The 72089-nt window shown below is 39.7% G+C and overlaps 2 protein-coding genes across 3 annotated transcripts; one reads left to right on the top strand and one right to left on the bottom strand.

Moving 5' to 3' along the window:
* The first annotated feature begins 30972 nt into the window (after nucleotides 1–30972).
* On the top strand, nucleotides 30973–32184 carry LOC145092618 (chromatin modification-like protein). Its single transcript, XM_079030576.1, has 5 exons — nucleotides 30973–31222; nucleotides 31519–31591; nucleotides 31715–31766; nucleotides 31853–31922; nucleotides 32005–32184. Exons 1-5 carry the CDS (start codon nucleotides 31109–31111, stop codon nucleotides 32089–32091), a joined length of 396 nt encoding a protein of 131 aa, XP_078886702.1. The 5' UTR covers nucleotides 30973–31108; the 3' UTR covers nucleotides 32092–32184.
* Nucleotides 32185–33301: 1117 nt separating this feature from the next.
* LOC145092619 (14-3-3-like protein GF14 iota) lies at nucleotides 33302–35535 on the bottom strand. Of its 2 annotated transcripts, none has more exons than XM_079030578.1 (7): nucleotides 35171–35535; nucleotides 34345–34651; nucleotides 34175–34262; nucleotides 33988–34097; nucleotides 33749–33897; nucleotides 33620–33666; nucleotides 33302–33531 (listed from the first exon to the last, which is right to left on the bottom strand). In XM_079030578.1, the coding sequence occupies exons 1-7, from the start codon at nucleotides 35241–35243 to the stop codon at nucleotides 33523–33525; spliced, it is 783 nt and encodes a 260-aa protein (XP_078886704.1). In that variant the 5' UTR covers nucleotides 35244–35535; the 3' UTR covers nucleotides 33302–33522. The 2 variants fall into 2 exon arrangements, with proteins under 2 accessions (XP_078886704.1, XP_078886703.1); XM_079030577.1 differs by having other exon boundaries at nucleotides 33302–33537; nucleotides 35171–35533.
* Nucleotides 35536–72089: the final 36554 nt, after the last annotated feature.

Below are 72089 nucleotides of genomic sequence, written 5' to 3'. Positions count from 1 at the left end.
GAAGATCAGATGAAACAAAAGTACCCTCATCTCTTTCATGTTCACTAGTATCTTTGCTACTTTAAATTTCGGGACGAAATTCTCTCTAACGGGGGGATGATGTGGCAACCCGATATTTCAACTCCTTGTAAGGACCAGAATGGGTCAAGTATTGTAACCGCTTCTAAGTAATAAAATTTACTTTCATAATAAAACGTACAAATAGTTCTATTTAATTTCCTTCTATGATTAAATGTCTTTGAACCATGATCGTACGTGAAAAGAACGCCCAAATCCGACTTCATATAACGAAGATGTGATTTTCCAAGTTCGGCTTAGCAACAGACCGCTAAAAACTCGAATCGGAGATCGAGCGACTTTTGGCCGGAATGACCTAAACGAAAATCGAAGGTCTCGACAATGGTATTCCAGCGGTAAAAAGTCTGGCAAAAACCGACATCAGATAAAGAAGTTATGAATTTTCTAAGAAATTCCTTAAACACGATGGATTTTTAATAAATAATAAAAATATAATTTTGGAATTTGCCGACGGAGTCTAAACGAAAGTTGTAGAGCGTAGTCTCACCTACGCGAGGATATAAAGACCATCGAAAACGGAGTTCGTATGGAGAAGATATGGATTTTTGAAGTTTATTAAATAAATTAATTATTTATTTAATTCAAAATTCGGATATTATCCGAAGGGGAGTCAGCATCCTCCTCCGAAGTACGCGCTGCGTACTCTTGTACGCCCCGCGTAACCGAGAGGATTGGCCTCGGATCGTCCACGTCGCCATATCCGAGGAATCCAATCCATCCGACCCGTCCGACCCGTCCGACCCGACGTCCCATCCGACCCGGCGTCCCATCCGACCCACCTCCCCAGCAACCCGTCCCATCCGACCCGAGAACCCAACAACCCGTCCCATCCGAACCGAGGCAGTCGAGGCTTCGGTCATGCATGACGTACGCGTACGCAGCGCGTACGAGCGTACGCCCCGCGTACCGAGGCAGACCAGCCTTCCTATAAATAGAATGCGAGGGTTTCCAAAGAAAGGGTTCATTTCTCTTCTCTCTCTCCCAACTTTGCCTCGTTTTCCGTGTCCGTTCAAACCCGAAGCTCTGGTCTTTTTGGCTCAAGTCCCGAAGGTCGATTTTACTCCTGAGATTCCCGAGAATCCCGAGGAAAATCCGTTTCCCGAGACGAAACTCTGCCCGGTTTTCCATCTCGCTATCTTCAAACTTTCAAGTGAGTTTCATACCCCTAAATCAACCTTTTTAATTAGTCTAAATACTTTTATATGCTTTCAAAGGGGGGGATTACAAGTAAAACACACGAGTATTATCGTGCGTTACATAAAGAAATTCTTTTATATACTGTTATATATTCAAATCACATGCGATTTATAAACATTTAAAGGAACTTATATATATATGTATATATGTATATATATAACATATGTCACAATAGCATTTTCCCTTTTAAAAATATAATGTTGTTGTAATGCATGTATAAACTAATCTGTTCTGAGATTTTTCTTGTCTATCCTAGACTCTACACCCAAAAATCTATACTTTCATAAACAAGCGATTCCTTTTCTCAATGTTTCTAAACAAACAAGACACGCTTTTTGGAAACTATAATAGGTATGGTTTTACGAAACAAATTTCTAACTCTTATGTAGTAGAATCACATATTTCAAGAAGTTCACTTTCGTGTACAAGAACAAACGTAACATTTTAACAAGTAGATCTGTTTTTATACCACGGATTTGTGAGACACTAACTTCATGTACGTTCGAGTACACATTTCAAGTCTTGTATTATATACCAGAATCCCTTGGAGGGGGAGCATGGTGTTTGTGTATAGATCTATACGGGCTTGACAAACCCGCGCCCTGACTGTTAGCTGCAGTCCACCGTTTGGGGTGACAAACGTCATAACATTTCAACGCCTGAAGAACGTTGTGTATAGGCATTCAGAGTCAATAGTATGGTTATAAAACTCACAAGGGGTATTAAAATGCATTGATTTACAAGGTTTTCAAATTCATTGGTTCTTTTACATTTACATACATTTTAGAAACAAACATTGGTCTTGAGTGAAGGCTACTTTTATACTAGTAGAAAATATTGGATTTTCTAACCACAAACAAACGAAGATAAAACATTTCAGTTCATTCAAACATTGTCACTTAAATACTTATGAAATTCACCAGCTTAAATGCTGATCTACTCTTTCAAAATTACTTGTATGTCCCAGGAAATCAGTAATTTCAGGTATTCATTTCGCTTTTGATGAAGGGATGCTGCGGCGCCAGTTTAATCTCGTATTTTGACATCATATTGTAATTGAGTTTTGAACATGTAACTTTTGACAAATGTAAACTTTCAATTATATATATGATGGTTGTATTGCTTTCTTTACTATGTATTCATTTGTTACGTTACCACATGAAGTCATCCGCCCCCGAACGTTTCCGCCGTTCAGGTTTGGGGGTGTGACAAAGACTCTCACTATCTGGGTAATCTGTCGAGGATTCATCGTCACTGTACCATCCATATCTTCATTATCGAAATATCCTTGTGAGGACATGTTGTCATCATCTTCCAACGAGAAATTTGTTAACATTTTCTCTCGTTTTTGGATTAGTTTATTTAGTTCATCATGGGAAATAATTGGATTTACTCTTAATATTTTTTTCCGTATAATGGACCGTAGCAACTCATCTTCATTATTAGCCTGGGTATCCACCTCAGGAGACTTTAATTTTTGATTATTGTCATGCTCTGCTAGAGCATCCATAACTTCACCAATGATATCTATAGGGTTGAATTTTTGCCACCATTTAACCCAGTAAGTTCTTTTCAAGGCTCATCAAAGCTTTGCTGAAATTGCATAGACTACTATTGTGGAACTCAAGAATAAAGAAATGCTCATCAATGCTTTGCTAAACTGCGAAGACTACTTCTGTTGTGGAACTCAACAATTAAACAATGCTCATCATAACTTTGCTAAATTGCATAGACTTCTAATGTGGAACTCAAGAATGAAACAATGCTCATCAAAGCTTTGCTTAAATTGCATACACTTCTATGGTGGAACTCGAGAATTAAACAATGGTCATCAAAGCCTTGCTAAACTATAAAGCCTACTTCAATTGTGGAACTCAAGACCTAAAACATGCTCAACAATGCTTTGCTAAATTGCATAGACTTCTAATGTGGAACCCAAGAATGAAACAATGCTCATGAAAGGTTTGCTAAATTGCATAGACATATATTGTGGCAATCAAGACCTGTTGACCTTCCGGTCCATACCATACTACTCATAACATACATAACACATACATATCACATAAAAAATATATCGCATACTCGTCATAGCACATAAGACCTTCTGGACACACATAATTACCACTCTAGGTATGGTATAGTGAGAAGACTCACCTCGGTTAGCAAGTAACCGACAAGCACTCGAAAATCTTGGACTAGCCTCCGCCTATCACATAAGACAAGCATCTCAATCATTATCCGCCTTATTACCCTTTATACTTTAAATCCTCTTTTCCTTTTTTGACCCTTAGGTTGGGTAAAAGACCATTTTACCCATCCATGGTCTCTATTACTTATATTGACCAAAGCCCCAAAGTCAACAGAAGTCAAACTCGAGTCAACAGTCCATGTTTGACCCGACTCGCCGAGTGCACCCTTGTGACTCGTCGAGTCCACTTATCTCCTCAGAAGTCTCCTGAAAGTCCAGCTCAGCTCGTCGAGTTGACCCCCAACTCGTCGAGCTATCACATGATTCAGCTCTTCAGGACAAACCCTAGCCAACTCGTCGAGTCGGCTCATTGACTCGGCAAGTTCATTCAGACCAAATGTTCATTCAGACGATTTCAATCAGATATATCACTCCAAACACTAGATCTATCATCTCAATGCTCAATAGACACGCAAAGCTTCAATCTTGGTGTCCATGCATGGTGTATATTGCTTTATATACCATTAAAATTCCATTCATGCTTCCTAGCTTCAAAGCTCTATGGTTGCACAACTATGGCTTCACACTTTCGGACTCTCGGGACCTAACAAGGTCCAGATCTATAATACCGACCCACAGAAAGGGGTTTGATGCTCTTCAAAACCCCATCAAGAAGGTAACTTAAGCCCTAACCTCAAGAGATGAGATCTACACAATAAGGAAGAAAGGTTTCGAATTGATACCTCCAACTGAAGCTCCTTGCTTGAGTAACTCAGATCCAAAATCTTCTCTAGCCCTCCCTTTTAGCTTGAACTTTCTTCTTTCTTGCAAAATCACACCAACTTGCTCAAGATAGCTTCTCTCTCACTTTACATGCTCAAGGCTCTTTAGGGTTGCTCTCTGTAAGGTGTGGCCGCAATGGGAGGCCATAAGCGCCTTTAAATAGGTCCCAAACCCAGGAAATTAGGGTTTCTCTGCCCAGCACCTACTCGGCGAGTCCCTCCTCTAACTCGTCGATTCCATTCATTAAATCCAACTGAGTAACTCGACTCGACTCGATGAGTTGGACCCTCAACTCGTCGAGTCTCTCCTTCAATCTCAAGATTAACATACACAATAATATCCCTGAAAATCCGGATGTTACAATTCTCCCCCACTTGAATTAGATTTCACCCTCGAAATCGCTCCTGAACAATATATAGATCTAATCCAATAACCGAACAGCATCATTTCATACCACACAGCTATCTTCCTCTCTGGACACCTGAATTCATACAGGAACTCCCAAATCCGGAACAAAACCGACCCCTCTATCGCTAAGATACCCCTTTCTAACATTCCCAAAATCTGGAAACTCTAGTGGCCTGGCCCACTGCCAGACCGCCCATCCAACCTATCACCATGATATATGCTCCTCGAACACCAGCCTTGATAACTCACTGCTCCACTGATTCACACAAGACCAGGTCCAAAAATCGGTGACCGGTCACTCATACCAAACGATCGGAATCACGCCCCAAGGAACGAAAGGGCTCACATCCCACCAGGGTCTCATCCACTAAACTATAATCAGAACCCATCAAGCAATAAACTCTCATCACCCCGGCCTCAGACACAAGAGAAATAATCATCCTCGCTCGAAAGTCCTCAACCTCCAAATTCGCAATCCCTCACTTTCTCAGAGATATCTCTTTTATCATTTAGCACTTGGTCAACTCTCGTCCATACAGTTGAACCTCCAAGGTTTACCCACTACATGTCTCAAAACGTCTCGCCGCCTTCCCCCTCTCAACAACTATCTCGGTCCCTTGTGACACACCAGCCACAAAATTCTCGCTATCCCAAGCGAATACTAAAATTCCCACTAAAGATCGGCTCACCCCTGACCTTTGTCGCCTACGGCTCATTAGTTCCATGTATCTCGCGGTACCTCCCGAACCAAGCACTGACCTACACTGGTCTAAGACACTAGATGACAACCAATACCCTTTTACATGGAATTCATCTCTGAATCTGGAATCTCATCTCGCCTACCCGACGCACTACCCGAGTCAAACTCAAACTCGAGAGTCTGGTCTGACCCAGAGTTGGAACCACTCGTCCCAATGAACCACTCAACTCATGACTCATGACCCGCAACCCATGCGTACCCCACTTATCCACTTCCCTTTGGCTGCGACAACCACTACACAATTCAGAATGTAACAACTCCAGACAAAAATGGAGACCCCAGTCTCGCCCCTGGTTCGACCACCAGGCTCCCACAAACTCAAATATTAGGGCTACCCAAGCCTAAAACTCTTTTGCGTCATGCTCTGATCAGAGAGTACTTCATCATAACATTTTCTCGCTGACTAGAGGATACTATGGCTCTACGCAGTATCACAATAACCTTTCACTGAATAATGAGTACTACGGCTCCCCGTAACGTCACCACAACCCTTCACTGAATAGTGAGTACTACGGCTCCCCGTAGCATCACCACAACCTCTCACTAAATAATGAGTACTACGGCTCCCTGTAGCATCACCAAGACCTGTCACTGAATAGTGAGTGCTACGGCTTCCCGTAGCATCACCACAACCTCTCACTGAATAGTGAGTACTACGGCTTCCCGTAGCATCACCATAACCTCTCACTGAATAGTGAGTACTACGGCTCCCCGTAGCATCACCACACCCCTTTTCACTAACTCAATGAGTATGCAACTCTCCGCAGTCTTAACACACTTGCTCTTACCACTTCACAATCTCATCCTCAGGTCGATGCCACACTACGATCATTAACTCGTGCCTGCAGACCAGTCATAGATAGGTACACACACTTACCCAAATTATGCATTGCTATATCTGACGACATCCCACATCACCGAACACCTTTCCCATCTGCAATCCCCATTCTTGAATAATCTCACTTAACATCAATTAGCTGGAGTGCTCCCACCGGAACCATAGATACTTGCTACACCACTTGCCAGCTCTCAACTCAGAACTCAAAATAATCTGGAATAAGGACATCATACCCGAATATGTCGGTACACCAACACAGAATCTCATGATGTTTTACCCAAACCACTGATCTCATACTCACGACACCGAACTTGGATATTGCATTGCTCTTTCAGAGTCCCTCAATCGGTCTTACTCTCGCACCACTAGAACCTCAGAGAATGACATCTCCTAATTTGAAACACAAAGGCATCGTTAATGGCTCCAAACATGTTGACGAAAACCCGAAGCCCCCCCTCTACTGGTCACTACCCATACAGAACTACTCATATCAACCCTGAAATTGATCGACAATTCAACTGCTGCCCTTCTAGGGGTATAGAACACAATCTATACCTTCGCTTGCAAATCACAGCTATTGCATCCGCAATCCAGCGATCCGATCGCACTAGAACTCGACATATGCTAATTCCGAAAACCACCGGTCACAATTAATTTTTCCCAATCCACGGCCACCTGTCGTGGATCCACTCATCATTTCTTAAACACAAACTCTTACATCTTCCCGTCTAGCACCTCGGCTCATGCGTCCGCACCGCAGATTCCCATAACCATTCCTCTGACCGCACATGGATGGATCACTGATACCCTAACTAAAGAACAGTTCTCCCCTACTCAGGGTTCAAGCAATCATTAATTGGCACATCCACAGTCTACTCAGTAGATTGTCTCACCAGTCATGTCACACTTGACTCTTAAACGTATTTTGCAATCATCCCAGGGCCTTCCCAAAGGAAACCAAACAATCTCCAATATCCCGTTCCTGGCAAAATCTTGGAATCCTCCACACATGACTGCATCTAGCCACCTTGAAGCCTCAGACTGACACACCATCGGAACCCCGCTGTTCCGAATCCAATCTATCTCAAATCCGGAGATAATGCCCTATCACGCACTTCGACTCTAGCTCATCGATTCGTCTTAGTCCTACTAATGACTCTCTCTTGGCATAAGAATACCTCGCAGCCAACATATTGCCCAAATAATTTGGTGAAGAGGTCATCACGCTTGCTACCCCACAGGGTTTACCTTAAACTCTAAACCAGAAACTCCATATCTCTCATGCTTCCTGCAGAACACTGAAATAGCACCACTCATGTCACAGAAAGTGTCGTCTCCACTATCGGCCGTTCGCTCAGCCCAGACCGTATTCTCCCATAACGCACCTTCCTTACTCATCCATAAGTCTTACGACTCCAACTGGCATCTCACCAACAATCCCTCGGAGCTAACTCGATTTCCCTCTCAAGGGATGCTCCACTGAAACTCGTTCGTCATGGCCCTTTGGCCCCATACTCTTTCTCATCTGATCCCAGTCTGGTCAATCACCACGGAATAACCGGTAAAACCAGAAGCACTAACCGCCACGAGTCATGGTACTCGAACCATGTGACCACCTCTCAATCTGCTATGACTCATGGTACTCAATCCATGTTATATCCTCTTAATATGCTACGGATCATGGTACTCGAACCATTTTCTCTCTTCTCAATCCGCTACAAAGCATGGTACTCGAACCATGACACCACCTCTCAATCTGCTACTTAGAATCTCCAGAATGCCCCTTGCATCAAGTATGGGTCCTCTGCTTTCAATAGTACGGTCCCATACTACCTGCCACATCTACCCATACTTTCCACATGAACCATCCCGGATTTCCTAAGTAGTTGCGCACCCTTCTCATTCATCCATCCCGTTACACGTGTTCGCTCCCCAGCGAAATGCTCTACTTTGTCCGCGCACTCATCTGGCCACGGTCATCCCCTAGGCTCGTCCTAGGTGCTCACACCTCTCTATTGTTAGCTGCTGAAGAACTTCTAATGATGTCAGCCATCTACCTCCTGAATATCGTCATATTCACTTAGTAGTTGACTCCCATCATCGAGAGTTCAACAAAGCACGAAGCAAGCAACATTCGGGCATCAAATAATCCCCACTAGCACGTAAAACCCCACTAGGCTATTATCCTACTTGCTCTCCTCATACCTGTAGGATACCACCGAACTCAAGCAATTTCACCCCATATGGGTGTTGGGTTTTGAGCAATCTAACACTCCTAAGTGTACATGCAACCCTAAACACCTTGGATCTATGTTTTCTCTATTATACAAGCAAATATCAACTTTCCAAGGTATTGTTCTATTCTAGCATACAAAACTTTGAATAACACAAGTTATAATAACATACCTTTTGTTGGTGCTTGTCTTCATGAAGCTTGAGTGCCTAGTTCCCCAAGTGTGACACCTCAAATGGTTCACACAACACCATAAGCACTTGGAATAACTTAGAGAGAAATTAGAACACTTAAAGAATCGGCTTGCCCTCCATGCATATCATAGTCGCCAATTTTCCCAATAAAGAGATCATTATATAGTGTGTTACAATTAGGGTAAACCCTAATTGTCATGGCTTATCCATTTCCATGGATCCATGGATTCAAATACACCATGGAGCATCCATGGAGCATCCAATGGGTTTTATCCCAACTTGATAATCCATGGAGCATTAGCCCACTATATAAGTATGGATGATTTACACAATCAACCCATATATTTAATTAGTCTTCTTTTGATCACATAATTAATTCTAAATTAATTATTGATCAATACTAATTAAATAATCTTATTAATATATTAGAACTTATAATATATTAATAAACCTTAAGTGTTATTTCTCTCATTTTAGTCTATCCAAGTGCATAATGCCATGCAACCCAAATGGACCATGCCGGGTCGGGTCAAGTCTTACCAATTATAGTTATGGACTTAGACATTAATCCAACAGTCTCCCACTTGGATAAGTCTAAAACTATTATTGCAAGTATGACTTCAGAACCCGACTAGCAATCGTAGCTCTCAAAAGCTTCTGTTGAACTCTGACCTTGTAGATGAACTCTGACCTTTGTCAATGACTTGTCCATTAGATAAGTGATCATATATTCCTCCATTCTAGATATCATATGGACTGAGACATGGATTATAATCATTCTCTCTGTCCATTTGTTGTTTCCCAATTTTTGATTTATGACGACTGACTAATTGAACAAATCAAATCAGTCCAGGCCCGGCCGAGCACTTACTTTTGTCATCACTAAATCATCGAGGGGCCCACAGATATTGCTTTTATCCCGAAGGTAAAAGGAATGGATAAACTTCGACTCATATGCTTGTATTAACTATTTGTTGAATCATACACAAAGGCACGTTTTATAACATCGAGTTACCAATGCGTTTACGTGCAATCAATGTATAACCAACTCATAGTCAACAACTCATGTCTCTAGGTTTGAAGAATATAAGATATTATCGTCTCATGATTCAATCGTGATAAAATCCATGAAGTGAATCCAAATGAGCGTGGGTTGAATCCAATACTCAGCCCTTATGAGTACTCATGAATGTTGTAGCAACTATTGCATTGTCTAAAGCACTTTAGAAAAATCATACAAGCCAAATTCACGACAGTCTTGATTCATATCTACTTCCAACATATGACCGACTGTAGATGGTTTGAATAACTTGGTCAATCAGGAGAATGACCTCGTTATTCTGGAAGTCAAAACATGCAAAGTGAAACACAAAATAATACTAGTCCTATATGGCCTCAACACTTTTAGCGTAAATAAAACACCTTTTATCTAAGCACCATATTGATCACTCATTATTCATGTTTTGATTAATCAACTTAATACTTGAATTGAATCAGTAGTGATGCCATGCTCCAAGCATGCATATTATGTTTCTCTAAACAATAGCTATGCCATACTCCAAGTATGTACACTATGTTTACATGTGTTCATCTCTTTGTGGAATGTATATCAATTGAACATGACTTCAATGATTCTCATTTCACAATCCCAATCCTTATTGTAAATGTAAGAATACCAAGTTCTTGTCATTTACCGTAATGTATGCAATGATCCTCTTGTAATGATATTCACACAAGTCACAAAGACTTGGCAACAAACATTACAAAGTATTCCAATGGAAAGCAATTCCATGGAGATGAAGTCTCAAATTCAAAGTACATTCCTTTGAACATCCTTCTTTGCATTAAGTTCTTTAATCTTACACAGATTCAAAGAATAACTTCCACCTATGGAAACAATTCCATATTCCCATCTTGACCATCACTTTTGAACAAGAGTTGCCTCTTTCCAAAATATGTCAATACGATCCTTACTCTATACTTCCAATTGTCCATGAGTAACCAAACTTTGGAAAACCCCAAATTGTTCTCGACAATTGCTTAATCATCTTAGTCATATCCAGTTCTAATCCCTTTTCCCTTCTTAATGCCCTAAGCATTAGGAAAATTTAGAATGGATGAATATTATAACACATGCAATCGATCCTATATCTGAAGCATATGGGATACGATTCATGCTATAAAATTTTTATTTGCCATGTTCTCATAATTTGAACTATGAAGAGGGATGTCGTAATCATAATCGAATCTTGAGAAAGCAACATATATATAGAAATTCCTTATGTGGAACCATTCCAACATAACATTCATATATATTCTTGACTAAAGTTGATTAAAATCTCAATCTAAGCTTGTAGAATTGAAATGAAGTATAAATTTCTCTCCCTTAATTATAGTTAAACAACTTTTTCAAAGCGAGTTGAAACTTTTGTTTTCTATAATTAACATTGCTAACTTTCAACATAATCAGCATGCTCCCACTAGCATAATGATTATTATCTAACTAGCATAACACTTTATGCTCCCACTAGCTTTGACATGTACCTAGAAATCAGTCAGATTTCTGATACTAGATTGCCTTGATAAGACTTTATCAAATCATACACCAGGAGTCTAAACCTTTCCTTAGATAGCTCACATGTGAGTCTAAACCTTTGCCATTCTCATTAGTTAGTGTGTCGGTTAACCACGCACGCTCCATTAACGACATGAGAATGCAAACTTCACACTTGCTATCTACTTAAATCTACTTAGTGAAAGAGTTTCCTCACTATCATTTTCATGAATCGGAGAGAAGCCTTATGACACTTAGATTTTGATGGTGTATGTGTTCCTATCCATGTGATTTGACATAACCATAATCACACGACAAGGTTAATGACAAATCCAAATTCATATGGATTGAACTTGTGCAGTCTTAATTTCTTGCCACCTGGTAGCACAAGGGCCTGCCATTGCTTCCAAGTTGCTATGCAACCAGTTGAGAACTCTTAGAACTCCAATGCAAAACCAACTTTAACTGGAATGGGCACAAAATATGTCAACACGATAGGTTACAAACCTCAAGTCGTGGTCTAGTGATTAACAAAACTTTTGATTAGTTCTTGAATCTATCTTAAGATCCTTTTAAGACTCCCACTGATCTCTTGACATATAATATTCTCTTTGTCAAGAACCATTCCTTGACAAAACGAATATTCAAGAGTTAGTGCAGATTCTTATCAAGTTAAACACTTCTCATAATTGGTCTTAGTTGGTCTTTGTTTTATCCAAAACATCACAACTTACCAATTTCAAATGTACAAGAGTAAGAACACATTTTACTCTACATTTAAAAAGTGTTTTAAACCTTTCTTAAGATTATGTCACTCAAGGCTTAATCTTGGAGTATGACTCTAAGATTTAATTTTGGAACGAAGTATAATTTATCTTTTGATCTAACCATTTCAACAATTCACGATTCCTCTCCTTAGCCAAACAAAATGAACTAAGGTGTCCTTAGAGGATCAATTGTGACATGGTTTCATAATCACTAAGATAATCATAAAACAAGATACTCAAGTACTCTCCCATCTCTTCAGATTAGAGAAACTTTTATCTTTCTGCCTTATTTGATTATTCTTACTCATTATGTCTATCATTGAAACTTCTCCAATGATCCAGAACTATACTTAAACTTGTAAGTATAACCATATTTACTAAACTTTAGTAAATCATAATGAATAATCTTATCAACTTTGTGGTGAACCTGATCAGCGCACACCCAAGTGTATCCGATCCCTTTGTCCTTCACTTGATTCACATATACATGTGAACAAGGAATTAGACTTAATTTCCCAAATATATACAAAATTTCTCATGATCATATTGATGGGTTTTGAGCATTCTAACACTTCCTAAGTGTACATGCAACCCTAATAACCTTGGATCTATGTTTGTCTAATTATCATGCCAAGTTGAATTTCCAAGGTTATATTCCTATCTAGCATACATGGGGAACAATTTTAACTTGAATGAAAGATAGAATAACTTACCTTGTTCTTTCTTATGTTCCTTGAAACCTTGTGAGCCTAGCACCCCAAGTGTGATGCCTCAAATGCTTCACACAACACCAAATGCTCTTGGAAAGACTTTTGAGAGAATACACACTTCTTAAAATCGGCCAAGCCCTCTAGTTTCTTATGTGTATCCGATTTTGTGGAGAATGGGACTCTTATATAGTGTTGACACATCTAGGGTTACACCATGTAAACCCTAATGTGTCATGACTCTTCATTTCCACGACCCATGGGTTTGTAACTCCCATGGAGCATCCATGGAGCATCCTATGGGTGGAACCCAACCTGATAATCCATGGAGCCTCTTAGCCCACTATACAAGATATGAATGATTTACATAATCAACCCATATATTTAATTAGTTATCCTTTGATCACTTAATTAATTCTAAATTAATTCTTGATCAAACTAATCAAATAATATTATTAATATATTAGAACTTATAATATATTAATAATCTCCAAGTGTTATTACTCTCATTTAGTCTATCCAATTGCATGGTGCCATGCAACCCAAATGGACCATGCCGGGTCGGGTCAAGTACTGACCCGAAATAGTTATGGACTTAGACACCTTATCCAACAGTCTCCCACTTGGATAAGTCTAATAACTATAACTCCAGTACTTCAGGAACCGACGGGCAATCGTAGCTCTTTCAAGGTCTCTCGGAACTGAGAAGATGATGGTACGCCATTTAAGATAAGGGATCATATAATCCTCCGTTCTAGATATCAGCCGGACAAATACATGGAACAATGTCTTACTTATTGCCCAGCAGTTTGTTTCTCGATTTCCGATTTGTTTGACAAAGAACTTAATTGAACACATCAACTTAGTTCTGACCGGGCCCGGTACATAGGTCAAAACAAAATCATCGAGGGGCCCAGATATCAGCTTCTAATCCAAGAAGGAACGATAAACTTCGACTCATATGTTTGTTCTACCACTCATTGAATTACACACAAAAGCACGTTTTATAACATCGAGTTACCAATGCGTTTTCGTACAATCAATGCATAACCAACTTGTAAGTAACAAATCATATCTCTAGGTTTGAAAACTTATATGATATTACTGTCTCACGATCATTCGAGATAGAATTCCATGAAGTGATTCCAGTGAGCGTGGGTTGAGTCCAATGCTCAGAGCTTATGAGCACTCATGATTGTTGTAGCCTTGTCCAACACCTTAGACCTCTGCGACCAATCATGAAAGTCTTGATTCATACCTACTTCCGACATATGACCGACTGTGGAGGTTTCAATAATATGTTATACCAAACAAAATTATTCTGGAAGTCAAAACATGCAAAAGAAATATAGTAAACGATCGACAAGAGATAGCAACACTTTACTCATAAATAAAACACCTTTTATTCATCATCTAATGTCAATTACACTTTACAAATTTCTGGGTTATCTAACTACTCAATCTAATATCATCCTTCAGCCCTATGCTCCGAGCATGTTGGAGATGCTTAACCCGAGTCAGTCCCTTCGTGAGGGGATCTGCTGGGTTCTCATCCGATGATACCCTCTTTGCCACGAGGAGTCCTTCTTCTATCCGATGTCTGATAAAATGGTATTTTCTGTCGATGTGTCTGGATCTCCCGTGATCCCTTGGTTCCTTGGCTAAGGCAACAACACTTTCACTATCACAGAAAATTTCCATTGGCTCTTTAATAGCTGGTACAACTCCAAGGTCTCCAATGAAGTTCTTCAGCCATATCGCCTCCTTTGCCGCCTCACTAGCTGCAATATACTCTGATTCACAAGTTGAATCAGCCACTGTCTCTTACTTGGAACTCTTCCAAGAAATTGCTCCTCCATTTAGGGTAAAGACCCAGCCCGACTGAGAGCGGAAATTATCCCTATCAGTCTGAAAGCTAGCATCACTATACCCCACAACTCTCAAGTCATCACTCCCACCGAGGGTAAGGACCCAGTCCTTAGTCCTCCGTAGGTACTTGCGGATATTCTTTACCGCAGTCCAGTGTGCCTTGCCAGGGTTCGCCTGATACCTGCTAACCATGCTCAGGGCAAAGGCTACATCAGGTCGAGTACACGTCATAGCATACATGATCGATCCTATAGCCGAAGCATAAGGTATTCGACTCATTTCTGCTATCTCAGCCTCAGTGCTAGGGCTTTGTGTCTTACTCAATCTGGTGTTACTCTGGATGGGTAACTCTCCTTTCTTGGAATCCTGCATGTTGAATCTCTTCAGCACCTTATCCAAGTAGGTACTCTGACTAAGTCCAATTAGTCTTTTACTCCGATCTCTCAAGATCCTTATCCCTAGAATATAGGTAGCTTCTCCTAGGTCCTTTATAGAGAAACGCTTCCCAAGCCAGGACTTAACTTCCTGCAGGGTTGGGATGTCATTTCCTATGAGTAGTATGTCATCCACATACAATACCAAAAAGCTAACTATAATCCCACTAGCCTTGACATACACGCAAGACTCATCTTCACTCCTAGAAAAGCCAAATTCCTTGACCTTTTCATCAAAGCAAAGATTCCATCTGCGAGGTGCTTGCTTCAATCCATAAATGGATTTCTCAAGCTTACACACTCTATTAGGGTACTCGTTGCTGACAAAACCCTCTGGCTGACTCATGTAAACATCTTCAGCCAACTTTCCATTAAGGAAAGCGGTTTTGACATCCATTTGCCATATTTCATAGTCATAAAATGCAGCTATGGCCAACAGAACCCGAATAGACTTAATCTTGGCTACTGGAGAAAAGGTCTCATCATAGTCCACTCTAGGAATTTAAGAGAAGCCCTTTGCAACCAGTCTAGCCTTATAAGTGTGTACTTTACCATCCATGTCGGTCTTCTTCTTGAAGACCCATTTGCACCCTACTGTCTTACGACCTGGTACATTCTCAACCAAGTTCCAAACTTGATTGTCATACATGGACTGTATTTCGCTGTCCATTGCCTCTTTCCACTTGGCTGACTCAGGGCCTGCCATGGCTTCCGCGTAACTGTTAGGTTCATCCAGACCTATCAGTGTCTCATCACTGATAAGTGTATCTCCTTCTGCAGTAATATGGAATCCATAGTAATGCTCAGGAGCATTCCTAACCCTTGTGGAACGCCTTAGAGGTATAGACTTGTCAATTGGCTCAACAGGAGTTTCCTCCTCAAGTTGAGTGCTAGGGTTTGAAGTTCCTTCACCGCTTGACTCTTGAATTTCTTCAAGATCAACTTGCCTCCCACTGTTTCCTTGGCTTATGAACTCTCTCTCTCTCTCTCTCTAAAGAAAGCCCTCCTAGCTACAAAGACCACATTTTCACTAGGTCTGTAGACGAGGTAACCAAAGGATTGCTGTGGGTAGCCGATGAAAATACACCTCTCGCTTCGGGGTTCGAGCTTATCATGAGTCTCGCGTCTCACGAAAGCCTCGCATCCCCAAATCTTGATGTGGTCTAGTTTGGGTACTTTACCAGTCCACATCTCATGAGGAGTTTTGGCAACTTTCTTTGTAGGGACTAGATTAAGGATATGGGCGGCAGTCTCTAAGGCATACCCCCAGAATGAGATTGATAGCGAAGCTCGACTCATCATGGAACGAACCATATCTAACAAGGTTCGATTACGCCTCTCAGCCACACCATTCAACTGTGGTGTCCTGGGAGGTGTCAATTGTGAGACTATCCCACATTCCCCTAGATAGTCAAGGAACTCTGAACTAAGATACTCACCACCACGATCGGATCGAAGCATATTAATGTTCCTGCCCAATTGATTCTCGACTTCCTGTTTAAATTCCTTAAACCTTTCGAAAGTCTCTGACTTATGCTTGATCAAGTAGACATATCAATATCTACTGTAATCATCAGTAAAAGTCAAATAATAACGATTAGCATCCCTTGTGGCATGTTTGAATGGTCCACACACATCCGTGTGTACAAGGTCCAACAAACCTTCACCCCTCTCACAAGAACCTGTGAAGGGTGACTTTGTCATTGTTCCAAGTAAGCATGATTCACAACTATCATCTGACTTTAGGTCAAATGAGTCCAAGACTCCATCCTTTTGGAGTTGGCCTATGCGTTTCTTGCTTATATGTCCAAGACGACAATGCCATAATGATGCTTTATCCAAGTTATTATTATTAATAGAATCAATACACAAAACATTATTTCCTAAGTTATCTATAACAGATACAGCTTCATACACACCATCACAAGGTAATGCTTTAAAATAAAGAACATTATTAAAGAAAGCATCAATAGAACCAACTTCATTATTAAACAAAAAGGTAAACCCTTGTTTGTACAAAGCATGAAAGGAAATAATATTTCTTGCCATTCCTGGCGAATAACAACATTTATTCAAATCTAAATTAAACCCACTACTTAGCGATAAAGTATAAACTCCAATCTTGGTGACAGGTAAAGCTTTCCTATTCCCCATGATCAAGTTTATTCTTCCTTGCTCCACATTCTCACTTCTTCTTAGTCCCTGCAAGTCACAACAAATATGAATACCACAACCGGTATCAAGGACCCAAGATTTAGAATGGGGTGAGTTATTAGAAATGATAGTGTAAATACCTGCATGGTTGGGTTTAACTTTCCCATCCTTCACATCTTGCTGGTATTTTGGGCAGTTCCGCTTCCAATGTGATTTTTCATGGCAATAGAAGCATTCAGCCTCTTTTGGGTCAGAAGAAGGAGTGATGAAACCTTTCTTGGTTCCACTTGAAGAAGAGCCATCAAGGGTCCGAGCCTTGGTACCCTTCGAAGAGCTCTTTCTTTTCTTCCCTCGACTTTTCCCGATTGCCAAAACCGGAGTAGAGTTTGGAGTAGGAGTGTCAACAACCGACTTCCCCTTAAGTCCTGTTTCTGCGGTCTTGAGAAGTCCCTAAAGTTTGCTGAGTGTGACCTCTTCCTTATTCATGTGATATGTCATGCGGAATTGATCATAGCACGATGGTAAGGAGTGCAAAATGATATCTATTGCAAGCTCCTCAGGGAAGTTCACATTAAGCTTCAACAAACGATCCACATACCTTTGCATTTTCTGCATGTGGCTCGTGACAGATTCCCCGTCCTTCATCATGGCTGTTATCATGGAGCAGATGATTTCATACCTCTCTTGTCGTGCACTTTGATGGTATCTTTCCATCAAATCCTAGTGCATTTCATAAGGGTAGAAATCCTCATAAGACTTTTGGAGTTCAGCTGTCATCGTGGCCATCATGATACATGCCACTTTCGTAGCATCCCTTTCATGTGCCTGAAAGTCAACGATCTCCTAAGGAGTTGCAGTGGTCTCATCAATCTCCTTAAGCTCCTTGTCAAGGACATATTCTTTGTCCTCGTAGCGAGTAATCATCCTGATGTTTCTGATCCACTCATTGAAGTTGGATCCATCAAAAGTGACTTTCCCACACAAGTTCATAAGGGTAAAGGAGCCATTAGGATTAGAGCCAGAAGCAGCATTGTTTGAAGACATCTGAAGGAAGAGGACAAGATTAGTTTAGATATTAGGAGAGTCCTTAATAAAACACCCAAATGTAATATTAAGGCTAGGATCCAATCACAATATATTATAACTTGGAAGAGGTATGTCGTAATCCAAGCTATAACATATTTGAAAGGTAAGTGAATGACGATTCACCAATTTCCACCACGAAAACCGAAATATTAGATATTAGGTTTTTGATTGGTTCTTACAAATTCCTAGATTCTTTGAGATTCAATGAACTTTTCAAAGGCATGTTTCAATCTCGAGTGTGCCCTCCAAGTTTTGTGACTGGGATACCGAGGATCACAAAACGAGGTGTGAAGTAACCATGCAAATCACTTGGTACCCTTAAAGTTTATCACTCAATCGATGTGCCGGTAAACAACACACGCTCCACCGATACTATAATAAACCTTAAGTCACCCTTTACCTACATTGTTAAGTCCAAGTTAGTGTGCCGGTTAACCACACACGCTCCACCAACGACTTACACAAAGTGTAAAGTGTAATTTCATGGATTAGCACCTTATTCACATTTTTCCTAAAGTAACTAAGATTGGGAATTTAATAAAACATTTAGTTACTTTATAATATTCATCATACTTTTAATGAGAATTTGTAAGTCCTTGTCTTACCCGTTCGGCTAACGACCCTCCACCGGTCAAGCAAGCGGTGGGTGAGAGTGGACACCCATTAAGTTGCCATTTTATAGGCAACAACCTTATACCCACCTTATAGACCGGTTTCGTGAATGAGGCGTACTAGCGGTAAGATGACTTTGTTCTTATACATATATATATAATTATTAAATAATAATATAAGTATAAGGGTTGAATTTTAACTTTTAAAATTCTAAGGGTTGGAACTTAAAGTTTTAACTTGACTTTACTTGTTCCAAAACTTGAGGGCAAGTTTTGTAAACTTTCAAAACTTTTCATTTCTTGTAACTTATGAGTTTGATAGAGTAATAAAATGAAGACTCTTCATTTTCCTAACTCTTGTGTTCTTTTAATGGTTTTTAACTCAAGTGACTTTTGGTTTTCCATAACTTGAGGACAAGTTATGGACTCCATTAAAACACATTATGATCAAGAATTAAACTACCACATAGGTTACAAATAATTCCTATGATCATCTAAACATCATAAGATCAAGAACATGAACATAAGCACTTTCATGAATCAAAACTAAACTTAAAACTTTGTAATTTTGAGAACTAGTTATTGTAAATGAATTAGCAAGACATTACACCAACTAAAACAAGTTTTCAAGTACCAAAACAGTTTAGGGTAATGTGTCTAATCCATTTCCAGCAACTAAAGTCAAAAATCTGCACTCTGTCAACCCTACTCGCCGAGTGCATTAACCTACTCGACGAGTAGGTTGAAGATACAAGTGAACTCGACGAGTCCCCCCATGGACCCGACGAGTCCAGCAGTCAGACATCAAGTTTTTCGACTTTCTTCAACTTTTTAGCACAAATAACAAACAAACAAGCCTAGGCTCTGATACCACTGATGGGTTTTGAGCATTCTAACACTTCCTAAGTGTACATACAACCCTAATAACCTTGGATCTATGTTTGTCTAATTATCATGCAAAGTTGAATTTCCAAGGTTATATTCCTATCTAGCATACATGGGGAACAATTTTAACTTGAATGAAAGATAGAATAACTTACCTTGTTCTTGCTTATGTTCCTTGAAACCTTGTGAGCCTAGCATCCCAAGTGTGATGCCTCAAATGCTTCACACAACACCAAATGCTCTTGGAAAGACTTTTGAGAGAATACACACTTCTTAAAATTGGCCAAGCCCTCTAGTTTCTTATGTGTATCCGATTTTGTGGAGAATGGGACTCTTATATAGTGTTGACACATCTAGGGTTACACCATGTAAACCCTAATGTGTCATGACTCTTCATTTCCATGACCCATGGGTTTGTAACTCCCATGGAGCATCCATGGAGCATCCTATGGGTGGAACCCAACTTGATAATCCATGGAGCATCTTAGCCCACTATACAAGATATGAATGATTTACATAATCAACCCATATATTTAATTAGTTATCCTTTGATCACTTAATTAATTCTAAATTAATTCTTGATCAAACTAATCAAATAATATTATTAATATATTAGAACTTATAATATATTAATAATCTCCAAGTGTTATTACTCTCATTTAGTCTATCCAATTGCATGGTGCCATGCAACCCAAATGGACCATGCCGGGTCGGGTCAAGTACTGACCCGAAATAGTTATGGACTTAGACACCTTATCCAACACATATAATACAAGTTGCATGATTCCAAGTTTCTATCCAACTGAAACTTGGGTGATGAGAATCTTTCCTTATTTGGTAAATTATGACACTTCCACTAATGAAAGAATCAAATCCATTTACCCATATTGCTTATCAATTGAAACATATAAGCAACAATCTTTTCACAAATGCCATTGTAAGGATACTTAAAATAAATAAAATCAAAACCATTTTTCTTTTTATTTTAAAACTTTGCGGAAAAATTTATCATTACAATCCATATGGAAAACTTGTTGTTATCTATTCCTAAGAAATATATCATAACTCTTAAGTAACAACTCAAAATTCTGATCACCGAACCATGCGATCGAAATCCATCTTCGCGATCAGAATCAGTATATACTTCCTTTAAGTTTCTTCAACTTTTCTTTGATTCTTAAAACATCAACATGTGACCTCGTCACATTATGCAATAAGAATCTTAGAATAGAAACTTAATAGAGTTAGACAATGGACTTTACCTGAAGTAGAGTCAAACCTATTGACTTTACCATCCTTAAGATGTTTCAGGTAAATTTAGCAGCTTCGCAACCAATGTCTTTCCTTTGGCAACAGAATCATATGGATTTTTTGGAAACGGTACATGGGACTATCACAGACTTAACCTTTCTCTTTACCATTTGGTCAACCGAGTTGACTATGGCCGATCCCTTTCCATTGGGAAGAGAAAGTTTTTCCTGGACCTCCAATGTCACCATTTTCAATGTCCAAATAGGTTTGGAAAGTAGATCTTCCAATCCAATTTGCTTTACTAATGCTCCAAATCACTGCTGATTTAGCATCATCAAGCAAATAGGTAAGATCATTAAGGGTCTTGTCACGACCTGTCATCAGGGAGTGACTGAAGAACCAAGTCAGTAGCCAGCTACCTCGAGACTTCGACACCTGACTCTCCCCACTTGTCAATATGTGGCTTAATCCCCAAGATCTAAGCACATATAGACTTTGCTTGCCAATAGGGATTGAGTGACTTAGAACTTATCAAGTCTTAAAACTTGTGGGATAGGGAGATTTATTTGAGGAGGTGGATGAAGTGAAGTATGATTTCTAGTCCCACAAATGCCCAACAAAGGGATTGATCTTTCACCTTGATTGCCATTTGGGATCATCTTCATTAGGAAGCTTGTTCCTAAAGATTTGGGAAGACCATAGCTGTCTAAACTAGACATCTATAATGGGAGAAATTCAAGTTAGTTGATTTAAAGTCCTTAATATAACACCTAATATGAAATATTAAGGCTAGGACCCAACAACCTATTTATAACTGGAAGAGGGATGCCGTAATCCAAATTATAAAATAGTTGAAGGTAGGTAAATGACGATTTACCAATTTCCACCATGAAAACGAAATATTTTATTGTTAGGTTTTATTAGTTTTGAAACTCCTAGATCTTTTGAGATACATTGAACTTTTTAATGGCATGTTTGAATCTCGATTGTGCCCTCTCAAATTTGTGACTGGGATGCCGAGGATCACAAACAAGGTGTGAATAACCATACAAATTGACTTGGTACCCTTAACAATATTACCTAATCGATGTGCCGGTTAACCACACACGCTCCACCGATCTATAATAAAGTCAAGTTACCCTTTGCCACTCTTACTAGTCCATGTTAGTGTGCCGGTTAACCACACACGCTTCACTAACGACTTGGTAATGTACAAAGTGTAATTTTATGGGCTAGCACCTTTTCACATTTTCCTAAGTAACTAAGATTGGGAATTTATAACTGTTTAGTTACTTAGTATTTTTCATTATACTTTTAATGAAGGGAGAATTATAGTTCATTCCTACCCGTTCGGCTAACGACCCTCCACCAGTCAAGGAAGCGGTGGGTGAGAGTGGACACCCATTAAACTGCCATTTTATAGGCAGTAACCTTATACCCCCCCCCCTTATAGACCGGCTTCGTGAATGAGGCCTACTAACGGTAAGATTGACTTCCTCTTATACATATCTATATAATTAAAATTATAATAATAGTATAAGGGTTGAATTTTAAACCTTTTAAAATTTCAATGTTCAATTTGGAATTAAAGTATACATGAGGAGTAACTTTTCAAATTCCAAAACTTGAGGGCAAGTTTTGAAACTATTTCAAGACTCTTTAAATCATAACTTATGAGTTTAATGGTTCATTAAAATGAAGACTTTTCATTTTAATGTAACCCCTTATTCTTTAAAAACACTTTAAAGAAGTGTCTCTTCAACATCCATAACTTGAGGACAAGTTATGGAGTCATTAAACTATTTAATGGAAAAAACTCTTACATTTTATGTAACCTACAAAACTTTTATGAGTTTTTAAGATTCATAAATATGACTTTTCACATAACTTGAAGACAAGTTACAAAAACATATTTTATGAACTTCTTTTAGACTAATATGGATTGAAAACAACTAAAACATAATTTTTTCATTATCAATCTAAACTAACTCATAAATCAAGGAAACATAAAATTCTTGAAAATTCATAACTTGAGGACAAGTTATGAACTCCATACAATTTTCAACAAGATCATGAATTATATCAACAAACAATTCGCACACAATTCCTATGATCAAGCAAAACTCATAAGCATGATCATTCATAATCAACAATTTTCAAGAATAAGATGAACACATATAAACTTGAAACTTTTATTATAGCATTGAAATTGGTTTAACATAATCATTACCACATTCAAAACAAGTTTTATAAGCCCAAAACAGTCAAAGGTAATGATTCTAGGCCAGTTCCAGCACCAAAACTCGAAAATATGTTGTCTGGGGGTCCAACTCGTCGAGTGCATGAACAAACTCGGCGAGTTGGATGCATTTTGCCTTGGAATTGTCGAGTCCCTTCATGGACTCGGTGAGTCTGCTGGGCAGACAGCACCAAAAGTCGATTTTTAAGCAGTTTAAGCAAGTACAACAAGAAAACAAGCCTAGGCTCTGATACCACTGTTGGGTTTTGAGAAATCTAACACTCCTAAGTGTACATGCAACCCTAAACACCTTGGATCTATGTTTTCTCTATTATACAAGCAAATATCAACTTTCCAAGGTATTGTTCTATACTAGCATACAAAACTTTGAATAACACAAGTTAGAATAACATACCTTTTGTTGGTGCTTGTCTTCATGAAGCTTGAGTGCCTAGTGCCCCAAGTGTGACACCTCAAATGGTTCACACAACACCATAAGCACTTGGAATAACTTAGAGAGAAATTAGAACACTTAAAGAATCGGCTTGCCCTCCATGCATATCATAGTCGCCAATTTTCCCAATAAAGAGATCATTATATAGTGTGTTACAATTAGGGTAAACCCTAATTGTCATGGCTTATCCATTTCCATGGATCCATGGGTTCAAATACACCATGGAGCATCCATGGAGCATCCAATGGGTTTTAGCCCAACTTTATAATCCATGGAGCATTAGCCCACTATATAAGTATGGATGATTTACACAATCAACCCATATATTTAATTAGTCTTCTTTTGATCACATATTAATTCTAAATTAATTATTGATCAATACTAATTAAATATTCTTATTAATATATTAGAACTTATAATATATTAATAAACCTTAAGTGTTATTTCTCTCATTTTAGTCTATCCAAGTGCATGATGCCATGCAACCCAAATGGACCATGCCGGGTCGGGTCAAGTCTTACCAATTATAGTTATGGACTTAGACATTAATCCAACAATGGGCATGAGACTACCCTCTCAGTAGACTCCATAAATTCTCGTCTAGGTATCCCTCCTAGATTACTCCTCTACTCAAATTCCTCTCTAAAAAGGATTCCTGCTGAATACTCTTACTCAGCACATACTCGAAAGCACATTACAGATAACAATAACTCCTAGGCTAAGGCATCATAAATCAGGGCACTCTAGTCCTAAAATATGGAATACCTAGCCTATCTCTAGAATGCATAATATCTCATAACATATCTCATAAATATCACATAATACATAAGTAAGGGTATTTTGGGAAATCACCAATCGGGCTCTGGCTGATTGTACACACTGCTCCTTCTCGTTTTCTCTCAGTAACTCTTGCTCGTTTTTAGAAAAATCATTTCTTTGAATTTTTTTCTAAAATCCTCAGTTTGAGTCCAGATTTACCCGAAGGTGCATCCGAATCCCTCAAACCAAGGCTCTGATACCAACTTGTAACGACGTAATTTTTCAAACAAACTTTTCATTTTAAAATCGCATACTTTTCGTAACATATTGTATAGAAGTCTCGTTTATTCAAATTACAAAACACCACTCCATTAACAAGCCAGGATCCTCAAGACATAACTCTTTCTCTGGTGTGTACAATCAAGTTGGTGCCTTCCTGCGATCCTCTGAGATACCTGAAACACATAACACATAACACGGTAAGCACGAAGCTTAGTGAGTTCCCCAAAATACTACATACAGCACATAAGCCACTCGAGGCTGTAGCTCTATGAGACCTTCCGGTCAATGTGTCTCAGGGGCCTTCTGGTCCCACGATCTGATTAGACCTTCCGGTCCTACTCTGTCGACATTCCGGTCTATACCATATTGACCTTCCGGTCCATCCACTGCTGACCTTCCGGTCCATACCCTGTTGACCTTCCGGTCCATACCATACTACTCATAACATACATAACACATACATAGAAACATAGAAACATACATCGCATACTCGTCATAGCACATAAGACCTTCCGGTTACACATAATTACCACTCTAGGTAAGGTATAGTGAGAAGACTCACCTCAGTTAGCAGGTAACCGACAAGCACTCGGAAATCTTGGACTAGCCTCCGCCTATCACATAAGACAAGCATCTCAATCATTATCCGCCTTATTACCCTTTATACTTTAAATCCTCTTTTCCTCTTTTGATCCTCAAGTTGGGTAAAAGACCATTTTACCCCTCCATGGTCTCTATTACTTATATTAGCCAAAGCCCTAAAGTTAACAGAAGTCAAACTCGAGTCAACAGTCCATGTTTGACCCGACTCGCCGAATGCACCCTTGTGACTCGTCGAGTCCACTTATCTCCTCAGAAGTCTCCTGAAAGTCCAGCTCAGCTCGTCGAGTTGACCCCCAACTCGTCGAGCTATCACATGATTCAGCTCTTCGGGACAAACCCTAGCCAACTCGTCGAGTCGGCTCATTGACTCGGCAAGTTCATTCAGACCAAATGTTCATTCAGACGATTTTAATCATATCTATCACTCCAAACACTAGATCTATCATCTCAAGGCTCAATAGACACGCAAAGCTTCAATCTTGGTGTCCATGCATGGTGTATATTGCTTTATATACCATTAAAACTCCATTAATGCTTCCTAGCTTCAAAGCTATATGGTTGCACAACTATGGCTTCACACTTTCGGACTCTCTAGACCTAACAAGGTCCATATCTATAATACCAGCCCACAGAAAGGGGTTTGATGCACTTCAAAACCCCATCAAGAAGGTAATTCAAGCCCTAAACCTCAAGATATGAGATCTACACAATAAGGAAGAAAGGTTTCGAATTGATACCTCCAACTGAAGCGCCTTGCTTGAATAACTCAAATTTACAATCTTCTCTAGCCCTCCCTTTTAGCTTGAACCTTCTTCTTTCTTGCAAAATCACACCAACTTGCTCAAGATTGCTTCTCTCTCACTTTACATGCTCAAGGCTCTTTAGGGTTGCTCTCTGGAAGGTGTGGCCGCAATGGGAGGCCATAAGTGCCTTTAAATAGGTCCCAAACCCGGGAAATTAGGGTGTCTCTGACCAGCACCTACTCGGCGAGTCCCTCCTCTAACATACATAATAATATCCCTGAAAATAACATACACAATAATATCCCTGAAAATCCGGATGTTACAATATGGATACTAACCTGTAAATTTGGGAATTCGAGGCTTGTGAAGCAAAATCAAAGTGGTAATTGGAGTTGCAAGGGAGAGATACACCAAAGGCCTAAAATTCCATTTGTAGTTGTAACATCCCGGAATATCAAGGGTAGAGTTGAAGGGCTAAAAGTGTAAAAGGGAAAGGGCAACTCGGCGAGTAGGGTCGCGACTCTGGACGCGTGTTAAGTGACCAACTCGGCGAGTAGCATGGGTGGACTCGACGAGTTGGTGCTGAGTGGAGAAAACCCTAATTTCGTGGGTTGAGCCCTATATAAAGAACATCATATCTTCTCCCCAGCCTCCTTACCATTCCTTGAGTTCCAAAAGCCCTAAATTCGTGAGGAGACCCCATTGTTGAGTGAATTAGAGCTTGGAGAAAGATCTTTGGTGCTTTAAGCTTGAAGATTGGAGGCTTGTATCAGGAAGCTTGGGGAGATCAAGAATCTACAGTTGGTTGGGCTCATTCCAGGGGTAAGGAACCATTTCCTTAAGTTATTTTCTTCATGGGTTCATGTGTGGTGGTTGATATGGCATCTAATTTGAGATAGAAGCTTGGATCTGAGGATGCTACTTCAGATCTAAGCTTGTGATGGTACTATATGTCATAAAGTCCCGATTCTTGAGTGTTTGGTGAAGCTCTTTTGTCCCAAACCCTAGCCCTAGAGTGTAATATGCCTAGATCTCTTTGGATCCACGTAAAGTTTGCCACTTTACGTGATGGATGGCTTGTAAAAGAGTAGATCTATGGTTTAAAGCTTTTGCATGGCTTGGAAAGCCTCTGTGTGGTTTCAGATCTAGGGGTACTCGGCGAGTCACAAGGGTGTACTCGGCGAGTAGCTTGAAGATAGGCTGGAACTCGACGAGTTGGAAGAACAACTCGGCGAGTTGGTTGAATATGGGCAGGAACTCGGCGAGTTGGAAGAACAACTCGACGAGTTGGTTGCAGATAGCCTTGGACTCGGCGAGTCTATTCTTAGACTCGGCGAGTCTGGTCGTGAGGTCCTAACCTTTCTTCTGGTTGAACTGTGAATCGGTGAGTCGAGGGATGACTCGGTGAGTCGAATGTGAAAGGACTCAGAGTTGTTGGACTCGGCGAGTCTCGGGGTGACTCGGCGAGTTGAGTCGCGGATTGGGGAAGTTTTGTGCATGGGGACTCGGCGAGTCATCGGGTTGACTCGGCGAGTAGAGTCAGTCAGGGGTTGAATTTGACTTTGACCAAGGGTTGACCAGTTGATTCCGAGGGGCATTTTGGTAATTGTTGGCTTTTGTTTTGAGTTCAGAGTTTTGGTGTTGGCCAGTGTTGGAGATCGTATCAGTGGTCGGAGCAACTTGGGTTTATCTGTTCAGTCGGTAGTTGCGAGGTGAGTTATCCTCACTATATCAACAGGGGCTAAGGTACCAAGGCCGACCCTTTTATCGGACTGAGATCCAGGTATCGTTGTTATGTTATTGCTTTGCTATGTTTGCATCCTGGTAGTTAGGATGAGATTATGTTAGAGACCTGGTTAAGGTCGGTATCCTGGTATATAGGATGATGCTATGCTAGTGACCGGTTAGGTCGGTATCCTGGTTTGGAGGATGTTATGTTATCTGATCTGTTAGATCGATTGATTGAATGTAAATTGTTATATGCTTGAATGTTTATGTGCACATGGTTGTTGGACTGGGGTTGGGTTGAGGCGGGTCCTGCTTTGTGTTGTAGGCCAACATACCCAGGGCATACCGGTTGTCCCGAAGGCCCAGCGAGCGGTCCGGATAGGCTGTAGGCCCCAAGAGGGCGGACCAGATGTGCCGAGGCTCGGAGAGTGGACCAGGCCGACTGAAGGCCCGGTGCGGGCGGACCAGTCATACTGTAGACTCAGAGAGTGGACCAGTTGGATTGAAGGCCCGGTGTGGGCGGACCAATCACACTGCAGACTCGATGTATATGGCTAGACTCGGAGGGTGGACCAGGTGGACTGTTGGCCAGTGCGGCGGACCAGTCACACAGTAGACCCGAAGTGCATGGTTGTTCTGTGTTTTGATATGATATGGCATGTTATGCGTGTATGGTATATGTGGTTGGTATTTTGGGGGTATCTCACTAAGCTTTCGGGCTTACAGTTGTGGTTTAATGTTTTTTCAGGTTCTTCAGGAGACCGTGGCAAGGCAAAGGCGTGATCATACCGCTCCTCATGATTATGTTTTGTGATGTGGTTCTGGGAAGACTCTGATAATAATTGTATTGAAACCTTTTTGTAAAATTGTGAAAATGGGTTGTTTTTGAAAAGTTAAAATTTGTTGAAATTTTATGGTCGTTACAAGTTGGTATCAGAGCCTTGGTTTGAGTGAATTGGAGGAACATTCGTGTGAATCCAATCTCAAATCAAGGAGAGTTTTTAAAAAGAGAATTTAAAATGGTTTTCAAAATGAGTAAAGGAGGACGTGGATGTACGATCAGCTGGAGCCAGTAAGTAACCCCAAAATACCATACATGATATTTGTTTTGAGTTATGATAGAACAGCATGCTAGTACTAGGCTAGGGATCTTCAAGATTTCATGATAATGTTGTCTGTTTTATGATGCCTGCTAGCCTAGGGATTCTTCTGTGGGAGATTTCCAGTGTTCCTCTAGGGGTGAGGGTTGAGTTCTTGTTATGTTTGTTTTCACTAGGGTGTTGTGGTAGTACTTCATACAAATATGGGTAGTTGTGGAAGGTAGTATGGGCCCGTACTACTGGAAGCACGGGACCCATACGCATATCAGGGAAACCATGACCTCTAGGGTTGGGCTGGGAGTTGGTTCCCGGGATAGTGGGAAGTATCTGAGATCTTGTGGTGTTTTTCAGTATGGTGGTCACGAGGCATGCTGGGAGCGGATCTGGGTCAGGATCGGGAGCCGGAGAGGGCGGTCAGGGTGGGTCAGTACCGCCCGAGGTTATTGGTCAGATGAGCACAGGAGAGTTGAACGCTAGGATTCGTGAGATCCTACATGATGAGGTTGCTGCATTGTTCCGGGACGAGTTGCCGGAACTGTTTGGGTCGATCAAGACCGCCATGATTGAGTATTTTGATGAGCGTTATGATTGAGTATTTTGATGAGCGCTATGGAGAGTGTAACCAGTAAAGAAAGGGATAGTTGGGGGGAGTTATTTTCTAGTTTAGAATTAGTTAATATTTAATAAATATTAAAAAGATAAATTGGTTTTTTCAATTTTATCATAAACAAAATCCATAACTAAAGCATTTAAAGGTAACAAAATCTGTAATTTTAAAACCACATGAAATAAAACCAAAGAAAACAATGACGAAATTGGCAAACCATAGGGTGTGTTTAGTTGCGGAAAAATGGATCTTTTTCTGGAAAAAATTTCCAAGAAAAATGAGAATTTTGAAAACGCGTTTAGTTCGTCTATTTTTCTAAATTTTTCACGGAAAATGAAAATTTTCCGTTTTCTAAAATTACAAAGAAGTTGGAAATTTTTTGAAAACTGATAATTATTGTTTTCCACATTTTTTCTAATTCTAAAATTTTTCTAAAATATAAACACCCACTCCCACCCCCATCCACCTTTACTTACCCTCACCTTAATACCCTCAAACCACCACACCCCTCCCTACTTACACTTACTCCCAAGCCCACCCCCACCCCTACAAACACACACACACATACACACACCCACAAACACACACCCACAAACGCACACACACACCAACCCCCACAAACACACACACCCACACCCACACCCACACCCACACACACACCCACACACACCAACCCCCACAAACACACACACACACATGATACACCCACCCCCACCCCCACTCCCCACAAACACACACACACACACCCATAAACACACACACACACACACACAAACTCACACCCACACCCACCTCACCCCACCCCACCCCACCCCACACCCATACCCACACACCTAACACCAATACCACACACAATCACCGACCTACCATCAGCATCACCACTATCCCATCACCACCACCACTACCTCATCACCATCACCACCACCACTGCCATAATTGACGCCGCCGCCACCACCACAGCCGCCACCCCGCTGCCACCGCCACCATCACCGTCGCCATCATCGACACCACCACTGCCCCCCGCCACTGCCCCCACCAGCGCCATCGTCCCCACGTCCACCCTACCACCGCTACCTTTTTCTAAAAATGAAAACCGATAGAAAAATATGCATGTAAACATGTTTTCTAATTTTCTAAAACTGAAAATGAAAAATGAATAAGTTTTAACTAAACGCATTATCTAAATTTTCCAATGAAAACTAAAAACGAAAAACGGAAAACGGAAAACGAAAACTAAAAAGAGAAAACGGAAATGAAACTGTTCTTCATTAAGTAAACCAACCATAGTTTTTCTCTTAATGACTTTAAAGCAATTCTTTTGGTTTTGAGCCTAGTAGAAGCCGAATTAAGAGACAGCCCAATAGCCCTACAACAAACCCATTTTTCCGAAAGTTAGTAAATCCGGATCAAACGCCAAATCCCTAGCTACACAGATTGAACTGATCAAAACATACCCAAAATCTTCCACCGACTCATTTTGAATTTGATTCAACGTTATTCTTGTTTCGTTATCGTTAAATTGGTCCAAATCTGTGCTCAATACACCAAAAAAGAAGTTATTGTTGCTGAAATCTGTAAGAAATCGTAAAAATAAAGATGAATGGCGGGGTAAATAAGAAAAGCGGAGGAGGTAAAGAAGAAGAACAAGATGGATTGTCAGTTCATTCCCCGTGCAAGGCTCCGAATTCGTCCGCTTCTTCTCTTCGGAAGGTTACATCTCTCTCTTCTCTATGTGTATAATTTTATATGTATGAGTGAGATCGGTTATGGTTTGCATACATGAAAAAAAAGGTATTAGATCAGTGTGCAATTCGTAACCCGTTTTTATGAAAAAAAAAATCGATATATCGTTTTCTAAAACCTTGATGATTTTAAAAGTTGAGCAGGCATCTCGATTATTCAGTTGTTAGAATTGAAATGCAGTTGGCTATTTGATATCTTTTTTGATTTGTTCCCATTTTTATTTCATATGAAGTGATTCTTTTTCTTCATGTTTGGCATTTTAGGAGCAATCACAGGTTGATTTGGAGCTCAAATTGTTAGAAGCTCTTGAAATCTATCCACCTGTAAAGTTACGAGGTAAAATTTGTTTATTTAAAGGAACCCTTCTTCAAAGCTTTGAATTAAGTCATCGTGTTGATGAATTTGATCAAGAATGATTCATATTTATGAACATACAAACTTTCATATTTTTTGCTTCAGGTATACACCGACACTTTGTTCTTTATGGTCTAACAGAATACATGCGCAGAAGGTTTTGCCTTTTCCTCCCCCTCTTTACTATTTCCACTGTTCAATTTTTATGTTAACATTTTGTTTTTACTTTTTTTTCCCTTGTAGCTTCAATAGGCAGTTTTCTGCTTCAGATGTCTTGCAGATGCTGGATCGTTTCTATAACTTGGAAATGCTGGTGTGTGTGGTGCCAAAGTTGATCCTTTTTTTGTGTGTATAAAATTTGATTTTATAATAAATGTTATATGTGAATTTTGCAGAAAGCGGATGATGAGGAGACAGGGATTTTGAATCAAGTAGAAGAGTTTAGCTTGCCACCAAGTTATTTTACAAAGGAAGAATCTTGAAGACATATGAATGAGATAGATTTTGTAAATATACATCTTTCTTGACTTTCTTTGAGCTAGAGTTTTATAACAAAACTTGAATGGGATCTTGAATTTTGCTGTCCCTTTTATATGATCCGGTTATACTTGATGCAAAATGACGTATATGCCATTTTGTAATTTGTAAAAGTGCTTATCAGCTTATGACGTGCCTTACCAAATTGAAGCTCAGGAAAGGGTGAATTGGTAGCTAGTCATGAAAAAAGAAAACAAAGCTATGCTCTATATGTATTTTTAAACAGCTTATTAAAAATTGTTTATGTAAATTATTTTATTTCATTCAAACACTCAAAATGGATTATTAGCAAATGTTAAACCGCAATAAGTAATAATCACCTTAAATAATCAATAACAAACACCCTTCATAGCATTTCCTGCTGAAAACTGATTATTAACAATTTCAAACCACAATAAATAATAATCAATCTTAGAAAAATCAATTCCAAACACCCTTAAATACAATAAATTCCTAGCATTTCCCCACAAATTGCTTGGTTAAAGATCAAAACTATACCTTGTAGGTGTTAATCAATTTATCAGATGTTACATAAACTCACTTTGCTTTCTAAGCTTTAACACCAATTCTTACTAGATGTTGGATTTTGTAATGTTTTGAGGGTGTCTTCTATTGCTCAACGAGAGTAAGTAGTTTCAAGTATGGTCACTATACATAGCCGACATTATAGCCATAGCATGTTGTAACTTACACATGACAATTTGCATCTTGCTTGCTTGTAAAATGCAAACTACTTGTGTGGAAAACCTCTATATTTTGATGGATTTTGATAAGAAATGTGGGATGGTTTCATGGTTTGCATTACAGGTTAATTGACATTGATGTGGTGGTTAATTACCCGATTGTTTCTGATTTGGAAAGAGTAAAGATTGTGATAATGGCTCCAATTTTTGTATGTAAAAATGATGATGAAAGTGTAGCGTGTGTGTGACAATATGATTACTTAGCTTGAGCCTTGAGGTGAATCTTGAATGCCCTGCCATTTGACTTCCTCCAACATTATATTCATTCACCTTTTTTTCAAGTGCACTTCCATTAACTATTTATGCACATATACTCGGATCTACACATGATTTAAGTTTTTATTATATCATTCTTTGAATTTCTTGACGGATCTTCATCTTTGAACGCAAATAGAGAATAAAGATGACATAATTAAGCAACAGCAACACAGAAATAGCTGCTTCTTATATTCTCTTGATTCATTTTAATACAACATCAAGATTCAAAGGGGTACGTAGTAGAAGCTCTCTTAGGGAACAACTCAAATCAACCAAAAAACCACAAACATATGACATATCATTCATTCAACTACTTTTCACTTTTCATACTCAACTCCCTTTCACTTTCATTTTCATCGCACCAGTAAATTTCAGTCACTGCTTCTGCAACTGCATCACAATTTCAATCACATAAATAATTCCTTTTCAAATCACACACGCACACAAATGAGGCAAAATTCAGTGTACTAACCTCTTGTTCAGCTGGTTTTGCTTCTTCGGTTTTTGAGTTTTCATCACCTGTAATCAAACATAAACATAAATTAATAAGATTTGAAACCAATCTTTTAAATTAATATAATTTTCTATATATTATATCTACCTCCATCCTCAGGCAAATCAGAGGTCCAAAGTGTGAGGTTATCTCTCAACAGCTGCATGATCAAGGTGCTGTCTTTATATGATTCCTCACTCAAGCTGTCCAACTCAGCAATTGCATCATCAAAAGCTTGTTTAGCCAAATGGCAGGCCCTGTAACATGTACAATAGTTTTAACATAAAGTACAACTCAATATTCAAAAAAAAAAAAAAAAAAAAAAACTTGAGTTTACTAAATATTACCTCTCAGGATTGTTCATAATCTCATAGTAAAAAACTGAGAAATTGAGAGCCAAACCAAGGCGGATTGGGTGAGTGGAAGGGAGTTCTGCAATTGCAGTAGTAGAAGCAGCCTACAAACAACACAAATTTCATGTAAATTTCATGTGAATTAAATGTCAATTTGACTGTTGATATTAGAGATTCATGCCTCATATCCCTTCAACGATTGATCGGCAGCTTCTTTCCTATCATCATCTGTCTTGAACTCAGCAAGATACCGAAAGTAGTCACCTTTCCTGTATGAACATCAAGAGAAAAAAAGTGAAAGAAAACATTTATTTAATCAAGAAAAAAGAAAGTAAAAATCGAATGCCTCACATCTTGTGGTAGAAAACAGTAGCTTCTCCTGATTTTGAAGAGGGTAAAAGATGCTTATCGATGATGGTGAGAATGTCATTGCAAATCTTGGTAAGTTCGTCCTCAACTTTTTTGCAGTATCCCTTTATCAGACTGACATTGTTTTCGTTTCCTTTTGACTCCTCCTTTTGTTGAATTGATGACATGATACGCCATGAGGCCCTTCTTGCACCAATCACATTCTTGTATCCTACTGAAAGTAGGTTGCGTTCTTCAACAGTAAGATCGACGTCAAGTTTTGCAACACTCTTCATACTTTCAATCATCTCTGACAATATCAAATATTGTGTTCATGATTAGTAAAGTTGTCAGCGAGATGAAATTTGAATTAGATCTTATGTATACGACTCGCAAATGAAAATCATAAACGACCTAATCGATACGAGTCTCTTAGGAGATGTGTTCAAGTGGCTATCTGTTGAAGATACAAAACAATTGAAATCCATAGGCTGTTTAAGCAACAGACATTTAGGTTATTTCGTTTATACAGAATACTCTAACAAAACCAAGCATAGCCTACAAATTTCGTTCACCAAATCATGTACTCATCTAATCAACCAAATATTATAGCACAATCATGTCGTAAAACTAAATCAACAAAATCAAACACAGAACTGTCGATCAATAACCAATACATATTCTTGAAAACATCTCATGCATGCTATGATACGAATCAAATCAACATCACAATTTACAAATCGATCGAACAACACAAGATCCAAATTCCAAATCATACAAATGTACGTAAAAAAAAAACAGAAAGTTAAGCGACGATTGAAGTAGATACCTTCGTAACGCTCCGCTTGTTCCGATAACTTGGCCCTGTAAACTTGAGTTTCCCTCTCTTTATCATTCGACATTTTGTTAGTTGATTTGGAGAGTAACAGCAACAACCGATTGTAAGGAAGAGGAAAATTGTTGAGAAATTACAGAGGGGAAATGGGGATGAAGGACGAAATTGACGGAGGTGGTGGTTTATAAACGGGGAAGGGGGTAATTAAAGAGGAGCAAGTTATGGGTGGAAAGATTAAATCTGGAACGTCCGATTGAGTTTAAGCAACAGGCGACAGATACGGGAATAAATACGATACTTATTACTCGTTTTACTAAATTTTAATTATTTACAGGTTTTTAACTTTTTATTTGATTTTATGAATTTTTAATACTCTTGTTTTAATAAACTCTTAATGTTTTGTTTTCATAAATTCTAATGTATCACATTTCTCTTACGCCATCAATTATTTATGGTTTATTAATGAGCAAAGGAGGCCCTAGCCCATAATGTGGTCTAGACTCTAGTGGTTACAACTTGTCAACTTCACTACAAAATGAGACAACTACTTATTAGTTAAGGTATTGAACTATTATTTTTTCTTTCAATATGATTATCTTCTACAACAAAGAACGCAATAAGAAGTGTTTAAATATAAAAGGGAAAATACAAATTTAGCCATAATTGCTAATTACTTATCAAATAATAACAAAAAAAAAAAAAAAAAAAACTCTTAGCCAAAAATAGTCCACAAAAGAGTATTACGGTCAACGGGCGTTGACTGCTTTTTTGTGGTAATTCATCTATTGTTTCGCCAATTCGTCTACTGTTTCGTGTTTTGTATAATTTTTTTTTTCATTTCTAATATATAAAACTGTAGGTTTTTTAAAATCTACGGTTTCCTCTCGTTTTAGCTACGGTTTTGGAAAAAATATACGGTTTTTTTTAAGTCTACTATTTAAGATTTTAATAAAATAATTGTTAAAATAATTCTACATCTTATAAGCACTCTTTTTAATACTCTATATCACAAAAAAATAATAAAAATAAAAATAAAAATAAAAAAAAAATAAAACCGTAGCTTTTTTGACAGAACAGTAGATTAAACCCCAAAACAGTAGACTTTAAAAAAATAAAAATAAAAAACCGAATTTTTTACCCAAAATTATAGGCTACGGTTTGGGAAACCGTAGCTAAAACGAGAGGAAACCGTAGGTTTTAAAAACCTACGGTTTTGTATCTTAGAAATGAAAAAATATATATATATACAAAACACGAAACAATAAACAAATTGGCGAAACAATAAACGAATATAGAAACCTACGGTTTCGTGGGCTATATTTGGACATTTACTAATTTTTTGCTAAAAATTACTAATCACTTTCTTAATTTTAATTTTCCTAGATTAGTAATTGCTCCAAATATAAATGATTATTGTTTTACAAAATTATTATAAACTAATCGTTTGTTTTCCAGATAAGTTTAAAAATTAATTTTGTTAAGAAATTATTTTATGAATGATCATTCTAAAAAATTGTTATTTATTTTGTAAAATAATAGTATTTTCACAAAAAAACAAATTCAAAATTTCTTTTATTTGACGAAAAAGCTTGTTATAAAAATATTAGTTAGAAAAATAATTTAAAAAGTTATTATTATTTTTTTTTGTAATGCATATTTAATAAGACGAATGGTCATTAGTGAAAAATGTATGTATACTCATAGAAATGTAGTTGTTTTATGTCCCGACATTTAGTATCTGTTCAAGTTTTATTAGGGTTCATAAATAATATTTAAGAGTAGGTTAGTTTGTCGATTAAAAAAATCTAACATTTTGATTATTGATTATCTGAATTATTTTCTTGACTTTATTTTCTATGATGTTACTTATAAATTATAATTTCCTTTTGTTTTGTTTAGGCGAACATTCACATTCATTACTAAATTATCAAAAAATGGAAAAATGATATCACAAAACGGGGTAAAATGAATTAGGAGGGGAACAAAGTGTTTGTTTTGGTCGAAGAAAGCGTCATTAAATTATTATCATCATCTTTTGTATATTATTATACAAATAGCTACGAGATTTGTGTATTATACGGGTTATATATATATATATATATATATATATATATATATATATATATATATATATATTAATGTGTAAACTTTAAACATATTCTAAAATAAAATTGAAATAAATACAAACGAAATAATAAATAAGTAATATATCAATCTATATTAATAAAAACTATTGTCATATTATAAATTATGTTGAATCTTAAATTTTCAAATACTTCTTTAAATACAATATTAGATGTCATATTGCTAAATTTACAGTAATTGTTTAAAATTAATATTTTTAACATATCTCTCCTTTTAATTTTAGATAATACAATATGTACTTTGGGAAAGTCAACCAATTATACAATTGCACTTAATACATTATATTTTGAAAAAACTGCTTTCAAGCGATTCTTTATAGATTATATGATATAATTTACCAAATAAGTTGACATAGTGAATGGAGACCAGTTTTATCAGTACCTTCCTGCAAAAAAACCATAAAATATCAACCAAAAGACTATAAACCGCCACAAATCATTCGAGATTAGTACCCTGAGATAACACAAAAACCCACACACACATCCCTAAATTATTCTTCTCCAAATTGCAACACAATATAAAGGAAGTCTTTCAAAGCTTTATTCATGGGTCTCTCTCAACAGATTTAAAACATACATTTTATTACTCAATGTTTGCCGGTATAAAATATTTATACTGAGACAATCATTTAAATTTTGTTGTATTTGATTCCCCCGTAACATATTATATGTACTATCGGCTAATATGCCCTTCAAGAAGTGACACAATACCTTTTTGTTGACTTGTCGGTGATGGGGACGTAGTTATGTGTTTGAGCAAGTGTGGATCTCCGATAGTTTAACCACTTCAAATGTATCAATATCTTTATCTTTTGTTTCCCATATCCACCATTTAAAAATTTCCACAAAGCAGACAGCTTTAACATGTCTCTTGTAGATTTTGTCACTCTTATTTGGAACCCTTCAGTAACACATTTGAATCCTAATTTAAGCATAAATTCTTCCTTGTTTTTGAAGAGTTGGTACTTCTTCACATAAGAAGTATAATTGTAGGTTGTGACACCTTTATGTTTTTATTGAGCTAATTCGGGCAATAGTAAATGTTCAGGCATGTCCCAATGGGTAGTTTATGTTTCTTCAAAATCCAAAAAAAAAAAATAATAATAATAAGGAAAATTTTCCTCTTGTGGTTTTTGAAGTTTCAAGGGTCCAATTTCCTCCTCTTCACCTTCAGTACCCTCCCCATCAAATTTAGTGAAACTCTAACAATGTTGTAGTGGTTCTCCATGTGGAATTATATTACCATGATCAACCAACAACATTAGGTTTTCCTCATCATTTGCAGATTCATCAACATTAAGTGTTGGAGAAGCATCATTCACAACCTTACCTTTATACCTAAAATCACCTCCATTTAATGTCCCAATTTTCAGAATAATTTTTTCATTTTTAAAACACATATTTTCATAAAAAATATTCGAGGCAAAATCCTTTATTTGTAAATCGTAGTTAGAAATAAGAGTTATAGAGAAAAGTGTCGCATAATTTCAAATCATTAAACTGTTGTTGGGTGTGTACAGTCACGCCTTCGCCTTCCTAGGAACTGATAAAGTACCTGAAAAACATTTAATCCACAACTATAAGCACAAAGCTTAGTAAATTCTCCAAAATACCCGACGCATACAATACACATATAATGCATGCATCCATGAGCCTTCAGTATGCCTGGACTGCCCCTCGAGGCCAACCGTATGTATGGACCGATCTCTCGAGCCTACAACATCTAGTTGGATCGCTCTTCTTGGACCTATAGTTTGACTGGATCGACCCGTAAGACCTACAGTACACCTGGAACGCCCATGTATCTTGGCCTTTTAGCACGCAGCAGGACCGCTTCAACCTTACCACAATATATCGATATATGCAAAGAAACAAACAAAAACCAACAACACATGTAATTATAACATATCTACCAGACTAGCAGGTCAATACAACATAACAACATCCTACACACAAGGATACATACTATAGTACAAAGTATAGTGAGAAAACTCATCTGAGCTAACCAGTAGAAGCTCAACAGCAACCTCAGCAACAGAAACAACTAACACAAGCTACCTAATGCCAAACTGAGACTAGTTTCTAGCTAAACACTCGATTCTATTAAGGTTTGACCAAAAATCAAACTGGTCAAAAAGTCAATGGTCAAAATTAACTTAGCGGACCACCACGTCGTGGCTAACTGTTGGCCACATCATGATTAACTACTGGCGACGTTGTGGCTGCCAAATAACAAAATAATCGCGAGGTAGAGCACCACTACATCGTGGTCTCTAGCAGAATGTCATTTTCTTCATTAAGAGCTTAATCCTTAAAGACCAAGGCTCATAACATCATATATGTTATCTAATAGCTTCATAATGGATAAAGTTTCCAACTTTATCCATTAAGATGGCCCAAACAACCAAGATTTAGACCTTAAGTCTCAAAGGGGCCAAGAATGTATCATTCTCAACTTAATTTTTAAGTCTAAGTCTCCAACCTTAAGATCTGAATCAATATGATGTTTAGATAGATAAAGTTTTCAACTTTATCCATAATAATGCCACAAACTTTATAGATCTAAACTTTAATACACCAAAATGACTTAAATGACCAAGATAACTTGCATGACTTAAAGGGAAGGCAAAAGATCATAACTTTCCTAGTCCATAAGGTCCAAGAAACATTCCAAACTGATCAAAAGATGTTAAACTCCACTCAACTCCAAGATCACCCATAAAATGAACCAAAAGTGCATAAAATGGACCATTAGCAAGATCTAACAACTAGAAAGTAAAGGTTGAAGCTTTTGTATTTACAAAAGTCTAGAAAAGATATGAACTTTATGAATCTAAGCTTGAAACAACATCCCTTGCAACCAAATAGTCTTTCTTAATCTTCAATTTTCATTAAATTAGCACCAAAATGCACTCAAAATGGTTCAATGAGAAAGGACAAGCTCAATTTACTCAAATGAGACTAGGGTTTCACTCAAAGAATGATATGAGGGTATTGGAGGCTGATAAATTCCTGATTTTTTCTTGTTTTCAGCTTCAGCTTCAAACCATCATAACTTCTTCGTTCTAACTTCATTTTTAGTTATCTTTGTATGCACGCGAAGGTATTGACAAGCCCCACAATTCTATCAACTTACTTTTGTCTTAGAGCATACAAAAAATAATTTATTAATACACACAAAAGTACATAATATTACTTTTCTCATTTTACCCCTTTGGCTCCAACACATATTTTAAGGGCTTAAAATCATTTAACCAACATTATCAACATCCAATAAGGTCTAAAATCAATCCCCTTGAAGCCCAAGACCTTTAATTGGTTAAATCATGATCCGCTATCCCGAAATCAGGAACATCGGAAAACTGGATGTTACATGTATAAGCCTTTGTTGGTTGTTATAGGTAAGAAATTACAAATTTGGTTACTTCTAACATTGAAAGATTCATTGCCACCAAAACGATTTTCCCCGACAAATCGATGAATACCATTTCTCATAACATTATTAACAACAAACAATTGTACTGTGTTAGGAGACATATTACTAACAAAACTAAGAAAATGTTTGTCATCACTATCGTCAAGAATCTGCATAACTATACTTGATCAAGGACATTGAAAATATAGACGTATATGATTAGTGTGTAACATGGACTTGGAAGCTACCAATGTAATTAACCCAACGAAGTTGATATCATTGGTTATATCTACACCAAAACATGTGTAGTCTGGAACAATATACTGCATAAATCTCTCGATACGTTGTCATTGCCCTATACTAGAAACTGGTACTCAAAAAATATCCATATACATTCTCATTCTCTTAGAATGCGAAACCTATAAAAACGTTGATTGTGGACGAATTAGGGTACAAAGAGACAAATATACTTCATGTACGAAACAAAGAACATACAAATACCCTGCATTTACCTCTCTCCGAAACAACATTCTGGAATGCCCGTACATTCCAAAATACTATTTTTAGTTTGGAACGTACGAGGTGTCAGATTCCGAATCCGAATTCTACCAACCACCACCAACTCTGGAATGATAATAAATAATTAGGAATATCGTTTGTCGGAATAAACATAAATACCGGAATAAACAATATATGAGTTTATTATTATTAATATTCTTGTTTATATGGGTTTATTAATAAATTTATCATCATATAATTTACCCTTTTAAGTAATTAAGATAAATAATATTACTAAACTAGCCATAATCCCTAATTACTTATCTATTTTTAGCCAAAAATTATCGCTTAGCCCATAATAGCATTGGCGAGTCTAGAACATAAAACCACATGGTTCACTATTTTAATAAAACAATTAGAAAATTTAAAAAAAATCAAAAATACTAGTTACGGGTTCGTATCGGGTTGAAATGTAGCAACATAATAATAATAATAATAATAATAATAATAATAATAATAATAAATCGTACAATTGTACCCGACGAAGTCTTATATTTAGATATATTGTCACACTTATATCATTACTAATCCTTTATAATATTGAAACTTTGAAACAATAAAAAAAACTTATCGTGGTATTGTGGAACAATCAAAAAAGTGAAAAAAATCACTATTAAGTATTAACAAACATTCAATAGCTTTAATGCTAATGGAATAAGTATTAACAAGCAACAAATTAAAGAAAAAACAATAGTGATCCAATGCAATTAAACCTACTGCCTACGTTGAACTAAATTACTATCATTAATTCACGATTTTGATCCACGATGAATTTAATGCTCATGGAATTGAAAATAGAACTTCCACATATTTTATTTAATGCTCACAAAGTTAACAAAGTAGAATAACTTATCGGCGGTTGCAACAGCCCATAGGCAATATTTGATCGACGATTGTGAAGAGTTGAAGTGTCATGTGTTGTGAAACAACATTGCTAATTCGTGGTTCACGTTTATTATTATTAGTTTTTAGTTTATGCAAAATCCCAAAAATACAGTCTTAAAATTTCATTTTAAATTAGTAATAAAACCATATTCATCAAACGTCATATAAGAATCATAAATGATGTATCTCAAAATATCATAACAACTGTCAAATATATCAGAGTATAAACATCCCAGGCTGAACAAATGGTGTGCACTGCAATCTTCCCGAGCTCCTATTTTAAAATTGAGTGCCTGAAACCAAAACTGAAAACCATAAGCACGAAGCTTAGTGAGCTCCCTCAAACTATCACATACCATACAATAACTCATATAGCACATACTGGGCCTCGCCCACTGCATCGGGCCCCGCCCGGCATCGGACCGAAATTCGGAACTAGCTTGGGCCCCGCCCGGCATCGGACTGAAGTCCGAAACTAGCTTGGGCCCCGCCCGGCATCGGACCGAAGTCCGAAACAAGCTTGGGCCCCACCCACTACATCGGGCCCCGCCCAGCATCAGACCGAAGTCCGGAACTAGCTTGGACCCCGCCCGACATCGGATCGAAGTCCAGAACTAACTGAACATAGCATAGCATAATCATAACTACTGGCATAAACACATATACTGCATACTGCATCGGACCGAAGTCCGGAGCTCATTTCACAAAAACATGCTTAAATCACAAAGACATCAAGCACACTAAACTAGTGCATCAGACCGAAGTCTGTAACTACTACTAACTAAACGGGCCGACATTGTGGCCTTAGACCCGTTCCTACTCGAAGGAAACTCACCTCACACTGCTGAAGTCCCGTAGACACAATCCCACACTGCTGAAGTCCCGCAGACTCAACCCCAGCAGCTGGATGACAGATTCCCGAACTGTCAACACCAAAATAACACCCAATTACTAATTGGGCTCTAACACATAACTATAAATGCATACTTTGGATAATTACTACATTACCCCTAGCTTGGCTTACCTAAGCCCAAGGCCCAATCCATAGGCCCAAAGTCAACTAGGGATCAAAGCCCAACATATGGCCCAATTTTCCAAATTGGGCCCAAACCTCTACATGGACTTCCCTTAAGGCCTAATTGATCAGTCCAGTCCAACATGTCTCATTCTAGGGGCCCAATATCATATAACCATCTAGGCCCCAACTATGGCCCATCTATGGCCCAATTTTCCAAATTGGGCCCACACCCTCCTATGGGCCTTACCCTAAAGCCCATTAAATTATTCTAGTCCATTTTCTTGTTCTTAGATGGCCCAACACAAAGCCCAAGTGAAATTAGGGTTTCACATAAAATGATAACTAGGGTTAAGTGTTTCTTACTTAACCCATTAAGGACTTAATCCATTAAGTCCTTTACTCTACTAGATAAGTGATATGGAGTGATTTGCGCTTAATACACAATTCAATTCCAATGGCCCAAAAGTGGATCCAATAAGTCCAAGGCCCAACTACTCACAATTAGGGTTTTCTAAACCCTAATTAGGGTTTTTCACCCAAACATGGCCCAATAGGCCCAAAACTAATCCTTAAGCCCATTAGGGTTTTGCTAGGTCAATTAGGGTTTGCTTGTGGGGCACCACCCACTAACACCTCGGGTAGTGGTGGCTAATGGCAGCTCACGGCGGTGGCCACCACCTTACGGTGGTGGTTTTCCATTTCTTTCCATTATTCTTTTGGCAATTACAGTTACAATGCTTTAATCAAAATAAACACACACCACTAACTAACTAACATACACACACACCCACAACATGGTGGCTGGCGGCGGTACAAGGCGGCAGCCACCACCAGATGGTGGTGGTGGTTTTTCTTCATTTTTCGGCCAACAAACCCTCACACGACCAAAACACATATACATACACGATTCTACTTGCTCATAAGGTCCAGCCACCCACCTGGTGGCTCCCGGTGGTGGCAGCAACACTAAAAAGGCAACAACAACAGCGGCTTTTACGATAACAGCCACCACCTCATGGTGGTAGCAGCGGTTCTCTTGTTCCCCACTCGAACAACGCACATACACACTCGAAAACATGGCCTGAAGACCGAGGCACCTTCGACCCAGCCACTTCGGGTGGCAAGCGACGAACGGAACCCTAGAGAAGGCGACCCACAACGGCGGCGGCCCTAAACGACGACCATAGGGTTGCTGGCGGCAGTACCTGACGTATACAACACCAAATCACAGAAGAAACGAAGAAGAAGGATAGGTGGGTGGTTTGCGGTGGACTAACCGGAAGTTCGGTTGCTCATACTCAACAGCAGCGTTCACCGCCTCCTTCGTGGGTCTCGGTGGCTCCTCCCGTGGCAGCGATACAGTGGTACTCGTCGGTGAGGCAGCATGCGACGCCCTTGACTGGTCCAAAGAACAAGAGGAAGGTGACGGCTGAAAGAGTAACGCATGGTGATGGCGGCTGGAGTAAAGGAAATGGTCAATTAGGTTTAGGGTTGAAGGAAGCAACGTGGGGAAGGGATACGGGTATATCCTGTATCTTATTTCAAAATTATGATCGAATTATTCAACTTCAGCCCCTCCACCCCAATTTGTTTTCAATCTAAATCCAAAACATACCAAATAGACCCTACCCTCAGAATCTTTACAAACTGCATCCAAAACTTACATTTTAAACCTTGATCCCATAAATTTCTTTCATAATAGATCCCTAAATCACCAATAAACCCTTAAGCCTTCAAATCTTTTCAATTTAAGTCCTGAACGTACACTTTTAACCCTCAACTTTCAAAATTCTTCACAACTTAGTCTGGGACTTACATTTATTAATTTATTTAAATAAACGGGACGTTACAGTTTTACTTGTATTCGGCTATGGATATTGAATTATATCTTAACAAATACTGGGCTATTAAAATATAGAATGTGGCTTTAAAAATATGATTTATACATTTTTTTCTTTGTCAAAAATATTAAGATGGTTCATTTCAAATTGTTTAGGCAGGTCACAAATTTTAAGTTATATACCTTATTATATAAAAAAAAAGTGGGTCAAGTGACCCACCATGATATCAAATAGCCTCGCCACTGAAACCGTAGGTTTCCTAATTTGCCTACTCTTTCGCCTAAAACCTACCTTTCAGTGAAACGTATATAAATGGTTTTTTTTTCTATATTCGAAATCAAAACTGTAGGTTTTTAGAAACCTACGATTTACTCTCTAAGATTTACGGTCTCCCAAAGAGTAGATTTTTAAAAAACTACAGTTTCATCAAGGAAACCCACGGTGTACAGGTATTTGATGCACAATTTATGTATTACTTGTACACTGTAGGTTTCGTATTAAACCTACGCTTTCATATGTTTTTTTCGTTGTTTTTTTTAAACTATATATATAAAAGCTAGCCCTAATAAAAAATACGTTAAAGTTATATCAAGATTCGAAAGATACTTGATTGTTCTTTAAATGCTACAATGAGAGAAAATAGTAGTCACCTAACTTGAAAGAGTAGTCAAAATGAACAAATTTGAAAAGTAAAACTTTATGTATTATGGGCCGACAAGCCCTTAAAAAGTAGACAGCCCACAAAACAGTAACACATTGTCTGAAAAAGTAGTTAGTTTTTTTTGTTACATTGGCCATAATTTTAAAAGAAAACTACTGTCTTAGTGAGTCATAGCGACTATTATGGGAAAAATGGTATTTTTTTTTGGAAAATGACGCAACGGCCTTGTTATGTATTTTGACTTTACTCTTTCAGTTCCTAAAGATTTTTCGTGTCTTTTAAGGGAATAAAGTTATTTTTGTCGGGTCTAATTAGTCATTATTGTCAAAACGAAGGGGTAACCCAGTTACCCCCTTATGCCAACTCACTTAATTGATTTATTGATTTATTTGTTTATTATAAACAAAATGACATTTATTTTTACCTCACACACTGTCACACTCTCATACGCATACACACACACACACACACACACACTGTAACAACGTATATTTCCAAAACAATTTTTCATTTTAAAAACATACTTTCACTCATAGAATATCATAGTAGTCCAATGTATCACATGTTATTACAATAAACAAATCCCAAGATCCTCAAATACATAAATCCTCTCAGTGTGTACGGATCATGTCGGCGCCTTCCTGCGATCCTCGCTAGTACCTGAAACACATAACATAACAACTGTAAGCATAAATGCTTAGTGAGTTCCCCAAAATACCACATGCAACACATACGCCACTCGAGGCTACAATACGACCCTTCGTTCGATGTGTCTCATCGGGACCCTCCAGTCCCGTAGCTCGTAGGACCCTCTGGTCCGGTCATAGCTCATCGGACCCTTCGGTCCAGTCTGTGTCGTTGTACCCTTCGATCCGGTCTATATCGTTGGGCCCTCCGGCCCGGTCTGTTCAACACATAACATACATATAACACAATGCACATAACTCATATATATACACATAGCATACAAGACCCTCTGGTCTGCATATAAATACCACTTTAGGTAATGTATAGTAAGAAGGCTCACCTCGGGTATCTTGGATAATCTCGCACACGAATATACTAATCTAGCCCCCACCTAATCACATACATAATAACCTCAAATAAATACTAGCTCTCAAAGGCTAGATTAAATCCCTTTCTACGATCCCACAGAAGGGTAAAAGACCATTTTACCCCTCCTTGACCCAAAAGTCCAAATGTTGACCAAAACCCTAAAAGTCAACGAAAGTCAATAGGGGCAGTACGCGGCGCGTACCAGCTCTTGAACGCGGGGCGTACTCCGGCGATCCAGAATCGAGCTCTCAAACCCTTACGCGGAGCATACTGAGATTTACGCCTAGCGTAAGTCTCAGTTTCAGCCTTTCTTGGATTTTGGTCTTAAACGGTTAAGACATAAACTCAAACTCTAGATCTGACTCCTCTAAGATCACTTAATCCATAAAGTTGAGACCTTTAAGACTTTGCATGGCTGCAAAGGTCCCTAATCACTCAAACTCTAGATCTGACTCCTCTAAGATCACTTAATCTTGTCTCCTGAGGGATAGAGCACGAGATTGATAGGAAGAGGTCGGTAGTGAGTTGTGTGATGATGCGGTTAATGCTAGGTCATGGGATGACTTTTAGACCAGATTCTGGGTAGAGTGTGCCCAGGTGATTGAGGCGCAGCAGTTGGCGCATGAGTTGTTAGATTTCCACCAGACGACTAAGACTGTGGCAGAGATCACTGCCAAGTCTCGGGAAAGAGCGTATATGGTACCAAGCATGCAGCAGATGAGGAAATGAAGAAGGTAAGTTATCAGAACATACCACAGAATGATAAGAAGTAGATCGGGAGTACCTCGGGGTGTGAGACCCTGAGTGATATGACTTCTAGAGCTCGAGAGCGGGATATTGACTTCGAGCACACTGGGAAAAGGGAACCAGATCAGTTGCTTATAGTGAGGGGTCTCGGGAGGAGACCGTAGATTTCAGATTAGCTTTCGAGAGACCAGCATGATCAGATTCGGTGTAGCACTTGCGGGAAACTGCACAAGAGAGCCTTCTGTTCCATGAGTTGAGTAAGTGTAACCCTGAGTTACCCTCCGTTTGTGTCTGAATTATATTTTTAAGAGATGTCATATGCCAATTGCATACTGAGGAGCAGCACGAGAAGCACCTGAGGGAGGTGCTAGAGACTTTGAAGAGGGAGAGAATTTTCGCAAGGTTCTCCAATTGTGAGTTCTGGTTGCGCGGGGTGCGATTTCTTGGGAACCTTGTAAATCGGAAGGATATTCTAGTTGATCCGGCCAAGATAGAGGCCGTGATGTAGTGGGAGATTCCGAGGTCTCCAATTGAGATTCGGAGCTTCCTGGGTCTAGCGGGTTATTACCGGAAATTTATTCGGGTTCTTGGAGGTAGTGTGATCTTTTTGATTGGCTAGTATTGAAACACTAGCAATGCTAAGCATGGTTTCAACAGAGGGAGCATAGAATGGTAATAAGGATTGAGAATCCTTCTAGAATTATGTGTTGAAAGACACTAGTTGAATCAAAGTGGGGGAGAATCATCTAAGGATTCAGAAGTAGGAGCAGTTTTGAAACTGGGATAAGTTTCGCATCTTTGTTTGGAAGGAATACAGCTTAAGCGGCTATATTGTTTGATGATAGTGTGAGATGGAAGTTCGGAAAAACTTGCCAATAAGGAGATCGCGTTCCCGTAATGTTTGCTAGCAAGCCTTAGGGAATCAGGTTGGGGATTCCAGACAGTTAATGAGTTCAGCTGAGTACGAGTCAAGCGAGTGTTCGATCTAGTATAGATAGTGTTAGAGTGTTGTAAGTCTGTGGGTGTAGCCGTAGCATTCACTAGAATCCAGATCGTGTTAGAGTGTTGTAAGTCTGCGGGTGTAGTCGTAGCATTCACTAGCAGTCAGATAGTGTTAGAGTGTTGTAAGTCTGCGGGTGTAGCCGTAGCATTCACTAGCAGCCAGATAGTGATAGAGTGTTGTAAGTCTGCGGGAGTAGCCGTAGCATTCACTAGCAGACATATAGTATTAGAGTGTTGTAAGTCTGTGGGAGTATCCATAGCATTCACTAGCAGCAGACAATGTAGAGTGTTGTAAGCCTGCGGGTGTAGCCGTAGCATTCACTAGGTTGGTAGATAGCGTGAGTGCGTTGTTAGGACGCGGAAAGAATAGTAGTACCCACCAGTTCGGGTGTAGCAGTGACGATATGGAAATCCACAAATTGTATTTCGGAGTTTCCCCGACGGATTAGACTTGGTTAAGCCAGTGATAGGACGGTAGAAACGCCACTACAGAGAAGAGAGCAAAGAAGCAGTGGACTACTTAAGGTCATTTATGACATAAGGTTACCAATGGTCACGTAGCAATCACTTTTAGCCTTGGGTTTGGTGACGTCAGGATTCGACGCATGGAACTAATCAGTTAGACCAGAAGGCCGTTAGGGCCACAGTGACAAGATAACTAGTAGCAGCTAGATCCATAGAGGGATTTCGTTCAGAAGTAGTGCGAGGTGGCTAAGCAGGGAGTCCTTTGACTCCGTAGTTGGGCTGGAACCCGATATTTCAGATGATTGGCGGAAAATTGAAACCAGGTAGGTCTCGGTGTGGCAGCATACAGTTTCAGGCAGTTCAGTGTGTCAGGAAGTTTAGTGTTTAGACAGTTTAGTGTTTCAGGCAGTTCAGTGTTCAGACAGTTCAGTGTTTCGGGCAGTTCAGTGTTCAGACAGTTCAGTGTTTCGGGCAGTTCAGTGTTCAGGTAGTTCAATATTTCAGACAGTTAGTGTTTCAGGCAGTTCAGTGTTCTCAGGCAGACCAGTGATTCAGACAGTTTTGGGTCTCAAGCAGTAATGGTATTGTGGGATTTCATGTGTGGTTAGAGTCACAGACAGCTTGGGATATGCTAAGTCACTTACAGCAGGATTATCTGAGTTTTGGCCAGTATAAGTGAATCACAAGGATAAGTGGATCTATGTTTTTGTCTTTCTAGTGGGAGCTTTGAGTTATCAGGAGATCAGTAGGCAACTGAGAGACAGGTAGAATGGATTCGACAATAATGGTTCAGTAAGTGTGGTCTGTGAGGGATTTAGACCATCTCGAGACAGCATAATTCAGATAAACTAGATGTGATCTTGTTGCGAGGAATTTGTTCGCCTGCTGATGTTAGGGCTTTGTGATGATTGGTCATAGCTACCCTGAGAAGGCTAGGGTGTACCCAGGATTATGGCCATGTTACTTAAGTAGTTAGCATGTAAGGTATGATAAGGAATGATTTCAAGGACGAAATCTAATTTAAGTGGGGGAGAGTTGTAACACCATGTTTATTAAATGAATAAATAGATAATGTTGATAAATGTATAGAAGCCCTAAAATGAATAATATTCAAGCGAGGCGTTAGTTTTGAGGAGTTAAAAGTCATAATTACAGAAGTCAGGGTGCGTTTGGTAAAATTGGATTAAAGTTGAAAATATATTATGCATGCAAGGGCTAAACTGTAAGTGTTGGATTCAATTTGAGAATAAATTATAGGAGAGTGGCTGTTTAGTAACTATTGGACTTAAATTGGAAAGGTTTTAGATGGTTGGGGGCCGAATGGTAATTTATAGAATGGATTTGAAAGGAATTTGTGGGACAGGGACTGATTGTGTACAAATAGAATAAAGTTTAGATGGAGTCGGGGCTTAAAACCCTCACCACCTTTCCTCACCCTAGTCGCATACATGAAACCCTAAACCTACAAAAATGTTCCAGCCGTCATGTGAGATCTTCAGCCGCCACTCCCGCTACCCTCTTGTTTTCCGACCGACGAAGTATCAATCGACCGCCACCACTTCTTATTCCTCTCATCTGTTCGTCGTCGAGTGTGTTGTAGCCGTCACCATCCTTTCTCCGCCAAGCCCAGCCGCCATGCGTGAAGACTGTCGCCGTTCGCTATTCCGATCAAGCGGGGCGCCTGCTGCCTCGCCATTGAGCACCGCCGACCGCCACACTGCCGAGGAAGGTCGCCATTGCGACGTTGCTGCCGGAGAATCACCGAGACTGAGAAGGCAAGGGTCGCTGTTTGCCACCCGTGGTGGCTGAGTTGGGTAGTTTCAGTCTCTAGATCCCGATTAAGTGCGAGTGTGTGTGGATTTTTGGCTAGGAAACAAGGGATCCACCGCCACCATCTCGTGGTGGTAGCTGTCACTGCAAAAAGTGATCGTTAGATGCTGCCACTACCTTCTCTCGTCGCTACCAGGAGGGTGGCAGGATCCGGTTGCAAGATTATAGTGTGGGTGGGTGTATTTTCCGTTGAGTTTGAGTGGTGTGTTTACTCTATCCGGAAAATCAAGAACATCCACTGCCACCGCATGCCACCGCCGGCCACCGCTAAGGTGGCTGTGTGTGTAGTTAGCTTAGTTAGTGTGTGTGTGTGTTGGTTTTGGAGTAAAACTTGTAATTGTAATTAGCTTTGATTATTGATAAAAAATAATAATAACCACCATCGTAAGGTGGTGGCCGCCGCCGTGAGCCGCCATGGACCACCGCTACCCGAGATGGTAGTGGGTGGTGCCCCACAAGCAAACCCTAATTTACATAGCAAAAACCCTAATGGGCTTAAGGATTAGTTTTGGGCTTATTGGGCCATGTTTGGGTGAAAAACCCTAATTAGGGTTTAGAAAACCCTAATTGTGAGTAATTGGGCCTTAGACTTATTGGACCCACTTTTGGGGCTATTGAGATTGGATTGTGTATTAAGCCCAATTTCTCCATATCATTGATCTAGTAGAGTAAAGGAATTAATGGATTAAGTCCTTAATGGGTTAAGTAAGAAACACTTAACCCTAATCATCATTTTATGTGAAACCCTAATTTCACTTGGGCTTTGTGTTGGGCCATCCAAGAATGATCAAATGACTAGAGTAATTAGTTGGGCTTTAGGGTAAGGCCCATAAGAAGGATTGGGCCCAATTTGGAAAATTGGGCCATAGATGGGCCATAGTTTGGGCCTAGATGGTTGTATGATTTTGGGCCCTTAGAATGAGACATGTTGGACTGGACTGAACAATTGGGCCTTAATGGAAGTCCATGTAGAGGTTTGGGCCCAATTTGGAAAATTGGGCCAAAGGTTGGGCTTTGAGCCATAGTTGGACTTTGGGCCTTTGGATTGGGCGTTGGGACTGAGTCAAGCTAAGACAGGGGTAAAGTAGTCTTTTACCCAAGTACAGACTTATGGTTATGAGTTGGAACCCAATTATTAATTGGGTGTTATTTTTGTGTTGACAGTTCGGGAATCTGTCATCTAGCAGCTGGGGTTGAGTCTGCGGGACTTCAGCAGTGTGGGGTTGTGTCTACGGGACTTCAGCAGTGTGAGGTGAGTTTTCCTTCCAGTAGTAACGGGTCTACGACCACAATGTCGGCCTGTTTAGTTAGCAGTAGTTTCGGACCTCGGTCCGATGCAGTAGTTAGAGTGCTTGATGTCTTTTGTGATTCAAGCATGTTTTGTGTTATGTGTTCCGGACTCTGGTCCGATGCAGTATGCAGTATATGTATTAATGTTAGTAGGTATGTTTATGCTATGCTATGTTCAGTCAATTCCGGACTTCGGTCCGATGCAGTCAGTTCCGTACTTCGGCCCGCTGCAGTTAGTTTCGGACTTCGGTCCGATGCAGGGGACGGAGTCCCAATCAGTTCCGGACTTCGGTTCGATGCAGGGGACGGGGTCGCAGTCAGTTCCGGACTTCGGTCCAATGCAGTTGTCGGACTTCGGTCTGATGCAGTGGGCAAGGTCCAATATGTGTTTATATGTTATTGTATGGTATGTGGTAGTTTGGGAGAGCTCACTAAGCTTCGTGCTTACAGTTTCAGTTTTGGTTTCAGGTACTCAGTTTCAAAAGAGGAGCTCGAGAAGATTGCAGTGCACACACAATTTGTTTAGCCTGGGATGTTTATACTCTGATATACTTGACAGTTGTTATAATATTTTGAGATACATTGCTTATGATTTTTATATGAGGTATATTGACTACGGTTTTTATTATTAAATTAAACGAAATTTTCAGACTGTGTTTTGGGATGTTCCAAGTTGGTATCAGAGCCTTGGTTTGAGGGATTCGGGCACAGTTTCGGGTGTGTCTGAACTCAAACTAAGGAATTGGTATAGAGATTTTCAAAAGGAAATTCAGTTTTTGTAAAAAGGGAGTTTTGAGAAAAGAAAAGAGTTTTAGAAAAAGCGAAAAGAATTTTTGGAAAGAAAAGAATTTTGAAAATAGAAAAGGATGTTGTGCATGCAATCAGCCGAGCTCAAGTTAGTACTACCAAATTACCCATACAAGATTTATGTTATGTATATCAGTTCCAGTTTCAGTAGAACAGCATGCTAGAATAGGACTAAGGATCTAGGAGGATGCCTTATGTGCCTGCTATATGTGTTTCAGTTTTATGAGAATTGCATGCTAGCATTGAGTAGAAAGCAGTAGGATAGCCTCTTTAGGTTATGCCTGATAGTACGAGCTTAGCATTATATGCTAGTACAATTTCTTGTTATGAGGATAGAATTGCTTGAGTAGTCTCTTGTGTCTGAATGTTGCTTGCTTTGTGCTTTGTGGGACTCGGAGTGATGGGAGTTAGCCATTAGGTGAATACGTCACGTCACATGTGATCAGGGTTGAATAATCTCAGAGTGCTAGATTTGGCCCTATTGCGCAACTCTTGTTTGAGTCTAACCGTTGTAGGGACGAGTCTTTTACTCGAAGGATTATCTGAGCCTCGCCACATGTGATGGTATTCAGGTGATGGCTAATTAGCATTACAAGGAGGCCTTCAACAGTTGAGGAATGGATTGGGTGGAGTCAGAGATTTCCCTAGGGCAAGCCTAGGATGAGAGTAGCAGAGATCAGTAGCAGTAGTGGTGACTTGGTGGAGTCGAGGCAGTACTTGAGGAAAGTACGGATAGATGTGGAAGGTAGTATGGGCCTGTACTACTGAAAGCAGAAGATCCGTACTCCAATCAAGGAAGGCTGAGATGAATCCAGGAAACTTGTAGTATGTGAGATCCCTCGAGTTTTGATGAACATTGTGATATTAGTGGTGATATATTACCGAGTATAGTGACGCTACGTGGTAGACCAGATGGTAGTTCTGGCGTCAACGAGGGATCAGGCTCGGACTCTGGAGCGGGGCAGATTGATGATCAGATGAGGGAGTTCATTCCGTCCGAGAATTACGCGAAGTATCATTAACCAGATTCCTGTGATCCTCAGTGTGATCAAGGAGGGCATTATAGAGATTTGTGATGAGAGGCCGGGTACAATCTGCACTGAGATAACAGTCATGATAGAGACTCGTACGTTGATGTTTCGGGAATTCATAGTTTGTGAGGCTTCAGATTGACATGGGGGTTAGGGACCCCATTGTTAGCAGCAGATGGTTGGCAGATGTTGCCAACACTTTTCGTACCAGACGTTGTCTCGAAAGGAGACAATATCTAACTTACTTCCTGTCTCATGAGGGATAGAGCACGAGATTGATAGGAAGAGGTCGGTAGTGAGTTGTGTGATGATGCGGTTAATGCTACGTCATGGGATGACTTTTAGACCAGATTCTGGGCAGAGTGTGCCCAGGCGATTGAGGCGCAACAGTTGGCGCAAGAGTTGTTAGATTTCCACCAGACGACTGAGATTGTGGTAGAGATCACTGCCAAGTCTCAGGAAAGAGCGTATATGGTACCAAGACATGCATCAGATGAGGAAATAAAGAAGGTAAAGTTGATAAATGTATAGAAGCCCTAAAATGAATAATATTCAAGCGAGGCGTTAGTTTCAAGGAGTTAAAAGTCATAATTACAAAAGTCAGGGTGCGTTTGGTAAAATTGGATTAAAGTTGAAAATATATTATGAATGCAAGGGCTAAAATGTAAGTGTTGGATTCAATTTGAGAATAAATTATGGGAGAGGGGCTGTTTAGTAACTATTGGACTTAAATTGGAAAGGTTTTAGATGGTTGGGGGCCGAATGGTAATTTATAGAATGGATTTGAAAGGAATTTGTGGGACAGGGACTGATTGTGTACAAATAGAATAAAGTTTAGATAGAGTCAGGGTTTAAAACCCGTCACCACCTTTCCTCACCTTGGTCGCATACATGAAACCCTAAACCTACAAAAATGTTCCAGCCGTCATGTGAGATCTTCAGCCGCCACTCCCGCTACCCTCTTGTTTTCCGACTGACGAAGTATCAATCGACCGCCGCCAGTTCTTCTTCCTCTCATCTGTTCGTCGTCGGGTGTGTTGTAGCCGCCACCATTCTTTCTCCGTCAAGCCCAGCCGCCATGCGTGAAGATTATTGCCGTTTGCTGTTCCAATCAAGTGGGGCGCCTGTTGCCTCGCCATTGAGCACCGCCGACCGCCACACTGCCGAGGAAGGTCTCCATTGCGACATTGCTGCCGGAGAATCGCCGAGACTGAGAAGGCAAGGGTCGTCGTTTGCCACCCGTGGTGGCTGAGTTGCGAAGTTTCAGTCTCTAGATCCCGATTAAGTGTGAGTGTGTGTGGATTCTCGGCTGGGAAACAAGGGAACCGCCGCCACCACCTCGTGGTGGTAGCTGTCACCACAAAAAGTCATTGTTACCTGCTGCCACTGCCTTCTCCCGTCGCTACCAGGAGGGTGGTAGGATCCGGTTGCAAGATTATAGTGTGGGTGGGTGTATTTTCCATTGAGTTTGAGTGGTGTGTTTAGTCTAGCCGGAAAATCAAGAACATCCACTGCCACTACCGGGAGGTGGTGGCTGCCACCACATGCCACCGCTGGCCACCGCTAGGGTGGCTGTATGTGCAGTAAGCTTAGTTAGTGTGTGTGTTAGTTTTGGAGTAAAACTTGTAATTGTAATTTGCTTTGTGATGTGTGTGAAACGAACTAGTTTTAATCCTACTAACTTAAACACAAAGACAAACACACGAAAGGCAGTGTACCTATCGATTAGCAGTTTAGTTCAGGTAAGTAGGGTATCGAACACAGGGAACGGTAAACAATTAAAATAAATGCTAATATTATCTAATTAAAACAATTAATAAAAGTAGGGGTTTCTCTAGTTTTGCAAGACTAGAAACTTAAACAATCAATTAACACTTAAACAAAGACAATTAACAACTAAGAAGAACAAGAAAAGACAACTAGATTCAATGATAAAAGATACTTCTGTTCAGATTCGATTCACTTATTCCTATGGTTGATTTCGTGGCAGGTGCAATGGATTAATATGTCAATGGTTACTGATTCCTAATGTGATTGGGTTCATGTTCATTATTACCAATCCTTTAGTAGACAAGTTAACTCAAGCAATGGCCAGTTGATTAAACTAACAAGTTTCCTAGTGTTTAGTTCGTATGAAGCAAGACTTATAATAATAGTTAATCAAATTTGTTCAATTCAATCAACTCATGTATAGATGTTCATCACACATGCTCACACATTGATTTACATATTTTATAGTTAACCCTAGTTTCATATTCACTATTCCTAGGCATACAATCTTATATTCATAAAACTATATGAATCAAGTAATCAAGAAGATATTCATGCAACTCAATCACTTATTTGTTAACTAAAAACATTTATCATCAATACATAAGGATCTTTAATAAGCTTAACAAGATGAATAATCAAATTAATATCAATTCAACCACTCAATCAAACCATATTCATAAGATTATCTCATCCAAACAGAAGTAAAAAGCTTTTAGCTCATATCTAAAGCAAGTAATAACCTAAAATCAAAATCTAATGATTCAAACATGGTTCAAAACAAAGATTAAGAAAATAAGAATGATTATTTGCCTTTGATTCTCTTCTAAATTGTCTCTTATGTTGCAATCTCGAAAATAGCAGCTCCAAGAACCCTTCTGGTCTTCAAAAGTCGCAGCTAGCCTCCACAAAAAGTTAGGGTTCGAATGAGAAGAGTTTCTATATATAAATTCTGAAAACAGCGTCAACTCGATGAGTTTTCACCAAAAACTCATCGAGTTTTTTCAATAATCCGCGTATACAGCGTGTACGGCAAGGCATCTTCGAATCTGGAACATTCTAACCAACTCGTCGAGTTTGTGCTAAAAACTCGTCGAGTTTCTTTTGGAATCAACATTTTCTCAAAACACGAAAGTCGTCCGAAATTGTGTCTAGTTTTCATAACATTTTGAATCTCGTCAATCGGAGTTATGGTTCATGAGATATGGCCAAAAAACTGATGGGGGGTCAAGTTGTCCAGCAACATCCTTCTTTCTTCAAAATCCAAGATCCAAGCTTCCAATCACTCAATCCTCTTCCTTTCTCACCCGAGCATGTCTTTTATTGCTGAAATTGAAATATTAAGCTAATTAAGTATCTTTTGTTCATAAAATGATATAAAATCAACAATAATTAATAAGATAATGAATGATTTCTATGACTAAATAAGCCCATATCATTTTGATTATTAATAAAAATAATAATAACCACCACCGTAAGGTGGTGGCCGCCATGAGCCGCCATGGACCACCACTACCCGAGGTGGTAGTGGGTGGTGCCCCACAAGCAAACCCTAATTGACATAGCAAAAACCCTAATGGGCTTAAGGATTAGTTTTGGGCTTATTGGGCCACGTTTGGGTGAAAAACCCTAATTAGGGTTTAGAAAACCCTAATTGTGAGTAATTGGGCCTTAGACTTATTGGACCCACTTTTGGGGCTATTAAGATTGGATTGTGCATTAAGCCCAATTTCTCCATATCATTGATCTAGTAGAGTAAAGGACTTAATGGATTAAGTCCTTAATGGGTTAAGTAAGAAACACTTAACCCTAATCATCATTTTATGTGAAACCATAATTTCACTTGGGCTTGTGTTGGGCCATCCAAGAATGATCAAATGGACTAGAGTAATTAGTTGGGCTTTAGGGTAAGGCCCATAAGAAGGATTGGGCCCAATTTGGAATATTGGGCCATAGATAGGCCATAGTTTTTGCCTAGATGGTTGTATGATATTGGGCCCTTAGAATGAGACATGTTGGACTGGACTGAACAATTGGGCCTTAAGGGAAGTCCATGTAGAGGTTTGGGCCCAATTTGGAAAATTGGGCCAAAGGTTGGGCTTTGAGCCATAGTTGGACTTTGGGCCATTGGATTGGGCCTTAGGACTGAGTCAAGCTAAGACAGGGGTAAAGTAGTCTTTTACCCAAGTACAGACTTATGGTTATGAGTTGGAACCCAATTATTAATTGGGTATTATTTTGATGTTGACAGTTCGGGAATCTGTCATCTAGCAGCTGGGGTTGAGTCTGCGGGACTTCAGCAGTGTGGGGTTGTGTCTATGGGACTTCAGCAGTGTGAGGTGAGTTTTCATTCCAGTAGGAATGGGTCTATGGCCACAATGCCGACCCGTTTAGTTAGCAGTAGTTTCGAACCTCGATCTGATGCAGTAGTTAGAGTGCTTGATGTCTTTTGTGATTCAAGCATGTTTTGTGTTATGTGTTCTGGACTCTGGTCCGATGCAGTATGCAGTATATGTATTAATGTTAGTAGGTATGTTTATGCTATGCTATGTTCAGTCAGTTCCGGACTTCGGTCTGATGCAGTCAGTTCCGGACTTCGGTCTGATGTAGGGGACGGGGTCCCAGTCAGTTCCGGACTTCGGTCCGATGCAATTAGTTCCGGACTTCGGTCTAATGCAGGGGACGGGGTCCCAGTCAGTTCCGGACTTCGGTCCAATGCAGTTAGTTCCGGACTTCGGTCCGATGCAGGGGACGGGGTCGCAGTCAGTTCCGGACTTCGGTCCAATGCAGTTGTCGGACTTCGGTCTGATGCAGTGGGCAAGGGCCAATATGTGTTTATATGTTATTGTATGGTATGTGGTAGTTAGGGAGAGCTCACTAAGCTTCGTGCTTATAGTTTCAGTTTTGGTTTCAGGTACTCAGTTTCAAAAGAGGAGCTCGGGAAGATTGCAGTGCACACACCATTTGTTTAGCCTGGGATGTTTATACTCTGATATACTTGACAGTTGTTATAATATTTTGAGATACATTGCTTATGATTTTTATATGAGGTATATTGACTATGGTTTTTATTATTAAATTAAACGAAATTTTCAGACTGTGTTTTGGGATGTTCCAAGTTGGTATCAGAGCCTTGGTTTGAGGGATTCGGGCACAGTTTCGGGTGTGTCTGAACTCAAACTAAGGGATGGAGTAAAGGAAATGGTCTCTTAGGTTTAGGGTTTGAAGGAAGCAATGTGGGGAAGGGATACGGGTATATCTCATATCTTATTTCAAACTTATGATCGAATTATTCAACTTCAGCCCCTCCACCCCAATTTGTTTTCAATCTAAATCCAAAACATACCAAATAGACCCTGCCCTCAGAAATCTTTACAAACTGCATCCAAAACTTACCTTTTAAACCCTGATCCCATAAATTTCTTTTATAATAGATCCCTAAATCACCAATAAACCCTTAAGGCTTCAAATCTTTTCAATTTAAGTCCCGAACGTACACTTTTAACCCTCAACTTTCAAAATTCTTCACAACTTAGTCCGAGACTTACATTTATTAATTTATTTAAATAAACGGGGCGTTACAACTCTCCCCCACTTAAATTAGATTTCGTCCTCGAAATCATTTATTACCATTCCTTACGCGCCCAACCACTCTAGTAGCATGGTCACCAACCTGGGAACACCCTAGCCTCCCGAGGGTAGCCATGACCAATCCTCGTAAAGCCCTAAAATCCGCAGGTAAACGAATTCCTCGCAACAAGATCACATCTATTTCATCTAATTTCTGATGTCTTGAGATGGTCTGAATCCCTGACAGACCACTCTACTGAATCATTATTGTTGAATCCAATCCACTTGTTTCTCAGCTGCCTACTCAACTTCTGGTAACCCAAGGCTCACACTAGAAAACAAAATCACAAATCCACTTATCCCTGTGATTCACTTATACCTGGCCAACGTTCCGATAATCCCGCTGTGAGTGATTGAGCATATCCCAAGCTATCTGTGACCCTATCCATACATGAAATCCCAAAATACCATTACTGCTTGAGACATTGAACTGTCTGAAGTACTGAAATTTCTAAAACACTGAACTGCCTGAAATACTGAACTGCCTGAACACTGAACTGTCTGAACACTGAAATTCCTGAACACTGAATTGTCTGAACACTGAACTGTCCGAAACACTGAACTGTCTGAACACTGAACTGCCCGAAACACTGAACTGTCTGAAACTGTATGCTGCCACATGGCTGCTTCCCGAAATCTATCTAGGCCTTCCTAGTCTCAACTGATTCGCCAATCATCTGAAGTACCGAGTTCTGGCCCGATTGCAGAGCCAAAGGACTCCCACTTAGTCGCCTCACACGACTTCTGAACAAATTCCTTCACTAGAACTAGTTGCCACTAGGTACCATGCCACTGAAGCTCTAATAACTTTTTGATCTAACAGATCGAGTCCATACGTCGAATCCTGACGTCACCAAACCCAAGGCTAAAAGCGATTGCTACATGACCACCGGTAGCCTTATGCCATAAATGACCTTAATCAGTCCACTGCTTCTTTTCTCTTTTCTCTGTAGTGGCGCTTCTACTGTCTTATCATTGGCTTAACCAAGTCTAATCCGTTTGGGAAACTCCGAAATCCAATCTGTGGATTTCCATATCCTCACCGCTATACCCGAACTGGTGGGTACTACGGTTCTTTTCGCGTCCTAACAACACACTCACGCTATCTACCAACCTAGTGAAGGTTGCGGCTACACCCACAGACTTACATCACTCTAGCACTATCTGCTAATCTTGTGAATGTTACGGCTACACTCGCAGACTTACAACACTCTATCACTATCTGGTTGCTAATGAATGCTACGGCTACACCCGCAGACTTACAACACTCTAATACTATCTGGCTGCTAGTGAATGCTACGGCTACACCCGCAGACTTACAACACGCTGATATTATCTGACTGCTAGTGAATGCTACGGCTACACCCGCAGACTTACAACACTCTATCACTATCTGGCTGCTAGTGAATGCTGTGGCTACTCCCGCAGACTTACAACACTCCAACTCTATCTATACTGGGTCGAACACGCGCTTGACCCGCACTCAGCTGAACTCATGTCCTGACTGGAATAAACCAAGATGACGTTGCACTCTCCCAATCCCGCAATTTGGGAAATGCTCTATCACTACTCGCTAATACTTCTCGGTATGCAATTAGCATATGACATCTCTTGAAAAATATAATTCAGACACAAACCGAGGATAACTCAGGGCTACACTTACTCAAACCCGTGAAATGAAAGTCTCATTTGTACAGTTTCCCACAAGTGCTGCACTGAATCTGGTCCTGCTGGCCTCTCAGAAACTGATCTGAAATCTACGGTCTCCTCCCGAGACCCCTCACTATAAGCAACTGATCTGGTTCCCTCGTCCTAGTGTGCTCTAAGTCAATTTCCCGCTCTCGAGCTCTATAAGTCATATCATTCAGGGTCTTGCACCCCAAGATACTCACAATCTCTCTGCTATAATTCTACAATATGTTCTGATAACTTACCTTCTACAGTTCCTCATCTGCTGCATACTCTGGTACCATATAAGCTCTTTCCCGAGACTTGGCGGTGATCTCTGCCAAGTCTCAGTCGTCTGGTGGAGATCTAACAACTATTGCGCCAACTGTTGTGCCTCAATCGCCTGGGCACACTCTGCCCAGAATCTGGTCTAAAAGTCATCCCATGACATAGCATTAACTGCATCACCACTTAACCCACTACCAACCTCTTCATATCAATCTCGTGCTCTATCCCTCAGGAGACAGGAAGTAAGTATGATATTGTCTCCTTTTGAGACAACGTCTGGTACGAAAAGTGTTGGTGACATCTGCCAACCATCTGCTACTAACAATGGGGTTGCTAACCCCCATGACAATCTGAAGCCTCACAAACTCTGAATTCCTGAAACATCAACGTACGGGTCTCTATCATGACTGCCATCTTAGTGCGGAATGCACTCTGCCTCTCATCACAAATCTCTAAAATGCTCTCCTTGATCACAATGAAGATCAAATGAGTCTGGTTAATGATACTGCGCGAAATTCTCGGATGGAATGAACTCCCTCATCTGATCATCAATCTGCCCGGCTTCAGAGTCCGAGCCTGATCCCTCGTCGACGCCAAAACTACCATCTGGTCTACCACGTAGTGTCACTATACTCGGTAATATACCACCACTAACATCACAATGCTCATCAAAACTCGAGGGATCTCACACACTACAAGTTTCTAGGATTCATCTAAGCCTTCCTTGATTCGAGTACATATCCTCTGCTTTTAGTAGTACGGGCCCATACTAACTTCCACATCTATCCGTACTTTCCTCAAGTACTGCCTCGACTCCACCAAGTCACTTCTACTACTACTGATCTCTGCTACTCTCATCCTAGGCTTGCCCTAGGGAAATCTCTGACTCCACCCAATCCAGTCCTCAGCTTCTGAAGGCCTCCTTGTAATCCTAATTAGCCATCACCTGAATACCATCACATGTGACGAGGCTCAGATAATCCTTCGAGTAAAAGACTCGTCCCTACAACGGTTAGACTCAAACAAGAGCTGTGCAATAGGGCCAAATCCAGCACTCTGAGATTATTCAACCCTGATCACATGTGACGTGGCGTATTCACCTAACGACTAACTCCCATCACTCAGAGTCCTACAAAGCACAAAGAAAGCAGTATTCGGACACAGGAAACTACTCAAGCAAATCTATCCTCATAAGGAGAAACTGTACTAGCATACAATGCTAAGCTCATACTATCAGGCAGAACCTAAACAGGCTATCCTACTACTGTCTACTCAATACTAGCATGCAATTCTCATAAAGCTGAAACACATATAGCAAGCACATAAGGCATCCTCCTAGATCCTTAGTCCTATTCTAGCATGCTGTTCTACTAAAACTGAATCTGACAATCATAATATAAACTTGTATGGGTAATTTGGGAGTACTTACTTGAGCTCGGCTGAATGCATACACCACACCGTTTTCTCTTTTCAAAACTCTTTTCGCTTTTTCTAAAACTCTTTTCTTTATACTTTTTCTAAAATTGTTTTCTTTTCTCAAAATTCTTTTGTAACCATGGTTTTTCTCTTGAAAACTTTATACCACTTCCTTAGTTTGAGTTCAGACACACCCGAAAGTGTGCCTGAATCCCTCAAACCAAGGCTATGATACCAACTTGCAACATCCCAAAAATACAGTCTGAAAATTTCGTTTTAAATTAGTAATAAAACCATATTCATCAAACGTCATATAAGAATCATAAACGATGTATCTCAAAATATCATAACAACTGTCAAATATATCAGAGTATAAACATCCCAGGCTGAACAAATGGTGTGTGCACTGCAATCTTCCCGAGCTCCTCTTTTAAAACTGAGTGCCTGAAACCAAAACTGAAAACCATAAGCACGAAGCTTAGTGATTGTGACATCCCCAAAATCACGGCCAGAAAAGACCGATTTTGTTTATGCTTTATGAAAATCAGAGTACTTCGTTTTATAAAAAGGTTGCGGAATGTGTTCCCAGAAAAACATGGTAAATACGTTATTAAAACATTTTCGAGGAAACGTATTTATTTCATTTTAAAACGTTTGGGATGTCATCGTTAATACCGAAACATAAGCATAAACAGAACTTACAATGATTTACACTAGTGATCTACATCTCTTTAAATCTGTCAGTGTAATGTCACTTCACTTCGTCACCTGTGATATACATAAACTGAGTGGGTCAGGTTGGGAAACCTGGTGAGTACATAGGGTTTTCAACCCACAATAATATAATTGTTATGTTTAATCATCAAACAATTAACCCCATTACCCATCCCCGTTATCTTCTTTACTCTTAAGGATTTAACCTAAGAGTCGTCTATCCTGCATTCGTTTATTCTGAAGTCCCTTACTTCCAGGGTTATAGGACTGGCACTAAATCCATAGCTGCCAATGTTCGTTCATAAAGCACTAATTCCATAGCTGCTATAGCTATTCATCGGGTACTAAATCCATAGCTACCAGTCTTTATCTAATAGGTACTAAGTCCATAGCTACCAATGTTCAACAGGTACTAAATCCTTAGCTACCAGCGTCTAACTAATAGGTACTAAGTCCATAGCTACCAATTCCCAACAGGCACTAAATCCATAGCTACCAACGTCTAAAAGGTACTAAGTCCATAGCTACCGGTGTTCGTCTCATAGGCACTAAGTCTATAGCTGCCAATATATACTCACGCCATCTTCTATCTCTCATCATTCATCTACCCATCTCATACCCAACATATTCGTATATATAAAATACGTATACAGTTTAAATCCTTTAAAACATGTATAAAACGTTCATCCAACATAGACAGCAAGTATTCAGATAATATGCACACATAGCACGTAAAATACTTCATATCTATGTGTAAGATGAAAGGGACCATGCACTCACTTGAAAGGTGGTGAGTCGGCACTCGGACAGCACTTCGTTACTCTTAAAACAATTATCCCTTGACGAAACCTAGTATCATTACCACTAGAGTTTAGTCTAACGCTTGACGAGACTAATTTAATAGTCTAGCTATTATTACTATTATATAAGCGTTAAATAACACTCAATATAACTCATAATAATAGCCTAAATAATTATTTTAAGGTCCTAACAATGTTACTATAATTAAATAAAATCTATATTAAATATACTATAGGCGTAGCTCACTTGCAGCGGGTTTTTATTAAAAACCGGGCTTCGCTGGAGCAGCGTTTCCGAGCCGAAAGCTTTTCTTCTCGGAGCCGTCGGGCGCTCCGGGGCTCTCTTCTCGTGCTAGGGAGGTTCCGTAGACTTGGGAGGGGTTTAGGGAGGCTAGAGAGAAGTTAGAGAGAGAAAGAAAGGCTTATGGTGTGAAGAAAATATGAGGAGTTCACCCTTGTATTTATAGGAAGTGTATAGTAAAGTAGTCTCCAAGCTTCGTCCGTAACTTTTGCATACGAGCTCCGTTTTTGTCTGTCTTTTTACTGTTGAGTTCCTATTAATGAGATCTTCAACTTTCATTTAGACCTCGTTGGCTAATTCTCATTCTATCTCGGATTTACAAAACTGTATCAAATTCGCCGCGCTCGAAAAGTAGGGACTAAGCTTCGTCCATAACTTTTGCATACGAGCTCTATTATCGACGTTCTTTATATCCACGCGTTGGTATTTACGAGTACTACAACTTTCATTTAGATCCCGTCGGCTAAAAATCGACCGATCTAAAATTCAGATTTCGGGCTGTGCACTGCTATGCTAAATCTTAGAAAAATCATAACTTCCTCATACGAAGTCAGATTTGGGCGTTCTTTTTATTGATGTTCTTAGTTTAACATATTCTACGACTTTCTTTTAGATCGCTAAGGCTAAATCTCGCTCTATCGTAAATTCACTATTTACGCTTCCCGGTATCGTGCCGGTTCCGTCGCGAAACTTCAACGGGTCATAACTTCTTCGTTATAACTCGGTTTTCGGCGTTCTTTATATGTACGAAAACCTTGTAACATACTCTACAACTTGGTTAAGATTATTTATTCTAAATAATCTTTTGTCGAAAAGTCGTTTTCGACCCCTATTGCCTCTAATTTGACTAGCCCAGATTTGCGGGCGTTACAATTATCTCCCCCTAAGGATGATTACGTCCCGGAATCATCAACGAAACAGGGTCGTATAATGACTCCATACATCATCTCTTCATCCTAGGTAATAATTATAACTTCTACATTCCTTCGATTCTATCTCTTAAACTCATTGACTGTAAGAGTACTCGATCGTGCACCTGCTCTCTACCTCAGGTTAGACTCCAAATTATGACCTTCAAGTCACAATCTCGATCCTTGTTGGATACGAACTTGAGATAAGTTCTTTTATTACTACTATAGATCGATGTGTCATATTCTAATGACCTATCATCGTATGTTGCAACACTTAGACTTAGGTCTCTTAGAGTTAAATTCTAAAACAGACTATGCCTTCCTTCATGTTCTAATGTGATATAATCACACTTTAACATTAGGCATTTCTAGCCACCAACTTTTTTTTAACAACGAGTGTGATACTTCTATTGATCGCTTTGATTTCAACCGTTTGGTTTAAGTCGGACGCTACATCAAACTTGGTTCTCTGAACCACACAACATACTCATCGTAGTCGGACTCGATTCGATATGACCACTAGGGTCGGAATATCAACAATCTTCTTAGTCATTACCGAAACGATGGTAACAACACACTTGAATAAAACGAAATCAATTACTAGCTTCTTGGTAACCTTGTGACTTTCCCTGATCCAAGTGTGAGTCCTGTGCTTCCGGTAGTATAGGCCTCTACTACCATCCACACCTACTCATACCCGTCCCAAGTATTGTCTCGCAGTTTTCCAAGTCACCATACAAGAAAATCACATAACAGTTTAACACATAAAATATCAAAACGAAGGTTTTATATCATTCCTTAAAATGTTTACATAGGTGTTCAAGTTCACCCTAAACTATGCCCCTAACAGGCTACATCGCGAGGTACTATCTACACGATTACTCCATAACTCGATCCTTGGATGTCAAGCGTTAACTCCTGAATCTTCGCATTGTCATCTGCTTCGTCAAGAATCATTTGAAATGTTCTCGCCTTTTGCTTTGGCGGCACATATGGCTTTGTAGCCCCCTCTCTCTTTGGGTAGTCTTGCTTTCCTTTTTGGACCTTGAAGATCCTTCAAACTTCCGCTTCTCTCCTGACTTATCTTTTTCTAGACCATTTTCTCTTACCTGGGCCTCTACGTTCTTAGCTGCCCTAACAGCTGTTTTCAAGGTAGTTGCCATTTTGACCATTGGGCCAAAGTCAGTGGGCAGTCCGTTAGCAAACCTATCAATCTTGGAGAGTTTAGAAGGCACCAAGTAGGGGAATAGCTTCATCCTCTTGGTGAATGCGGTGGCATACTCATCAACACTCATCTTCCCTTTCTTCAGGTTCTGAAACTCGTTGTTTAGGTCTATCAGATCTATCTCCGAGCAGTACTGCATTTTCAACTGTTCCAAGAACTCTTCCCATGACATCCTTAAGGCTTCTCCTCGTGGCATCGTATCTGCCAATAGCTTCCACCAGCTCAAGACTTCAGTTTTCAGTTGTCTTACGGCGAAGACATTCTTCTGTTTCTCGCTACAGTCGCAGCTCTCAAACACCATTTCCATCTCGGAGATCCAATCCATAATCTCAACAGGCTTTGGGCTTCCTGAGAGACTTGGTGGTTTCGCACCCAAGAAATTCTTGTACATTCGCCCATCCTTGTCGTTTCTCCTCTCCAGGCCATCTTGAGTCCCCACTTGACTCACTTGGCGACTGTAGTTCCCTTCCTCCGATTGCTCGGGAATCAGCTCGGGTTGCTCATTGGGCATAGTAGGTTCGTCCCTATTCGACATCCTCCTCATTTCTTCCCTTTATTCAGTTCGCATAGCCCGAATCATGGCTTGAACTCTAGCCATCGTGACTGGCTCAGGTGCAACTTCTTCTACAACAGGTATTTGCTGAACCACTAGGGGTTGGTTCCTATTCTCATTTGCATTCACGTTTCCGCTACGGGTCCTTGCCATCTTGATCTATACACCGAATAAGGTGAATCTAGACCTTTACTTAGGATTGACGTTTAAATCATCCTTATCACTCCGAAACGTTTACATGCTAGTTCTAATATCGTAGTCGTACGTTTAGAATCCTAAACATATAAGGTTTCCAGATCCGGTCGGCAACAGACCATAGATCCGAATAAATAACAGCATATAAGGCATAAAGCATTTAGCACATAAAAGCATTTTAGGCATAATTCCTAAAATAAGCTAGTGCTCACACCTCACAATCATCGCTTAGCATTCTAAGTTTAAGTCTAGAAATAAATCCATATTCCTAGTTCGCTTAAACTAATGCTCTGATACCAACTGTGACATCCCCAAAATCACGGCCAGAAAAGACCGATTTTGTTTATGCTTTATGAAAATCAGAGTACTTCGTTTTATAAAAAGGTTGCGGAATGTGTTCCCAGAAAAACATGGTAAATACGTTATTAAAACATTTTCGAGGAAACGTATTTATTTCATTTTAAAACGTTTGGGATGTCATCGTTAATACCGAAACATAAGCATAAACAGAACTTACAATGATTTACACTAGTGATCTACATCTCTTTAAATCTGTCAGTGTAATGTCACTTCACTTCGTCACCTGTGATATACATAAACTGAGTGGGTCAGGTTGGGAAACCTGGTGAGTACATAGGGTTTTCAACCCACAATAATATAATTGTTATGTTTAATCATCAAACAATTAACCCCATTACCCATCCCCGTTATCTTCTTTACTCTTAAGGATTTAACCTAAGAGTCGTCTATCCTGCATTCGTTTATTCCGAAGTCCCTTACTTCCAGGGTTATAGGACTGGCACTAAATCCATAGCTGCCAATGTTCGTTCATAAAGCACTAATTCCATAGCTGCTATAGCTATTCATCGGGTACTAAATCCATAGCTACCAGTCTTTATCTAATAGGTACTAAGTCCATAGCTACCAATGTTCAACAGGTACTAAATCCTTAGCTACCAGCGTCTAACTAATAGGTACTAAGTCCATAGCTACCAATTCCCAACAGGCACTAAATCCATAGCTACCAACGTCTAAAAGGTACTAAGTCCATAGCTACCGGTGTTCGTCTCATAGGCACTAAGTCTATAGCTGCCAATATATACTCACGCCATCTTCTATCTCTCATCATTCATCTACCCATCTCATACCCAACATATTCGTATATATAAAATACGTATACAGTTTAAATCCTTTAAAACATGTATAAAACGTTCATCCAACATAGACAGCAAGTATTCAGATAATATGCACACATAGCACGTAAAATACTTCATATCTATGTGTAAGATGAAAGGGACCATGCACTCACTTGAAAGGTGGTGAGTCGGCACTCGGACAGCACTTCGTTACTCTTAAAACAATTATCCCTTGACGAAACCTAGTATCATTACCACTAGAGTTTAGTCTAACGCTTGACGAGACTAATTTAATAGTCTAGCTATTATTACTATTATATAAGCGTTAAATAACACTCAATATAACTCATAATAATAGCCTAAATAATTATTTTAAGGTCCTAACAATGTTACTATAATTAAATAAAATCTATATTAAATATACTATAGGCGTAGCTCACTTGCAGCGGGTTTTTATTAAAAACCGGGCTTCGCTGGAGCAGCGTTTCCGAGCCGAAAGCTTTTCTTCTCGGAGCCGTCGGGCGCTCCGGGGCTCTCTTCTCGTGCTAGGGAGGTTCCGTAGACTTGGGAGGGGTTTAGGGAGGCTAGAGAGAAGTTAGAGAGAGAAAGAAAGGCTTATGGTGTGAAGAAAATATGAGGAGTTCACCCTTGTATTTATAGGAAGTGTATAGTAAAGTAGTCTCCAAGCTTCGTCCGTAACTTTTGCATACGAGCTCCGTTTTTGTCTGTCTTTTTACTGTTGAGTTCCTATTAATGAGATCTTCAACTTTCATTTAGACCTCGTTGGCTAATTCTCATTCTATCTCGGATTTACAAAACTGTATCAAATTCGCCGCGCTCGAAAAGTAGGTACTAAGCTTCGTCCATAACTTTTGCATACGAGCTCTATTATCGACGTTCTTTATATCCACGCGTTGGTATTTACGAGTACTACAACTTTCATTTAGATCCCGTCGGCTAAAAATCGACCGATCTAAAATTCAGATTTCGGGCTGTGCACTGCTATGCTAAATCTTAGAAAAATCATAACTTCCTCATACGAAGTCAGATTTGGGCGTTCTTTTTATTGATGTTCTTAGTTTAACATATTCTACGACTTTCTTTTAGATCGCTAAGGCTAAATCTTGCTCTATCGTAAATTCACTATTTACGCTTCCCGGTATCGTGTCAGTTCCGTCGCGAAACTTCAACGGGTCATAACTTCTTCGTTATAACTCGGTTTTCGGCGTTCTTTATATGTACGAAAACCTTGTAACATACTCTACAACTTGGTTAAGATTATTTATTCTAAATAATCTTTTGTCGAAAAGTCGTTTTCGACCCCTATTGCCTCTAATTTGACTAGCCCAGATTTGCGGGCGTTACAGTGATCTCCCCCCAAACTATCACATACCATACAATAACTCATATAACACATACCGGGCCTCGCCCACTGCATCGGGCCCCCTGGCATCGGACCAAAGTCCGGAACTAGCTTGGGCCCCGCCCGACATCGGACCGAAGTCCGGAACTATCTTGGGTCCCGCCCGACATCGGACCGAAGTCCGGAACTAGATTGAGCCCCGCCCACTACATCGGGCCCTGCCAGGCATCGGACCGAAGTCCGGAACTAACTGAACATAGCATAGCATAATCATAACTACTGGCATAAACACATACTGCATACTGCATCGGACCGAAGTCCGGAGCTCATATCACAAAAACATGCTTGAATCACAAAGACATCAAGCACACTGAACTACCGCATCAGACCGAAGTATGGAACTACTGCTAACTAAACGAGCCGACGTTGTGGCCGTAGACCCGTTCCTACTGGAAGGAAACTCACCTCACACTGTTGAAGTCCCGAAGACACAATCCCACACTGCTAAAGCCCCGCAGACTCAACCCAACTGCTGGATGACAAATTCCCGAACTGTCAACACCAAAATAACACCCAATTACTCATTGGGCTCTAACACATAACTATAAATGCATACTTTGGATAATTACTACATTACCCCTAGCTTGGCTTACCCAAGCCCAAGGCCCAATCCATAGGCCCAAAGTCAACTAGGGATCAAAGCCCAACATATGGCTTAATTTTCCAAATTGGGCCCAAACCTCTACATGGACTTCCCTTAAGGCCCAATTGATCAGTCCAGTCCAATATGTCTCATTCTAGGGGCCCAATATCATACAACCATCTAGGCCCCAACTATGGCCCATCTATGGCCCAATTTTCCAAATTGGGACCACACCCTCCTATAGGCCTTACCCTAAAGCCCATTAAATTATTCTAGTCCATTTGCTTGTTCTTGGATGGCCCAACACAAAGCCCAAGTGAAATTAGGGTTTCACATAAAATGATAACTAGGGTTAAGTGTTTCTTACGTAACCCATTAAGGACTTAATCCATTAAGTCCTTTACTCTACTAGATAAGTGATATGGAGTGATTTGGGCTTAATACACAATTCAATTCCAATGGCCCAAAAGTGGGTCCAATAAGTCCAAGGCCCAACTACTCACAATTAGGGTTTTCTAAACCCTAATTAGGGTTTTTCACCCAAACATGGCCCAATAGGCCCAAAACTAATCCTTAAGCCCATTAGGGTTTTGCTAGCTCAATTACGGTTTGCTAGTGGGGCACCACCCACTAACACCTCGGGTAGTGGTGGCTAATGACGGCTTGCAGCGGCGGCCACCACCTTACGGTGGTGGTTTTCCATTTCTTTCCATTATTCTTTTGGCATTTACAGTTACAATGCTTTAATCAAAATAAACACACACCACTTGTCACACCCCCGAACCAGACGGCGGAAACGTCCGAGGGCTGTCGTGACTTAATTGAATACCATAACATTGAATATATATGAAACGTAACAACATTCGTCACCATGCATTAATATAGTACAACCAATAAAGTTTACATGAAGTACATTGTTTAAACATTACATTCCCAAAAATAAATTGTTCGATTCGTTAATAAGTAAACTGCAAGCCATCACTGAGTACATTTTCCTTTGATTCACTGGTTCCCTGAGAATACAAGTATTTTGAAAAAACGTCAACATGCGAAATGTTGGTGAGTTCATAAACGGTATTTGAAAAGCGATGTTTTGTATCATTCTGAAAACTACCAGAAAATCCGATATTTTCTTAAAAGAGCTTTTGAAAACATTTGTGAAGATCCATAAGTATGCTTGTTTGTTTCTATAGTTGTAAGAAAATGTTCATCAAAATTGTGTACATTTTGAAAACCGTGTGTATTGTAAAACCCTAGGAAAACCCGATGTTTTCCTAATTTCTTGAATTCCATGAAGTTAAGAATAAAACCATTGCAGCGCGTGAAGTTATTAATCCCAGGTGACGTTGGATTATTTTTGCGCATGATTAATTGCTATAAACACGCGTTACACAAACGACCTGTCTATAACTGTACTAACGATCCCGTAGGCGTCGTCCGTACTAATCACGTTATCCAACCGCCCTGACTTCCCCACATCCGAAGAGAAAGAGGACACGAAGACCCCGATGACTCCATTAACCGGTTGGGGATAAAAAAGGTACGAGGGG

This window comes from Lactuca serriola, chromosome 3, assembly GCF_051521515.1.
Source record: "Lactuca serriola cultivar US96UC23 chromosome 3, Lser_US96UC23_V15, whole genome shotgun sequence".
In the NCBI taxonomy this organism is placed as follows: domain Eukaryota; kingdom Viridiplantae; phylum Streptophyta; class Magnoliopsida; order Asterales; family Asteraceae; genus Lactuca; species Lactuca serriola.
Note: the sequence above shows the minus strand (reverse complement) of the source record. Positions and strands in the feature narration are given on the sequence as shown.

Excerpts from the sequence above, each read along its gene's own strand:
- LOC145092619 (XM_079030577.1), bottom strand. The coding sequence starts at position 35,243 with ATGTCGAATGATAAAGAGAGGGAAACTCAAGTTTACAGGGCCAAGTTA. Across the intron at positions 34,652-35,170 it reads ACAAGCGGAGCGTTACGAAG|AGATGATTGAAAGTATGAAG; the intron begins GTATCTACTTCA and ends TGATATTGTCAG. Across the intron at positions 34,263-34,344 it reads ACTGTTTTCTACCACAAGAT|GAAAGGTGACTACTTTCGGT; the intron begins GTGAGGCATTCG and ends ATGTTCATACAG.
- LOC145092618 (XM_079030576.1), top strand. The coding sequence starts at position 31,109 with ATGAATGGCGGGGTAAATAAGAAAAGCGGAGGAGGTAAAGAAGAAGAA. Across the intron at positions 31,223-31,518 it reads CCGCTTCTTCTCTTCGGAAG|GAGCAATCACAGGTTGATTT; the intron begins GTTACATCTCTC and ends TTGGCATTTTAG. Across the intron at positions 31,592-31,714 it reads TCCACCTGTAAAGTTACGAG|GTATACACCGACACTTTGTT; the intron begins GTAAAATTTGTT and ends TTTTTGCTTCAG.